The 72089-nt window shown below is 43.9% G+C and overlaps 1 protein-coding gene across 6 annotated transcripts; it reads right to left on the bottom strand.

The window, feature by feature from the left end:
- Nucleotides 1-17042: 17042 nt before the first annotated feature.
- On the bottom strand, nt 17043-54804 carry Cdc42 (cell division cycle 42). Of its 6 annotated transcripts, none has more exons than XM_021630825.2 (6): nt 54666-54804; nt 34982-35136; nt 31427-31499; nt 26086-26195; nt 25783-25980; nt 17043-18544 (listed from the first exon to the last, which is right to left on the bottom strand). In XM_021630825.2, exons 2-6 carry the CDS (start codon nt 35084-35086, stop codon nt 18455-18457), a joined length of 576 nt encoding a protein of 191 aa, XP_021486500.1. In that variant the 5' UTR covers nt 35087-35136; nt 54666-54804; the 3' UTR covers nt 17043-18454. The 6 variants fall into 6 exon arrangements, with proteins under 6 accessions (XP_021486500.1, XP_060235250.1, XP_060235251.1 ...); XM_060379267.1 differs by lacking the exon at nt 54666-54804 and adding an exon at nt 53854-54146 and having other exon boundaries at nt 17043-19969; XM_060379268.1 differs by lacking the exon at nt 54666-54804 and adding an exon at nt 53854-54146.
- Between the last annotated feature and the right edge of the window lie 17285 nt (nt 54805-72089).

Genomic DNA, 72089 nt, shown 5'->3' with positions numbered 1-72089 from the left:
ACACAGCTTTCTCAAGGCGGAGGGTGAGGACGCTGGAGCAGGAAATAGCAGCCCTCTGCAGTCCCCACCCAGATGGTATGGCAAACTGTAGGCCCTGCTCCAAAAATGCCAGATGGACTGTCGGGTTTTTGCTGGTAGGATACAGGGGGCTGACAGCCTACCATCCAAACCCCTTTACTCCTCTGGGCTACGTGACACCTGGCTCTAGAAGAGCAGCTCTCTTAATCTATGGGTTACCTAAAAATCACCAGCAAACACAGATATTTACATTATGATTAATAACAGTAGCAAAATGACAGTTATGAGGTAGCAATGAAATAATTTTATGGTTGGGGGTCCCCCACATCATGAGAAACTGTATTAAAGGATCACTGCAACATTAGGAAGGTTGAGAACCACTGCTCTAGAACATTCAGCATAGGCCAAGGTATAACAGATGAGAGGAGTCCTTTTTCCCTATAGTTCAAGAAAAAGAGGAGGTCGCTTCCCAAACAGATCTTTCACTGGGAAACTGAGACACACCATATAAACACACAGAAACAAGCTGATCTCCTGGTAGGGCTGACTTCAGCTAGCACCTAACCAGAGAATGGAGTCATGCTGCCTTCTCCTGACAGCTCCTCGGCCAGCAGCCGGCACAACCAGAAGCAGTTCGGCAATCTCTTGACTTCCTCCTGAAAACAGATGAAGGTCACAGAGCCAGGGCCAGACTGCGTCTTTAAAGTTTGTGTCTGTAAGCCCACTCTCCCTCTCTCTACTGTAGAAGACCAAGTCAGGACTTCGGTGGAGTCTGCAGGCTGGGAAGAGGCCTAACGGGTACAAATGACAGTCATCGGCCAGTAAGTACCCTGGCCCTCTCCTTAGGAGTCAGGAAGTGTGTGGTAGGACAGGAGGGGTGGTACTGTGAGGACCTGCTCCCACAGGCTCAGCAGGCACTAGGACCCGCTCCATCTTCCTTCTCTCTCATCCCTCCTCCTCAAGAATCTTCCTCATCCCTCCTCCTTCTTCCAGCACCTCCTACAGCATGAACTCCCACACTCCCCACCCCACCCCCATCCCTTTCCTGGACAGCAGTGGAGCCGCCTGTGACTCCTCAGGAAAGGCTGATGGTTATCACAGGCAGGACAGGGTGGGCAGCTACCCTCCTGATCATTGTGGAGCTGCAGTAGACCTAGAGAAGCAACTGTGATGATGTGGGGCTGCTATGAAGTCAGACTCACGGAGAAAGAGGCTGAGGGCAGGGGCAGTTCAGTCATTCAAATCAGAAGGGGCAAGGAGAGGGAACCTCAGAACAGTGGGCATAGAGTGGTGAGAGGAGCCTGAGGGCTGGAGCCAAAGAGATGTGGGTGTGCACCCCTTCTAGCCCCACCCTGGCCAGGTGACCTCAGACAGGTTAGCTCCTGTGACTCTCAGGCTTCCTGTGTGGAGCAGCTGAGGGTTGTTATGAGAACTGAACCACAATGCAGGTCAACATCCAGTAAGTGGTTCCTGCTCCTGCTGTCTTTTGTGGTGGGGATAGGGATGGAGACAGGGGGGGAGGAGCATGCATGCTCCCCTCCCCCTCAGGCCAGTGGGCATCGCCAGACATTGAGAGTGGCACTCCACACATGGACCCTCAGTCTCCTCTGAGAATCTGGGATGTGGTCGATGGAACAGGTGGCGGCTGGTCCCCACACTGCTCAGAAGCCCACTTTTAACCACTGGAGGCAGCATACCAGCATAAGGAGGGGACGAGAAGAGACTCCCATCTAACTCATTCTCAAAAGTCTGAGTCCCATCGAGCTTCTCCGGTAGAGCAGGGAGTTCTGGGCCTACGGAGAAACTGCTACTGCTGCTCCTGCTTCAAATGTGACTAGAAACAAATCAATGGTGTTTTCCAGGTGGTCATTTTGAACCAGATAGCCCTCTGGCCACTCCCCTCTCAGGGCTATCTGGTGGGCAAGAGCTTTAGAGTCGGCAAACTCCAACTGTACAACTTCCTAGCTGTAGGAAAGATGCCCACACAGAAGGTAGAAGCACACAAACCCGGCACACACAAGGACACGACACATTTCATTGCTCATGCATTGTACCTGGCCCCACCCCCAAACATGCAATCCTCCATTCCACAGAGGAATGCATAAAGGTCAAGTGAGCTGAGCTGTGTAGCCCGGGGAAAGGATGCCCAAGCGTCTGAAGCACAACACAGGTGCAGGCAGACTGAGCTGATAAGCAGGGGAGTGGGCTCCTGTCTGTCCCAGCGGAGTTCAGTGCCTATTGCTCCAGACCTGTGGTTCTCAACCTTTCCTAAAGCTGTGACCTTTTAATAAGGTTTCTCATCATGTGGTGACCCCAACCATAAAATTATTTCATTGCTACTTTTTAAATTTTTTAAATCTAATTTTGCCATGGTTAAAAATAATAATGCAAGTATCTGGTATGCAGGATTATCTGATATGCAACCCCTAAGGACCCTGAGACCCACAGGTTGAGAACTGCTGCTCCAGACCCTCCTCCACAACAAAAGAATACTCTCACCGCTCTCCCTAAAGCCCAGGACCCCATAATTCCCCTTCCAGGGCCCCAGAAGAGAGCCTTGGCCTGGTCTGTGAGCCCTGGTCACCCTGTAAGGCCACCCTAGAAAGGCAGCCCCTGTGGCTTTATTATAAGTGAAGCCCTGGATGGCCATCTGACCCATACTGTCTCCTGGCCTCCTCATCTCCAAGTTCCTGAAGCCTCAGCCAAACACAACAGTGTGGGCTTGTTTCTTTGGGGCCCAGAATAGAAGGCTCCCCAGCACCTGGGAGCAGCTGGACACTGGTCTCCTCATCCTGTGCCAAGTGCATCTATAAACAAGGCTTCTCGCTGGCTCCCTACAGCTGCTCCCCACGGGGTCAAAGAGAGAAAAAAAGGCTAAAATCAGGGCAGCCTATAGCTCACAAGTGAGAACTGAGCTGGAGAGTCTGGCCGTAAAGGTTATCCCCTGGGTTCAATGGAGCTTTTCACTGCTGGCCTTGTGCCTGTAGCTTCACATGGGTTCACTAGTGCCTAGGACTGCTGTCTTATGCCAAGCTGCTGGGACCCCATGAGCCATGGAGCCCATGTCACTGCTGTAGGTCCCAGTGTTTTACAAGTTGGCGGGGAGAATGAGCTCGCTAGGGTGGAGATGCCTGGATGCTGGGCTGTTGTGCGTGATCCTGTTTGCTATAAAACAGCCAGACATTCCTAGGACCTGGAATCACGCCGAGGCCATGGAGCTAGCCTTCCTGGCCATATATCTCCAGGCGGGGGGACAGGCCTGAGACATCTGAGATAATAAAGACATGACTGTCTCAGTCCTGGGGCTTGTCTCCCCTTTGTCCCAGGGCTCAGCAGCCAGTAAGTTTAAGGAGATCCTCCCTTTTCTCCTGGGAAAGTACAGTTTCATCAGATTCTACAGGCCATGAGGTTAGCTTCCCAAGAGCCAAGACTGAGTCGAATGCCTGTTCCCAGCTCAGCAGAACACGGGATGATCAAGGGCCAGCCTTTAGCAACACACAGGAGAGGTTGGCTAACTAGATGGTGATCACTCATGCCACAACTATGGCATGACAACTATTCTCTGTACACACACCTCTAGCTCTCAAATGCCCTATGACGTAGGACCTAACTTATAGGCATGGAGAAACAAAACCTCCAAGAGGTTAAAGGGCTTCTCCAAAGTCCTACCTACTGAATGGCAGACACCTGGCACTATTTAACAATACATTTTGAAGATATGGTCTCGTTCTTCCCATGTTTGTAACTCAGAGTGCTTTACTCTGAAGCCTGTGACTCCTGAAGTCACTCTGATGCTGGTTTTGATTCTTCCCAATATTCCCTCTTCCCTAGCTTCCAGTATCTCAACTACAGTGGGAGAGGAGGCTTCTCTTTAACATCTGAAGGAGAAAATTCATACACGGGTGGCAAACCCAGGAGCCAAAGCCAAAGCTGCCAGCACGGTCTCCCATGAGTCACTTCCACCTCAATATGACCAAGTAATGGCAACAGCTTGTCACTGGGGTGAGTGACTTCATGAAGGGAACACAGAGCCAGGAGAGGAGCAAGGATGAATATGACACATTTTTGTGACTTGGAAGGCTGTACCTGACCTGTCTAACCTCAGTGGTTGGAACAAGGCATCACACAGACATAGAAGCAGAGGGCACACTGGGTATAGAACCTACAGGCCCAGGTTCAACCTGTGAAATCTTGTAAAGCTCAACTCTAAGCCAGTTTTCTCACTTGCAAAATAAATACCTGTTCCATTGGCCGTACCAGCCCTTACAAAGATGAACATGAAAGTAACTTGTGACAGCTTTATAAACAGATGACATCATAGCCCACATGTGCTTTTTCCCTGCTGTTTTACTTTGCATTCCTGATGTCCCCTTCTCCCTAATTTTCTTGTCAAACATCTGAACTCACCGTGTTCAATGTCATGTTAGCTCAACATGCACAAAAACCTGGGAATGATCCTTCTAGTACAGCCACAAAAAAAAGGGAGGGGAGAGAGGGGAAAGGGCCAAAGAAAGGCTCAAACACCTGCTAAGACAGCAGACATATCTCACAGTGCAAGCCCAGAGCCAGAACCAGCTGGTTCCTGGTGCCCTGCAGGAACAGACCTGCTGAGGCACAAAAAGGGACAAGATCTGTCTACTTCTGTCAATCTAAGCTCCAGGCCTGCCCAGACACTCTCACTTGATGGCAGGGCCTCAGCAATAGTGTCTTCCTAATCCAACCCTTCTTCATGGAACCACTGATATCTCGAGGCTGTTTCCAGCTACAGATCTAGCAATCTAGTCTCCTCCCTGTTTTCCACATCCTTTATCTACAGGCCTCTGGAGAGCAGAGAGTCTCTACTCTATTGGATACCCAAATGCCCTCCTTGGGAATAGAAGGCCACTAAGAGAAACTGTAGGGAAGCCTAACTGTAGGGAAGCCAAGAAAATGCTAAGCAGTCTCCTTATTTCCCCAACTGGCTTTGAACCACAAGGGAACATGGGCTATCTGATTTGAGGGCCACAATGCACAATCTCAAGAGTTCTGCTTGCACATTGCAACCAGCCTTGAAATAAAGCAATTCCTCCTAAGCCCCCACCTACATTTCAGTATTCCTATGTCTGTCTACAACTGAAGCTATATCAGACGAAAAGCTCCCCAGAGGCAGTCGTCATCAAAAACTTATTACGACTCAATTATAAAAAGATGATCCTAGCTGAAGGCTAAAGCAAACTGGGAACTAGGGGGTTGGCAAGCAATTTGTTTGAGGCCTGGAAAAAAGGATCCTAGGGTGGGGAAGATAGTGAAGCTTGTCAGAAGACAAAAGTAAGGCTGCAGATTGGAGGTGACAAAACTGTGGGCAGTGAGGTCTTTTCACAGCAGTTTTGGAGTCTGTGCGCTCACTGGAAATGAGAAAAACAAAGTAGTAGCCTTGTTAAGTCCTAGGCAGTAACCGCCAGCCTTTTCTTATTGTTTCTCTGCCACCTAGTGGATGTCCTGCATCATTACAGAGTTACTGCCAAGCAATTTTCTTTAGTGCCATTTATACATAGGTACTGAGCAATGTCTGACTTCCATTAAGTCACAACACCGCAAGATAGGCAGATGTTCTTTCCAGTTAGGGCAGTGGGTCTCAACTATCCTAAAGCTGCAATGTTTTAATACAGTTCCTCATGTTATAGTGATCTCAACCATAAAATTATTTCACTACTTCATAACTGTAATATCGCTAGCGATGAGCAGTAATATAAATATCTGATGTGCAACCCCCAGAGGTGTCACAGTCTACAGGTTTGAGAACTGCTGAGTTAGGGAAACGGAAACCATCCCAGGCTGCAGAAGACAGCAGAAAACACACTGTCAAAGTCTCCCTCGTCCAACACAATAGCTTCTCAAGAGACAGGAGGTTCCAAACTCAAAGCAACTTCAGTTCTTCCCCGTCTTGCTCCCTCTGGCCAGTTACCATCCAGGTCAAACAAATGGCGCCAGCCTCCTCCAGCCCCAGATACACAGGTGCACCCACTCACAAGTTCCCCATTTCAAAATTAAAGGACCATACAAAACATATACTTGGGTTCACTGGAACAGTAGCCAAAAGGCAGAAACAGTGTCACTGACTCATGGATTAACAAGTAAAATGTGACAGTCACAGAATAGACATAATGAAGGAGGCGAGGCTGGGGCTTAGTAGCAGAGCTTGCCTTGAATTCACGCAGGGAGAGGATGAAGTAGCTACACACACTACAAGACAAGGCCTTTGAAAACATGGTAAGTGTATGAAGCCAAGTACAAAATACTACATACTGTACCACCCCATATACATAATACCTCCAAACTGAGAAAACTTACATTGATAGAGATAGCCCTGTGACTGCTTAGAACTAAAAAGAAAGGGTAGGGATTTCAAAAGGAATAGCTCAAGAGGTCGGGGGTTTCTTTATGAGGTACCAAGTTCTGGAAAACCTGTGGACTCAGAAGAAAAACCAGGCAGAAATAGGGGCCTCCTGCCAGCTGATTCCTGATACTTAGGATTTTAGACAGGCTGTGGAGTCTCCAAAGGCAATGGGTAGATTGGGGGATGTTTCTTATCCTGGCTCTGTATGATCTTAGAATTACTACAAATTCTAAACACTACCAATTTAGTTTATTTCCCCTGATCTTGCCTGAAGATGTACTCTGCCTACTCATACAGAAGCACCATGTACCAATGGAAATAATACTTGAAGGCTCTAAGCAAGGCCAGAGCAAGACATCAGGAACACAGCCCAGCAAACAGTGACAGCCCCAACTCTTGATTCTCCCCTCACCTTCAGTCTTCCAAGCACTTTGGGGGAGTCTAGTTGGCCCGAACCTTCAGGGGAAGCTCCCCAGTTCCTGTTTCCTGTGATATGTTTAAGTTCTACCAAGTTCTACAGTAGCAAAAACCTGCTTCAGGAGAACCTGCTGTTCTGTAACCAAGTCCAGGGGTGTATGGCCCAGATTAGTCCTGCCCCCAAATAAGCAGTATTCAAAATCAAGCTGTCCTCTCCGAAACTGAGGGACTGATGATAAGCCTAGGTCTCTTCTAAGTGTATAAAACCTTTCCTAACAGCTGTGGTTGCAAATATCCATTTATTTAAACACACACACACACACGGGCTATGGATATAGCTCAGCTAATAAGAGTACATGTGCTTGTCCAGCATGTACCAGGCCCCAGGCTTGGTTCCCAGCACAGCATAAACACTTGCCTGCTTAGGAGTGGAAGTCAGAGTATCAGAAGTCATCCATCCACAGCTAGCAGAAACTTCTTAGGGTTGCTAGGAATGCTGATGCTCTCCTTTAATACCAGGATTTGGAAGGCAGAGGCAACTGGATTCTCTGTAAGTTCAAGGCCAGCCTTCTCTACATAGTAAGTTCCAGGCCAGCCCAAGATATTAAAACAAAAAGGAGATGACTAATAAGCTAGAGCCGACCCTACACCAATGGTATTTAAACCTCTTGGGCAACATCGCATTCAGAGGGCACACCTATCAATTTGCTCGGGTCAAGTAGGCAGTAGTGCAGAACAAACTGATGGGCCTCCATGAGCCCCAGGAGTTGCTTCACACCAAAACAGTTTTTTTGTTTCTGTAATGTTTCAAGTACCCCAAACAGAGCATGGCTTTCCAACTCTCAGAGCTTTTCCCAGTGGTGTTGTCAGGACAGTGGGAGAAATGCAAAAAACCCTATGTAGCAGAAAACACAAGAAAGGCTCAAGGCCCTGTGGGAGTCTTGGAATAGCTGGTAGCCAAGACAGAGTCCTTACACTAGCAGCAGCACTGACGGCAAACTCAGAAAGGCTGCCGGTGGAGTTGTCGCCACAGGAGGCCGGGCAGGACTAACGGGTACTGTCCACTGTAGGCAGAGGGCTGGATCTAACTAGTGCCTCCCTGCCCTTCGTCAACAGACAAGAAAGGGCTTCCTTACACGTTTCAGAAACTAGCCCCAAATTCCCTTCCATCAGACAGGGCAGCAGTCCTTTGATGCTCCACAAAGGCCGGCTGGCTGGCCTCTGCGCTCCAGGAAAAGTTCAAAGCTTCAGGCTCCTTCCCCGCACCTTCGGGGGGCGGGGAGGGGGACGCAGGAGAGGACCCTTACTCATGGAGCAGACCAAGAGCGGGCATCAAAAAACCCCTCTGGCCCTGCTTGACAAGCAAACTGATGGTGCTACCCACCCCTTTCTAGCTTCACACACAGCGATTCTCTACTCTCAGCAATGCGCAACTGCTTCCACTTCACACAGGAAACTGTTTACTTGCCTCAAGTTAAAGACCAAGGGAGCAGAAGAGCCCAACTCCAGCCCAAAGCCTGTGTGCAACTACAATGCCAAGTTATCTAGCTTTACTCTCACTGGCTCCCTGACAGTCTCCTCAGGGATGCTACAGGGTCAGGTAAACCCAAAAAAAATGGCTGAGACCCTCTGTTAGGAAAGATGCAGCTGGAGCACAGCTGGAGGCCTAATTCTTGGTAAACAAAGGAAAGGAGGAAAGCAGGTTTTAAGGCCAAATTCCCATCCCCAGCCCTGGGTACTTAACCTACCAGCCTGCTCTTGCCCCTACCTCCAAACTGCTAGGATTATTGCTCCATACCACCACATAGTCACCTCAAGAGACTAAAAAACTGGAAACTCATTTTTTCTTTTCTCCCCAGCTGCTTTCCCTCGGCCCTTTCAAGACACTCTAAGCCAGTGGTTCTCAATCTTCCTACCGCTGAGGCCCTGTTTGCGCTCCCTGTGAGCGCTGCTGCTACTTCGCAAGTGCAATCTTGCTACTGTTATGAATCATAAAGTATTTTTGGGCACAGAGGTTTGTCAAACGGGCACAACCCACATGTTCTAAGCCATAAAAGAGAAAGGGTACCTTACTCTCGTGATGGCCTTAAAGCTCCTTCTCCAAAATGCTGCTTCCCAGTTTACCTGCCCTGAACACGAAGCCTTTTCCAGGGTTTTGCTGGCCCTGGCCACTGCTAAGATGCTCGGACTGCATTTATCAGCTGTATGATGAGTCACACAGATTTTACTTCCAGAGAACACTGGTCAAACTCACAGATTCCAAATCAGCAAGATATATGTTCTAACTCTGGCTGCAGACATGAGGCAATTATGAACCAGAGTCCCTCTCTAGTCAATGAAGCTATGAGCATTACCAACTTCACAGGCTGTTATGAACGTCAGTGTGATACATACTCCGCACTCTGTCAACACAGCTACTCACTCAACCAGCAATCACATGTCATTTATTTTATGGACCTCTGTGTGCCACCCCCACCTTAATGTGCTCACTTGTGAGCCCTTGAGAGCCAGTGCTTCCTACTACACACCCTGTTCTCATGTTGTGGCAGAGCAGGACTCTTGGCCACTCAGCAACAGGCCCGGGCTCTCCCATATTTAGTCATATTCTCTCCCAGAAATTCTTTGCTATGCACCTAACTCGTACATCTATACACACTCGTCCATCACATTATTACTGCATGCCAATTTAAAAAAGAAATGTTTTTCGGAGCAGCTGGGCAAGCAACAACCACTGAGCTATGTCCCCAGCCCTGAAACATCATTTTCTACAGGTGCCTTTCCAGGTTTATTTCGTCCCCTCCCATATATCCACGACTAACTCTGATTTTTTTTTCCTGCAGTGTTCAGTAACCCTTCCACTCACTTTCATCCTATGACAGCTTCCACCCCAGTTTCTAGTTCAAAGAATGCCCTTAGCAATCTTTAAAAAGTGCTTTGTCTCTACACTAAAGCCATTTGGGAGATGTATTGTTTTTAATATAAAGACGTCATCTAAGCATTTCTTATTCCTTCCAGCAGGATCCTTGTGTTAGCCAACCTGAGGAAGACAGTCCTTATCACTCTGGGATACAGAAAAACCACACAGCTAATCTGATCTTCAGACACTGATTATCCAGGGACATCAAAAAGGACAGAAGCCATTTCAGAGAGGAAGGTCTCTGGAGCTCATCAAGAACTACATACTGTGCACATGAAGTACTTCTATGGAATTAAAGAGCTGGGGAGAAATACTACCTCTCATCTCAGGCCTTTCTTAAGAAAGTGAAACTTCCTTACACTGTTAACGTTCTTCTTCTTCTTCTTCTTTTTTTTTTTTTTTTAATTTAATCTGGGGCCAGAGTTGTAGCTCAGCTGTTAGAGTGATTGCCTACCATGCACAAGACCCCATATTTGATCTCTCTCCAGCACTGCATAAATGTGGCAGTCCATGCCTATAATCACAGCATACAGGTGATAAAGTCTTCCTCAGCTATATAGAAATTTCAAGGTCAGCACAGGACACAAGAGACCTTGCCTGGAATTCATGAGCTTGTCTCAAAAAGAACAAACAACTGACTCTCTAACTGGCCAGAGAAAACATGAACTATCTGACACACCACAGTGGCGCCAGCCAGAACTTTGTGCACCATGTTCTTCCCCTTGCAACGCTAACACTGCACAGCAAAGGCTATGACCTCATTCCGTCCTCACACTCGGGTGTAGAGTCAATCACTATTTCCAACCTACTGAAATATCAGGGTATTCATATACTTTCCCAAGACTGTTCAGCACAGTCAAGGCTCTGTATAATTTTCCAGTGAGAGGTTCCATGGATTCTACAGTGATTGCCTGTGGAATTTCTATACTAAGTCTTAACCTCTTGAAGAATTCAATAGTTTTCCCTGTCCAGCAAGATACTAAAGTTGGTTCTATTATTGTTGATTTAAAGAAAAAAAAATTCCCATAAGGAACTAGTATCCAAATTAAGAGTGTAATTTGGATGCAATTGCCAGCATTTTAACCTAAAATTACCACTAGATGGAGCTAATCTCAACTAGCCAACAAACTTGTCAGAAACTGTCTGGGGCCATAGTTAAGTCTTTTTACAATCATTTTAAAGAACTGGACAGTGTGGTATTAGCACAGGCCTTTCCACCTTCCAAAAACTGCTGTGAAGCTCATGATTAGAAAGCGAAAGCAAAAGTTTTCAGGCTTGTAGCTCAGTAACAACCCTCTAGTTCCTGCCTCTGAGACTGGCTGGATGTCTAATTTACAGCTAACCACAAGTCAAGACACCAGAGCTAGGATTCCACCCTAATCAAATGCTAACTGATCAAAAGCAGGCATTACTATGTACAGTGCCTTTACAGCTAAAAATCAACCCTAAACCAGGCAGTGGTGGCATATGCCTTTAAGAGGCAGAGGCAGGTGGATCTGAGTTCGAGGCCAGCCTGGACTATAGAGTTCCAGGACAGCTAGCAGTACACAGAGAAAATCCTGTCTCAAATAACAAACAAATAAAATCAACCCTAAATAATCAGAAAAAAAACCTCAAGGCACCTGCAATTCCCCACCAATTGATGAAACAAGGGAGAGCAGTAACACTAGCCTGACATCGTGCTGGGGTGAAGTGATACACGTAAAATAAATGGGGAGATCGTCAGCAACTGGACAAAGCAGCCATTATTTCCATAATTTTCCCAGAAGCCCAACTTAGCCTATGGGAACAGTTTTCACTCAGATTCATGTCTAACACTAATTCACATGACCTGTGTTTCCTCTTCGGGGTAGGGTTTGGGGTGGGGTGAACTGAAATATTACTAAGGAGAAAATACACAGACTTCCAAGAAAACCCCATACAGCACACTATCAGGTACTAGAAGGGCTTTTGCTGAAAGCATTTACCTCACATGCACCCGTAACTAAACTAGGTCAGAAGTCACCTTGCCTTCACGCCATCTGGTTTCCTGGTCGAATGGTGCTTAGCTCTTCTTGCAGACACGTTTATCAACTGTCTGACTGGCCTACGTGTGATACCTGTCTCATTCTCCTCTGAGGCTTAAGACACAAAGAGTAACTGAGGCACCTGTCAGCTTTTACCACGTCCTGTTCTAGACCCCCATAAAGACACCTGGAAGTCTTCAGTCACTGTCTTAAAGCAACAGTTACCTTGGACTGCAGACCACTAGAGCCTCCCAAACAGATCACACCAAGATGAGATAAACCCCGGCAGGAACCATGAGCTCCTGCGAACCAGAAGAGTGCCTCAAGCAGTAACTTCACCAAATCATCCTGCAGAATCTGAACTGACTCACTGACCAGAAGCTCAGCTATGCATGCTTCTCTAAACTGCCCAATTCTTCCTCTATGCTTTTGTAAACCTCCAAGGATGGATCTGGAGTCAATGGAGCCCCTTCTAAGTATTTCCCAACATGGCCTTGCTAACTCAATCTCCCGTCTCTGCTTTCGGCATTATTCATTCCTTTAGTTGATATACTGGGGTGAGTGACTAAGATCATCAGCACCTTGGGGCTCCTGGTATCTGATGGTACACTCCAGTGAAAGTACTTAGGCATCCAGCTACTTTAAAGGCCAGGAGCTCAGACACTCCAGAAGGCAGCCCATTAGGATCAGCCTGGAGGGAGGGTCATCTGCCTGAGGGTCAATGATTCCTAACAGGGATCAGACAGTGGCTGAGGACCAGAGCTCACAGAAAATGCTGCTGGACAGGATACCTTGAACAGCCAGGGCTGCTTCTGACTTGTACTCCAATAGGTAAGAGAGTCCTCACCTTTACCTCCAAAACCTGCACCTTTCACTTCAGAAAGAGAATGCACTGAGGACCCATGACATCACACTTACTGCAGGGTTTTCTTTACACCCTGGCCTCACTAGTCTATACAATTACTTTAAACCTTCCCTATTACACATATATTTCAATCTTCCTGCAACACAGGACTCTAATGTATATACCTTTAATGGGCAAGTATCTACAATCACAAAAGTTTAACCATTCTGTCAATAGCTAGCTCAAATGCCCACGTTACCCAAAGGCAGCAAGACAGTATGAATAGTCTAGGAAAAAGCAGAGCTGGAAAGCAGTGCCCAGCACTGAGACTAGCCTGGGGCTAACCTTATGGGAAAACACTGTGGAGGGGAATTCAGAGATGTGGGCCCAGCTGTCACACAGCTGTGTCTAAACTGCCTGGTTTTCTCCACCCCACAAAGAATTAAGAGGTTATATGAACTACTCTCAATTCTGTGATTACAAAATACAAGGACTATGAAAGGACCATAAAACCATTCACCCACCCAACTGTCCTTAGCTTGTTTTAAATTTTCCTACCTAAATTTGACATAAAGTAACAACTACTTTAGTAGGGCTGGAGCTTTGCACAGCAGTCAAGAGAAATGTCTACAACTCCAGCACCAGGTTCAAGTCCCATCACCCAAATAGTGGCACAGAATCACCCATTCCTCCAGGCCCTGAGGATCTAACATCCTCTTCTGGCCTCCCAGGCACTACATGCATGTGGTACACAGACACACCTGCAGGCAAACACATAAAAATACAATGAAAAGCTGGACATGGTAGTGCATACCTTTAATCCCAGCATTTGGGAGGCAGAAGTAGGCCTACGAGTTAAGGCCAGCCAGGGCTACAAAAGGAAAGAAAGAGGGAGCGGGAGACAGAGAGACAGAGACAAAGAGAAAGAGGAAAAGAAAGGGAGGGAGGGAGGGGGAGGAAGAAAAGAGCATTACTAATGCAGCTGCAGTGTCCTTCACAGTCCTATGGGGCTTGCCAGCAGCCTACATTGCAGTCATGGCCCCTGGAGAACTATGAGCATGCTGCAGCACAAGCACAACAATCAAGTGGGCAAAGCAACTGACAGAGTGTCAGGAAGGAGGCCCTCTGCCCTGCCTGCTTACACAAGCACTGCTTGACACTCATCCTCCAGTGTCTCCAGTGCTCGGTGTAGGACACCTCCTCACTAAATGCTGGAAAATAAATGTGGCATGGTATGCACACAGGCAAGCCTTTGAGTGTCTTGGGAGCAGTTCCAAGTAGAATGAGACCACATGGCTAGACAAGAAAAGACAGTTGTCAAAACCATAAAGGAAAGAAACTTCCAACTAGAAGGCAGGTGTCAGCTACTTGATTCTCTGCTATACTCTCCAGTACATTGTTTTCTGGTTTGTTATTTTAGACAGAATCTATGTAGCCCTGGCTGTGCTGAAACCCTCCTCTGTGGGCCAGGGTGGTTTCATACAGAGATCTGCCTCCCGGGTACTGGGATTAAAGGTATGCACCACTACACCCAGCTTACATAAAGTGCTTTTAAACATACTATTTATTAAGCATACCAAATGACTGTTTGAGAATAACTGAACAACATTTTGATCTAACTTAGCTTTTTTGCATCTTCCAAGCAACAGAATGAGAAAATCTCCACGTACTTTTTGAAAGTGGGCCCCTCCGACCTCCAACACGTTGCCCATGAGAAGTCCACTCATAGGGAGTCACTGCTCTCTGGAGCTAGGCTCTGGGATGAGCAATGTAAAGCCCGGCTGAGTACAACCTTCAGCTGGAGGTGTATATAAATGATCCAACAGCAAAATAAGTAAACAAACAAGCTAACACTATAGTCAATGACTGTCCTTGTGGTTTATAGCACATTACTGTGGCCATGGTTACTAAAATGAGGCCTTAAAGAGAACTGGGACATTAAACAGCAGTGGAAAGAAAACACACTTGGTGAGGGCTCCAGTTTCTCTGTGTAGTTACATCACCACGCTCTGAAGCTGGATGGACACAAGAAATGCTTTACAGAGAACAAGGAAAGCTAAACCAGGAGAAGAACTGGAAGCCCCTTTCCTCACAGACAGTCTGGTTAATAGTCATCCCTGAGAGGTTAGGGTTGTCAGTACCAAGAAAGATGGTACCATTCCCAGTTACATAACAGACTTCTAAGGAGTCCTAGGACCAGCAAGCATCAAACTTCAATCTTGGTCTTTGCTTGTTTGTTTGTGGGAGGCAGTTTACAGTATGGTAGGAGCAGAGGTGAGACTGCTCACTAACTTTATATATAAGCCACAGATGACACTGAACTTATGACTCTCCTGCCTCTAACTCCCAGTTGCTTAGATTACAGGCATGTGTCACTGTTCTTGATTTTTAATCCTTAAACAGGGTCTTTGTATACAGCTCGTCTTTATTTTGAGACTGTCTCATGTAGCCCATGATAACCTAGAACTCACTAGATGTATATGAAGATGACCCTGAACACCTACCTCATTATCACACTTCTATCTCCTATGCTAGAGATGGAAAACGGGGCTTCATGAATACTGAGCAAGCATTCTACCAACTGAACCACATAACCCCTAGCCCCAGTAAACCACATCTTAGAACAGTGCTGCGTTTATACTGTAAATTCTGCTACAAGCTAACTGTAGCTATTTTGCTATTATATATCCCAGAATAGCTATGAATTTGGCCAACATACTTGTAAATGACCAAGTCATATTGCCAAAAGATTAGACATGGGTAAAGAGGGCTCAGTGATTTAGGAGAGAGTACTGTTCTTACAGAAGAACAGAACTCAATTCCCAGGACCCATGTCAGATGGCTCACAACCACCTATAACTCTAGCTCCCGGGAATCAGATGCCCTCTTCTGGCCTGAACAGGTATCTGTACTCCTGTATGTACAGCCCCATAGAGATAAACACACACATACACATACACACACACACACAAACACACATATACACACTTACACTGCCATTAGGATTGAACATGCCATGAGTCTAACCCACTCACTCCACAGAGCAGTCACTTTCCTACCAAGCCAAGATCATAAACAAGTTTATTAAGTCAAAGAAAACAATATTTAATTAGAAAACCATATTACCTCCATCCATTTGCTACCCATGTCTTCTAATCTGAAGAAGCCAGAATGAAAAGTATTTTAATTTGACTCCAATTACCTGTCACCCTTATTCTAGTGAGTATAAATCTTCCAGCACTGCCAGGAGTGATGGTACACACCTTTAATCTCAGCACCCAGGAGGCAGAAGCAGATGGATCTCTGTCTATGAATTCAAGGACGGCCTGGTCTATATAACAAGTTCCAGGTCAGCTGGGACTACATAGCAAGACTCTGTCTCAAAAAGGAAATTTGGGGAGACAATCATGACTGGCTTTTATGTACTAACTCTTAAAAATCATGTACTTATCCAATAACTACTTTCAGAGCCAAATCTTGGGCTAAGCACCATTCTAAGAATCATAATGAAAGAGGAATACAAATCTCTGCTCTCCAAAATATGACAAGATCCAGTTATCTCTCCTAGAATGGCCTAAAAGAAGCATGATGCACTGGTTAAAACATGCAAAGGAGCCAGCAAGATGGCTCATAGCTCAACTGGTTGAATTCAATCATGGGCATCCACCTGGTGAAAAGGAGACCCATATACATTGTTCTCTGGCCTCCATTCATGTGCCATGGCATGCTCATACATACACTCACAAAATAAATGGAAACGCAACAAAATCTAGTAAAGCTTCAATATTCCTCTTTCAAGCCCCTTGTCACCCAGGCCTGCATAGTTCTAACATAATATGCAGTCATACCAACCTTAAATCCACATAGAGAACTTAACTGAGTTAATGTTCTAAGCTTCTCATACAACCATTATAATGCAAGTAAGGTAAATATACCATTCTTGTCAACCAAAGAAAATGAATCATATTGACAAAACAAAGTTTGTAATACGAAAGAAACAACAACCTAGAAGCAGTGGATCTCAAACTTGACTGCATTTTAGAAATGCCTAGAAAACTATTTTTAAGATTTCACTTCACAAGCTATACTCTGAGTAATCAAATTTGAAAGCCACCAATGCAAGCAGGCTGCGGCAAGTGGTTTACTTTCCCGCTGCACTACAGGAGAATGGCAATCCTGCTCCCACGAGCTGAGAGCTTCACAAATATTTCTGTACTAACTACTCTGACCTAATCAGCATATAAGGTGAGGAGATTCAGAGTTTCTTGTCAAATTTGGGAAAGAAGGCATAAACCTAAATATATGGATGTAAACAACTCAAACTTACTACCAGAAAACAAAAATAAAGCATTACAATTTTATCCCAAAATTTGTTAGATACTGATGTCATGTAAGAGGCACACCCTCACTTCTAGATACCTGAAAAGCAAGAGGCGGAGGGAAAATAACAATCTTCAGGCTGGCTTGTGAAGGGTTTTGTTTGTTTAATACATCTGAAAAGAATTCATATACAAAGAGTTGAGACACAAGAAAGCAATGGTTCAGCACTAACAAATCCACAAGATCAGGACTGGGGAAGGAGATTACCTAAACATTTTTAAAAACTGGAACCTGCAAACAAAATAGCCTGATAAAGTCTCTATTAACACTTATGAAGAGTCATGAGGCTCTCGCCATTTTTCTTGAGAGCTTCGGCCAGTTGTTCAAGGGTTCCTCATAGGCATGAAAGAAAAAAAGGGGACAGCCCTGACTGGTCCCCATGTTGGTTAAAAGTATGCTCCCCACCCCACATGCTCACAGCTTCTGAATGAAGCAGACCTGTAACCTCATCACCTGAAAAGAGGTGGCAATCATCAGTAAGCATGTGTCTTCCAGCACCATCCCCTAAGGAACCCGGTGTACCAGGTCTTCAGCTGAATCTAGGAACACTACACAGTGAGCTGTAAATCTATGCTAAGCATGTAAGAAAATGACTGACAGGGGCAAAAGAACTTCTTCTTTTTTTTTTTTTAATTAGGAACTCGATCCATTTGGTGTATTTCAAAAGGTGCAATACTTTTTTTCATTTATAAATGAAATTAGTTAGAAATTATCCCCCCCTCCCCATATCAGCAAATGGCAAACAAATACCCTTGAAAGTCACAGTCACATATAGAGTGCATCCTAGAAAGAGGGGCAAGACAGCTTCCACCACCGTCATGAGTTTCATCAAAGACTGGATCCACTTAAGGGTGGAGAGAAAAGGCAACTTTCAAGAAGGAGTATGTTATTAAACGAGGCATTTCTATACTCCTTCCTAAGAGCACCAGGTGGGGACATATTTGCTAAACTAGACCTAGGGAGTGGAATGTGGAAATAACCTGTCCTCCTCCCCCACAGGCTGTCCTCTGGTTAACAGATTTTTAAAAACAAGACTAAGAAACAACCCCACACACATCCCGAAAGGAGAGAAGGGTTGGGGGGAAAAAAACAAAAACAAAAACAAAAGACACTAAGATGCCCCAGATTTCTCTCCAAAATGGAAGCAGGGAGCAGCTGTGACAATTGGAATTAGTCTGTTACAGTCATCACACGCATGCCTTGCTTTTAAACAAAACAAAACATTTGTGGGGATTTGCTGTTGTTTTAAACAAGGAAACAAAAACTAACACTCATCACTTTTCAGACAATACACAATTATTCAAAATTAACTATTACTGGAAGGGCAAGGGGGCCATACCAATGGGCCTTGTCTCACATGAGTGCATGTGGGTAGATGCAGGGCGTTTGTCATTATTGCAGAAACAAATTTTAATTTTTAATCTTTAGTTTGATTTAAACATTGCTTTTAGTATGATGACAACACCAGCTGTGCAGAAAGGGCTCTGGAGAGGCGTTCATAGCAGCACACACCTGCGGCTCTTCTTGGGTTCTGGAGGCTCCAGGGCAGCCAATATTGCTTCATCAAACACATTCTTTAGGCCTTTCTGAAAAGGGGTAGAAAGAAGAAATGGGCAATCTGATTTTCAGTATAACAACAGAGCTGGAGTTCATGTTTCAAACAGTCAAACCTCAAAGACAGTGGGCAAAGAAACTGAAACTCAACCTAGTAATTTTGCTTCTACCAGTTCTGTCTTGTCAGAGCACAGGAAAGATTCAGCAATGCTGGCACAGATGAGCAGATATTCCTGAGTGGTCCTGAGATAATTTTTGCAAACCAATATAATGTCACAAGAAGCAAACAAGCACCTGTTACTGGCTCATTCAATGAGCTGTGTTTTACGTGGGAACAAAGGAAGCAATCCTGCATTCAAATGTAGCAGCAGCGTGTAAACCAAAGAGCACATCTGGGCAGCAGCATCCATGTTTTATGAAAGGCGGTGAGTGGGCAGCAAGGGTATGGCAGCTATAAATATACTGACTTTGAACTCCCTTTATCCTACTAATTAGACAGAGTCAAGGGGATTCAAGGAAGCAGAGGTGGGTACCTAATACAAAAGTGAAGTTAGAGCCAGTCAGTGCAACAGGAATAAAGCTTCACCAGGCATTTATACAAACAATTGTATATTTTTTAATTTCAAAATGTAAAGATAACCACAATTGTATGTTTTCCTCACAACAATAGAATCAAAATCAGGAAAATATAAAGGCAGTAGCTTTACATTTCAACATCAGCAAACCTTAAGTCAATTGTTAAATGGATGCTAGGATTAGAAGATAATGTGTAACAATGAACTCATAGAGCAGTAAGCAGATACATGGATACCTTCCCCACCCCAGAATGACAAACACTCCACCTACAGCACAAACAGCCAAAGCAAGAGCAACACAGAAATTTCACTGCACACAGGAAAACCATAGAAGAAACCTCCCTTCCCCGTTACACTCTACCAGCAAGTCAACCTTTTTCATAGTTTGTCATGCAATTACAATTAACAATCAGTAAGAGTAAAATGATGTTTAGCAATACTTTCTCCATCTAGAACTAACACCTAGAAGTGTTAAAACTCTTATTTGCTCCAAGAAGACATCATTCTTAATGCCAGACCACATTCCCTTTTGCAATAATTAAAACCAAAAGCTCTGAGCATCAGGCAACTCAAGCAGCAGAAAGTTAAACAAGTCTAATATGACTACTGATCACAAAAAATATTCTAAGATATTGCATTCATGATTAAAAATGAATACAAAGTTTGCTCTAAGGTGTTGAGTAAAAAGACGCAGAGGCTTTCAAACAGGATGGTTTTATTCCTTTGTTTTAAATGATCTTTCTACAGTAGTGGGACAGGAAGCAGCAGCAAAGAGGGGAAGGAGAAAACAGTTTAGAATATACAGCACTTCCTTTTGGGTTGAGTTTCCGGAGGCTCGAGGGCAGCTAGGATAGCCTCATCAAACACATTCTTCAGACCTCTCTACAAGACAGAGGGGAGGAGAGAGAATAGCAGCCAGGTTAGAGGATTAGAGAGACTAGCAGATACAATAGCAGTCTGGATTAAGAGCTGAATTCACAGAAGCAATGTGCTTAAGGAAAGGAGATACAAGAATGCTCATTCATAAGTAAGAGAGTATTGAGAGGGTAGATAACTGGAGAGAAATTTCACCTCAAAAAAAATTAAGCAATATGCAGTATGTTAACTTATAAAGAATCACATACTGGAATCTAACATTACATTTTGGTTTAAAAAAAATACCAAGAGGAAAAAAATAGCTATATAAATACAAGATAAATGTGTCTGAAAAGTGAGATTCCTCCAACATTACTATAGATGATGATGACATACATATTTTAGAAATAAATCTATTAGAATTCCAGACTTTTGTGAATTCAGCCCCTGAATAACTGAAGGGCACAAACAGCGACTAACAGGCATGCTATATGTTTCTAGATTCAGTAACATATCAGGATGGGATTAATCAGGATTTAGTAGCAGCAATTGTAAGGAATGGACCCCAGAAACAGCATGCACTTCAGGTACTGGGCAATGTTATTAGAGCAAGGAACCACCACCCAAGTCATAAGGAAACAGAAAACAGGGGGAGAATGAGTCAGCAAGCAGTCCGATGATTTTAGATGCCTGGATGGGCCCAGCGCATGTAGCATGGAATGAAAACAGAACATCCTCACATCTACAGGGACTAGACTAGAAATACACTTACAGCTCCACCAGAAACTCCAAGGACACTGTGATTCACAGCAATGAAACTCTGAGCCCACACAGATCACCTACCCCTGAGCCCACAGGTTTATCACTCAAGAGCAGTTTTACATGTTCTTTAGGTCAGTTTGATCTTAAAAAATGTCCCCCAATCCCAGACACAGCCCCAACAGTGTCAGCCAATAGACTACCGCAGGCATTGCCCTCCTTGTACCCTACACCCCCAGAGGAACCATACCCACACAACCCATATGATAGAAAATAAATGAGATAACAATCAGAAAACGAGGTTTTAACATTTTTCTTCTTTTACATCCTTTTCCTAGTAGAACTACTATACTAATGTTAAAGTACCTACCTCTGCAACTTATCCATGTATCTGTATGGCCACTCACAGGCAAATACAAGAAACAAGGGGGTGGGAGGGAAATACTTTGTAAAAACTATAAACGGGAAGAGGACCATTAGAAGGAAGGGTACACCCCATAGAAGGAACAGGTTAGGAGGCTGAATCCCAGCACTTGGGAGAATACTGAGCTTTACATCAGCCTGGGGCTACAGAGTGGAACCTGTCTCAAAAATAAGTAAATAAATAAATGAATCTTTTTTTTAAATAATAATAAAAAGACATTCCTTTCTTGTGTATTTACTTTGGGAAAAGATCAGCACGTATCTTATGAAACAAAGCTAATCTTGGCTTTACTACCATCTTGCTATGTAACATAAATATTTAGTTATAGAGGAATCAACAAATAGAACTTTTTAACTTCTACACATAACCTCAAACCCCATTTTCTTTTAATTCTCTGATTTCTCCTAACTTCAGAATCTGAAAAGGAAAATGCTCCTCCTATATATAACTCCCCATGCTTCCAGTTCTAAATGACTCAATAATCTCTTCACATTCTGGAAATCTCCATGAAATATCTAATTGTCTAAAACAAGCTTCACCAGTGACCTAAAACTGGGTCCACATGGCCCACTATTTCTCCAAAGCATCCCATATCTAAGAACAGAGAGCATGCCTCAGATACATGCTGTTGGGTTCTACCCAGCTCTTGTGAAGTTTTAAATATTTGCTTCTACAACGAGATCAACTGCTAAGCTGGGCTAGGGGAATATAGAACTAAAAAATTACGCTTTGCCGGACATGGTGGGACACACCTGTAATCCAGCGCTCAGGGAGGAAGAGCCAGGCAGATCTCTTTTGAGTTTGAGGCCAGCCTGGTCTAAACCAAGTCCAGGACAGCCAAGGCTACACAGAGAAAACCTGTCTCAAAAAAAAAAAAAAAAAAAAAATGGCCTTAAAGTTATCCTGCAGAATCTAGTTAAGCACAAAAGCTTTATATTTAAATATACAACCAAGAAAAGGCTGGGAGCTTTAATTATGCATCTGGTCCTTCATACACTAAATCCCTCATGAAAATCTAATTATGCATAATTATACATATATTACTGACATACATTTGATCAAGAACCCAACAGTATTAAAAACTATATTTAATACATTAATCTATTTTCATTATGCATGTAGATCAGTGAATCCAATGCTAATCATTTCCAAAATTCTTTCCTTTGTTCCTAGAACCACATTCAAAACAAGGAATGGGATATTTTTGGTGAATAACATTAACTATCACCTTGACAAAAACCAGACACATCTGGCAAGTGGCTTCTGGGTATGCTTATGAGGAATGAACTTGATTATACTGATCGATGTGGGAAGACCCATCTTAATTGTAGATGGGACCAGTCACTGGGCAGAGGACTTGGGACTGGACAAAGATAAAGTGAGCTAAGCACTAGCATGCATTTATTTGTTGTTTCTTGACTGGATGCAATGTGACCAGTGGCTTAAGCTCCTTCTACCTGATCTCTGCACATGATGGACTGTACTTTAAATTGTGAGCCAGAATAAACCTTTCTCCTTTAAGTTGCTTTTGTCAGGGTATTTTGCTAGAGCAAAAAGGAACTAAAACACAATGCTATTAAGCTACAGAAGACTAAAATGCACAAGCATGTTAACTCTCACTCACTGCTCCCTGAACTCAGCTCCAAGTACTTCTAAATACATCACTCAAAAATAGCCACAGAAAAAAAATCTATAAGGGAAATAATATCCTTGGATACACAGTATTGGAAATAATATTTAACATATGACTGAGGACTATGGCAAAATTAACCCACAGAGTAGGCTCCTTCTTTGACTCAAAAGCCTCAAATATTATGCTTAACTCTCTGTCCCAGTTCAATTACCCTAGAAATTTTATGTTATTTGTCAGAACTACTAAAGAAAAAATTTAAGTATCTAAAGATCAAAAAAAAGGGGGGGGAGGGAGAAAAGAAGAAAGGAAGGAGGGAATGAGGGAAGAAAGGAAGGAAAGAAGGAAGGAAAGAGGAAGGAAGGGAGGGAGAATAGCCTGCTTGCTTATAAGTCTGCTCTTATTTGGACCTCACTTGAAGGTTTACTAACACCATCTTGCCCACTCCAAACCATTTAGCAAAAGTACCACATGGGAGGTAAGAAATGCCAGACTCTTAAGAGCCTAACAAGGTTCTCCATAAACACATAAAACATAATTAAGCCAGACATGTTCTTCCTGAGCATTACTGCTGAATATACCTGTGTAAAGCAGGTTTGGGGCTACAATCATGTAACTCAGTTTGAAGCAGGACTGCTACAAACTCCACACTACTCTGCGCTACAAAACAAGAACAAGCTCAGCGTGGGCTATGTAGCAAATCACTGTAAGAAAAAGAGGGCTGGAGAGATGGCTCAGTGGCTAATAGTGTTTGCTTCTCTACAGAAAACTGCAGTTACATTTCCAGCACCCACTACAGGTAGTTCACGACTGCTGGAACTCCAATTAAGTACAAATGTAAAGGTCTGAGGATATGAAAGATTGTGTAATTCATGAGGATCTAAGAAAGCAATTTAAAGTGTGTAAGTGCAAGTTAAAAAGGTCCAAAGATATTAATGCTTAACTAAGTTATGACAGTCTAAAAAAGTGATTTGCAAGTTGTAAAAATCTAAGGATGTGATCTAAGGTATGTGAAAAATGAAAAATGTTTCAAATTTCTATGTTATTACTGTGTTATTTTTATATTAAGACTTCAAAAATTCAAAGTTGTAAAATTACTCGATGGAGTTCTGATAACCTATTTATCTATCCCTGGTAAAGCGCTGACTACTATGAAGATGGCCCAGATGTTAAGAGCAGTGACTGCTCTTCCAGAGGACCAGGGTTCAATTCCCAACACCCACTAAGAAAACAAGCGCTGACTACTACTATTAGTCACAGGCTCACAATTTTTAACTTCAAGCTGAGCACGTGGGCACATGCCTGGAATCCACCACTCAGAGAGACAGAGGTAGGCAGATCTCTGTGAATTCAAGCCCAGCCTGGTCTACAAAGCAAGTACAGGACAGCCAAGACCAAAAAGAAAAGGTTTTCACTTCTTTTGGCTATTTTCTAAATATAAACATAAAAGTATTTCTCACTGCTGGGCAGTGGTGGCACACACCTTTAATCCCAGCACTTGGGAGACAGAGGCAAGCAGATCTCTGTGAGTTCGAGGCCAGTCTGGTCTATGAAGAGAGTCCAGGACAGCCAATGCTACACAGAGAAACCCTGTCCCAAAGAAAAAAAAGGAAAAAAAAAAAAGTTTCTCATGCTGAAAACATCTTTGGCTTTTAAACACTTGTTAACTACTTTTTCTATGATGAGGATTTCAGTGAAGATTACAAATAGCAGAAATGCCAATTTATCTAAAACTTTTACCTTTTTGTAAACTTTAAAAAAATTCATATAAGCTTTAGAGAGTCAAGACTTAGATCCACCAGTCACAGGCCAAACAGACCTCCAGATAAGCAGTCCTGTTAATCAAAAAATTAAGCTTTCCTGCCTGCTGCCTATCCTTGAGGGTGGGCTCTGTCCTTCCTTTGGTCTTGGGGCTTCTTCGACCACCATCATCCCCGCTCCCACCTACCAGGAACACAGGCCTCAAAGTTTCAAGTGTATACCCAAGATAAAAGATTTTCCCCTAAGCCCCTCATCTTTATATTCTGTTTTTAGTCTGTACCTGTTCCCACAGATTTCCAATCAACTGCAAAATGCAACTGCTCCAAACATGCCAGGCTCAGGTGGTACTTCAGAAACAGCAAGCCCTGTCCTTGCTGAAAGCTGATGTAAACTAAACACTTCAACACAATTTCCAACTTGAGCCCTGGCTTTGGACCAGCATTCCAGATTGCTCAAAGCACTCAATCTAGCCTCCCCACAACCCAAAACCTTAAACAGGCATTTCAGACTTCCTGAGCCCTGACAACAATGTCCTAATTTCAGCTAAGAAGCAGTTACATAAAAGAGATTACACTGCCCTTATCATAAACAAAAGGCTGGAATGTCAGGCCCAAATTCTGACAGTTCCACAGAAGCCCTCATTCCTCAGGAAGCCATTTACTTATCACTGGCAGAAGGGACAAATGGCTACCCATGGTACCTGTCAGCATACCACCCGCATGCTAGCCTCCAGGCTCCCTCAGTATCACAAGTACTGGTTACACATTTTAACATCCTAGCTCTTCCTCACCACACTCTTTCTCTAAAATTCCCCAACTCAGAAACTTCTCTCCCCCAGCCCCACCTTCTCATTCCCTTCTATTTCTATTATTTTAGTTTTATGTCAGCTCTCTTGGCCCACTTCCTCTTCTTCTCTCACACCAGCCCCCTGACCAAGTTGAGTCTGCTGGCCAAGTTCTATCTACTCTTTTCTTTCTCTTCTCTGTATTCTTCCAGATGCCTCTGGCTGTACCCTCCCCCTCATATCTACAATAGAAACTTTCTCTCAACCATACTTTGGAATGGTCATGTTGTCAGCTTATACATTCAGCAGAACTGCACTCATACAGTATACATTCACAGACATAAAATACTTTCACATAAATAAAATATTTTTTTTCATTTTTAAGGGAAAAAGAAAGAATTAAAAAAATAAATTAATTAAAAAATAAAACCCTCTGTGTCCTAAAACAATCAACTACAGAGACATGCTTCCAGAGCCCTTACCTGTGTGAGGGCGGAGCACTCCACATACTTGACAGCCTTCAGATCCCGCGCCAGCTTTTCAGCAGTCTCTGGAGTGATAGGCTTCTGTTTGTTCTTGGCAAGTTTCTCAATAGTAGAGGGGTCATCTCTGAGATCAATTTGGGTCCCAACAAGCAAGAAAGGAGTCTTTGGACAGTGGTGAGTTATCTCAGGAACCCACTAAAAGCAAGGTTTTAAAATGTTTTTGTTAATCCACAAGCCTCTGAAACTGTTATAGGGCAACAGACTGCTGTGTAGGTTTCAAGGGGGAAAAGTCTAACTCACCTTTTCTTTCACATTTTCAAATGAGGATGGAGAGACCACTGAAAAACACACTAGAAAAACATCTGTTTGTGGATAACTCAGCGGTCGTAGTCTGTCATAATCCTCTTGCCCTAAAGAAAAAGTTAGAGAGGTCAACAACTAAAATTTGTTATCTTCACAACATTAATATCACAGGTCTAGGGGCTGGAGAGATGGCTCAGTGGTTAAGAGCACTGGCTGCTCTTCCAAAGGACCTGGGTTCAAGTCCCAAAACCCACATGGCAGCTCTAACTGTAACTCTAGCTGTAACTACAGGAGGATCTGACACCCTCACACACACATACAAGCAGGAAGAACAATGTACATAAAATAAATAATTTGTTAAAATGTCTAAATAAATGAATACAAATCACAGGTCAAGGGCTATAGCTCTCTAGTATGTAGAGTGATTACCTGGCATCCATAGAAACCTGGGCTCAATCTCCATACCACATAAAAATCAGGTATTGCTGGTACAAGCTTATAATTTCAGCACTAGGGAACTAGGAGATAGAGGCAGGAAGGTTGACTGTGGGGCGAATTTGAGCTATATAAGACCAGTATAAAAAAAAAAAAAAAGGTCAAAGATGAGCATGATGGAGCTAGCATGATCACGCAGTGTGTAAAGATGGTGGCTACCATGCCTGAGTTCCTCCCTAGGAAAGAGATGGTAAAACCCTCTTGACCTACACATACACATGCTGTGGCATGCTTCCAGATAGATAGACAGACAGACATAGATAAAAAATAGGGAGGTTGTAGGGTATGCCTATAAACCCAGCACTCAGAAGGCAGAAGCAGGAGGGTCACCACAAGTTTGAGAACAGCCTAGTCTACCAAAGCAAGCTCCAAGACAGCTGAAACTACATAGTAAGAAGAAAGGGGGAGAAAAAAAATAACAGCTCTGTCAACACTTCAAGTGTGCAGCTCTTAGCACACTAGCCATTAATGATAATGCAATTTACCTAATCAAAGGGATGCCTTATTGTTTGGACAATACTATCTAAGTTAATTTACTTCCATGTCAATAACTTAACAGAAAGGAAAATGACATATAATTTGCTTTTCTCTCTAGTTTTCAGTTCTTTATTAGTAACTTAAAATAATGTAGTAACAATAAACTATTAGTTAAAAAAAAAACATCAAATCTACTTTGCCTACATAACAATCACAGTGAAACCACCTAACAAAATACTCTACTGAAGATATCCACTCTCCAGAATAACTACCAAACTAGGTCTTATGCTTGGTCCACAGGTGCATGTTAAAGCCAGTATCTCTAACACTAGAAAGGCTTAGAAAAAAATGAACTTGGCAAGAATTAATAGATGTATGAAAAGAATAAACTACTTAGGAATTAACCAGGAAGATGAAAGACTCACAAAATGAAAACGGCAAAAACTGCCAGAAGTAAAGAAGCCCTAAGAAATGAAAAGACATCCTATGCTAAAATGCTGGATGACTTAAGATAACAAAAATAAATACATAAATGCTGGTAAGATGTCAATTCCACCCACAGCAACCTTCATAGTCAATGCTACAATACCCTATTTTGTTACTTCAAATAATAAAATGAGCTGGGGAAATGTGTCTCAGCAGTTAAGAGCACCCATGGCTCTTGGAGAGGACTTGTGCTCAATTCCTAGCACCCATACAGTAGTTGATAACCATCTGAACCTCCCAATTCCAGGGTACCTGATGCCAGTTTCTGACCTCTAAGGGCACTAAGCAGTCATGTGGTGTATATACATTATGCAGGCAAAATACCCACAAATACAATAAAATGAATAAATCGAATTTTTTAAAACTTTACTAAAAAGGCTACAGTGAGCAAAATAATGTAATGCTGACTTAAAAACAAGCAGATCATGGGAAAAGCCAGAAACAAATCATACAAAATAATTTTGACAAAGATCATATAATAAATGAAAAGTGCTGGAAAAACTGTGTACTCACAGAAAGAGTGAAGTTGGGCCCTTACCTGCTATTACACAGAAAAATTAACTAAAATGGATCAAACCTAACCCTGAAAACCTAGAGCAGACTTTCACAGCACTAAGCCTGATGGTGATTGGGGGAAGAAGAAGATAGTAATGACACCGATGTACAAGAACCAGAGAAAAAGTAGACAGAGTAGACTTCATGAAAATAAAACATTTTTATGCATCAAAAGCCAGTATCAGAGAGCTGGAGAAGGCTCAGTAGTTAAGAACATTGGCTGAACTTCCAGATTAATTCCCAGTACCGACATAGAGGTTCACAACTGCCAAAAACTCCAAGTCCAAGGAATCCAATGCCTTCTTTTGGCCTCCACAGGCACTGCACATATGTGGTACAGATGACATATATGCAAGCAAAATATCCATACACAGAAAAAAATATATTTTTAAAGGGAAAATCGGAAAAGTTTCATTTATTGGCAAGTGCTTACCTCATTTGTAGCAGGCCCTAGGCTCAATCCCAAACTCATCCCTCAAAAGAACTGTATCACTACAATAAAAGGACAATCCAGGAGGTGGCAAGATGGCTCAGTAGTCAGGAGTACTGACAGCTTTTCTGGGGGATCAGGATTTGGTGCCCAGCACCCACATGGCCACTCACAACCATCTGTAACTCCAGTCCCAGAATATGCAACACCTTCTATTTGGCCTCCACAGGCACTGCATGCAGTGGTGCGAAGACATACATGTAGGCAAAATACCCATACATATAAAATTAAATATGGAAAAAAAAATTCAGCAATCCAGAGAAATGGGAGAAATAGCCTGAAAACCATGATCTGGCCTGCACGGTGGTACACACCTTTAATCACAGCATTCAGAAGGCAGAGGCAGGTGGATGGATCCCTGTGAGTTCAAGGCCAGCCTGGTCTACATAGTGAATTCTAGGACAGCCAGGGCAACATAGTGAGACCCTGTCTCATGATCTGGACGAGAGAGACTAACATCTAGAAAACTCCTAATAATCAAATTACAAACAAATCCAATTCATAAAATAAGGCAAAGGACTTACATTTCTCTTAAAAATATATACATATAACCCTCATGCATTATTGGCAGGAACAAAAATCAGCTACTGAAGAAAAGAGGCTACTAAAATAACTAAAAACAGAATTTTCACACAATCTAGCGACTCAGCTGATAGAGCTAAAAGAACTGAAAGCAAGGTCTCAACAATTCTGTAAACCTGTGTTCATAGTACTGACAACAAATAAAACAAAAGCAACTCATACTACCAATATTTATAACAGCTTAAAGCTGGAACCCAAACACATCGGCTCCCATGTGGATAAACAACTGTGCTATATTCAGAGTAGGATAGTACTTAGCAACAAAAAGAACCACTGTCATACTTGCAAGGATGGTTCTCATACGTCAAACATAGAGGATTCACAAGAAATCCTACGTGAAAAAGCAGGAACCTACTAGACGTCCATGCATGGTTGCCAAGGCCAAGAAAAAGCTGTGAAAGCACAAGCAGAATTTTAGGATATTAAAAATTAAATGGATGGGTGGATGGACGGACAGACGGACAGATACAAACAGATATGGATAGATGAATAAAATAGACAGCCCAATGACAGTCAGAAGTAGATAAATTTATTATAGTAGAGGTCAATTAAATTCATCAAACCTAACACTTAACAAAATGAATTTTATTGTTATATTCAATAACTTCTGAGCTGGACGCGTCTACAATAAGGATACTTCCTCAAAAAATAAAAATAAAATAAGAATAAAAAACCTATTAAAAAACTGATTTAAAATGCTTAAAACTAGCCAGGCATGGTGACACGAGCCTTTAATCCTAGTACTTGAGTGGCAGAAGCAAGCAGATCTCTGTTGAGTTCAAGGCCAGCCTGATCCACACAGAGTTCCAAAACAGCAAAACCACTGTAAGACCCTCTTTTTTAAAAAAAAAAAAAAAAAAACCTACACAGAGAAAACTTATGGTGTATACTTAGTGTTAAAAACAAGTTGAAGGGGTAGAGAGATGGCTCAGTGGTTAAGAGCACTGTCTGCTCTTCCAAAGGACCCAGGTTCAATTCCCAGTACCCACATGGCAGCTTACAACTGTCTGTAATGCCCATTCCAAGGGATCTGACACCTTGACACTAATGCACATAAAATAAAGACAAATAAATATTAAAAAAAAAAAAAAAACAAGTTGAAGGGCTGGAGAGATGGCTCAGAGGTTAAGAGTAATATCTGCTCTTCCAGAGGTCCTGAGTTTAATTCCTAGCAATCACATGGTAGCTCACAACCATCTATCTATAAAAGGATCTGATGCTCTGTACGTGAAGATATACATGCAGATAGAGCATTCACTCACGTTGAATGAATGAATGAATGAATTCATGAGTAGGTAAGTGAGTTAGGAGTAATTTGGATAGCTGACCAAAAAAGCAGCATGCTAGACATGGTTCATGTGTCATAAGACACTTTCTACACTTGCATTATACAGACAAAATATACCATATAAATTTTCTAACAAAGGAATTATCCTAATACATAAATACCAAGTTTACAGCCTTGGTCATATTTAGGAAACTGAAATTACTTCATTTCAGTGTCTTATGTAGCCCACCTTGGTCCTAAATTTGTTTGTTGTTGTTGTTGTTTGTTTTTGGTAAGACCTTGAGTTTCTGTTCCTCCTGTTTCTTCCTAGGACTGTTGTAATTACACCCATACCAAATTTATGCAGAAATACTGGGGATTGACTGAACCCAGGACCTCATGCATGTAAGGGGAGTATGCTATGAACTCACTTACATCCCTAGTCCCCAACTGTAAGATCTGAACAAGGGGGTGAGGGAAATGATCAGCAGACATGTTTTCCAAGCTCATTCCTTTGTAGTCTCTTTTCAGACTCCAAAACCATGTAAGTTTACTTAAGGATTCTCTGTCTGTATTTGTTTCTTCTTCCATACCATCCACCCAGGGTACTCCAAACTCCTCAATAACCATCCAGGGTCAAAAGAGAGAGACAGACAGAGACAGAGAGAAAAGAGACAGAAACAGAGAGAGACACAGAGACAAAGAGGAGTGTTGAGACACGGTCTCTCTACAGCCCTGGCTGGCCTGGAACTCCCTATGTTCACTAGACTGGCCTTAAACTCAGAGACACGACTGCCTTTGACTCCTGAGTGCTGGACTTAGAGGAGTGTGCCACTGTGCTGACAACCGTCATTACATTCAACCCTGCTAACATTAACAAAAGCTAAGGGAATTACTGATATACTAATTTCATGTGTCCAAAAAATACATCTAGTAACAGCAACTGTTACAGCTACAGACCAAAATATTGAGACATAAGTTTTCACCTGCAGTATCAAAAAGTCCAAGAGTATATGGCTCTCCACCAATCATAACTGTGACTGCATAGTTGTCAAAAACCTGAAAAAAACAAAAGCAAAGAAATATAACATTGTTAGTAGATGAGATAGTGCAATTCCTAGCCACTTATTTCTTTCCTAAGAAGGTAATTCATCTTCCTTTAGTCCACCTATTTTTAGGTAACCAATCCTACTATGTCCTTGAATGAGCTGAATGCTTCCTGGAAAAATATGAGACTAGGTCCTGAGATGTCTGCTTGACCCTAGTCTACTACATGAGCAAACACATAACCATAACTGGTATCACAGAAACTAAGACCCTGACTACAGAGGACCCTTCCACACCTCTGCAATGGGGTTCGGCAGTAAAGGAAAGGTGATACTCATTCTTTCTGACAACTTGTAGTATTGAGAAGCTTTTGAATCAAACACTTTGCTAAATGAAAATAAGTCAGCTTAAAAAAAGAAAAAGAGGGGGCTTAGAGAGATGGCTCAGCGGTTAAGAGCACTGTCTGCTCTTCCAGAGGTCCTGAGTTCAATTCCCAGTGGCCACATGGTGACTCACAACCATCTCTAATGTGATCGATGATGGTTTTCTGGCATGTAGGCATGTAGGTGTACATGCAAATAGAGCATGCACATATACAAATAAACAAACCTTTAAAAAAAAGAAAAAAACAAACTGGGTTTGGTGAAACACCTCATAATCACAGCATATAGGAAGTAGAGGCAGAAAGAAGAACAGACCAAGGTCACTCTGACCTACTTAGTGACTTTGAGGCTACTCTGGGTTACATAAGACTATCTCAAAAATATTATTTTTTTAAATCCCCCTAAAACCTAAAAACTTTAAGACAGTGCTATATGCTTCAACAATGTACAATCGGATATCGAAGAAACTATTTATTCATAGACAGTCCCCTTTTAATTCAGAACTGAAACTCTGCTGGAGAGATGACAGTAGTTGAGAACTCGTACTGTTCTTTCAGGGGACTAAGTTCAGCTCTCGGAGGTTCACATAAGGAGGTTCACAACAACCTGTAACTCCAGCTCCAGGAGAATCTAACGCCTCTAGCCTCTGTGAGCACCTGCACTGATGGACAGCATACATAACACAATTGAAAGTTAAATAATTAAAGAGGGGAAGAAGAAGAAAAAAACACCAGGTGTGTTGGGTAGCATCAATCCTAGCCACTGAGGAAGCTAAAGCAGAAGGGTCACTTCAACCCTGGAAACCAATATGAACAACATAGTAAAACCTTGCCTCAGAAAAAAAGGAGAAAAAAAATCAGAATCAGAAAGCACTAGGCAGAGTCAGCAGGTAGACCTCTGGGAGTTTAAGGCCAGCTGGTCTACATAAAAAGTTCTAGGAAAGTCAGAGCTACACTGTGAAACCCAGTCTCAAAAAAAAAAAAAAGGCATCAGAGAAGCTTCTGATGAAATTTCCATTTCTGATGAAATTTCTCATATTCAAGTTGGACCTGAATTTTCTCTCTCATGGAAGATAAGGTGACCTGTATAATTCTTCAGCTCTAATCTCTATTCTCTAACTAATAACTCAGTCCACAGATGGGAATAAATATGCACTATATGCCAACTCTATTTCCATGCCATATGTAATTACATATGCCATACATATATAATTTACTCCAGCCTGCTTACTTAAGCAGGCCCACTCAGAAATTATCACACTGCTATTCTTTCCCAACCATGTACATACATATAAAATACCCAGAAGCTCAACTTTCATACATCACATCAAATAAAGTAATGAAAGATTTGGAAATGGTGTTTACAAGTAAAAACTCAGACACAAAATTCCCAATGGCTATCTCACCCTGAGACATATCCCTGTCACATCTCATAAAGCCCCTTGTAAATTCAAAACATCTTTTCACTAACAGACCACTCAAAAATGTAGTTTTCTTACCAAATTACATCTGTAAATTCCTACCCCTCAAAGAAACTTCTTTCTTCATGTTACCTTAGCCTAATTCCACCACAAGCTGGGCCATCACAGAAGCTAACACTTCCAAATAAATAGAACTATCAATATGTTAACCTGATAACCCTACCTATGTCTCTGAAGATTAACCTAAGACTCTTGTTTTTGTTGTTGGCTTTTTTTTTTTTGAGGGGGGGAGGTGAGACAAGGTTTCTTTGTGTAACAGATCCAGACTCTTTTTGATCAGTTCCAAAAGATACTAGTTCTATATCAGGCATACTTCAGACCCTTATAATCCCTAAAATTATTCCCCTCCCAGCACTAAAGGAGCAAGTACATTTAACATAATTATACTCTAGGTAGTTTGACCAAGCAACTCAGAATAAACACTGTAGCCCAAATGTGTTTTCCCAAGTATTACTCCAAACAAGTCTCTCCCCTAATTATCATTTAATCATAATTTAATTATCTCTCTTCTTCCAAGGAGTTAATAAAACAATTATAGCAAGACACCCAAGACTTCAGTCAAATCTTGAATGCTCTTAGAAAAAAAGGTGTACCCTCTACCCCTAGGAATCTGTGTGAAATGAAGCCTCATCACTGTTAAGAGAACAACTCTATACGGTAAGTGGAAACATTATTGCTTTCTCTCATATTTGTACTCCAGGAGACCTCTAAGCTCTATTAATCAATGGAACACACACACAGTCACTTCATCCCAAATATAGGGTGTGCTTCTGCAAACTGACAGCACCATGCTTCAGAACCTTCAGTACTTCTTATAGATCCTGTGTCGCCCTTTCTAACTCGAGACTCATTTTTCAGCTTTTATTTCACTTAGTTAAATTTTTTACCATTGTTTTATTTTTTAATAATTTATTTAATTTTATTTTATGTGCATTGGTGTGAGGGTGTCAGACACTTGGAATTGGAGTTATAGGCAGTTGGGAGCTGCCATGTGGGTGCTGCAAATTGAACCCGGGTCCGCTGGAAGAGCAGGCAGTGCTCTTAACCATTGACCCTTTTCTCCAGCCCTATTTTATTTTTATGTGTATGGGTGTTTTGCCTGCATGTATGTCTGTACACCACACACATGCCTGGTGCCATCAGAGGTCAGAAGAGGGCACTGGATTACTGGTGGCTATAAACCGCCATGTGGGCACTGGGAAATGAATCTGAGTCCCCTGAAGAGCAGCCAGCGCTCTTAATTGTGGGGCCATCGCTCCATCCTCAGCTGTTTTACTTTAAAGTGTAGGTAAATTACGCATGAAAAGTCATAAACCTTTAAAAATACCAAACGATGGGCTGGTGTGATAACTGACAAGGTGAAGGCATTTGCTGCCAAACATGACACCCTAAGTTTAATCAGAGCCCACAAGATGGAAAGAGACTCCTTCAAGTTGTCCCCTGCCCTCCAAACATGCACCAAGGCAGGTAAACACATGTAACACATACCCCACAAAGTAATAAAGGCAAGGAAACTTAGTTTTATAAAGGGGAAAAGACAGACAAAAATATTTTGGTGCAGACAGGAAAAGTTCTTTTCAATGGACAACACATTACAATCTCTTTTACTATCAGAAAGGCTTTATACTTACAGTTGGTACATATTCCGATGGAAATTTGTTTGTTGTGTAGGATATCAGGAGACATGTTTTACCAACAGCACCATCACCAACAACAACACACTTAATTGTCTGCATTGCGGAAATAGTTTTGTATCCACTTTTAATATTTCAAATTATACGTTGACCTACAAAGAAATTAAAGACAATTATTTTTATTGATTTCTGTTTATATACATACTTTCTTCCTCTCAAGTAGCAACAAGTTCAGCCATTCAAAGAAAAGTACTAGTATTAGTGCTATTGGCTAAAAACCTCTAAAAAGAAAAATGGCACCTTGCTCAGAGCATTAATTACAAGGGTCCATTTGCTAAGTGTCTTGACCTGGTTGTTTTGTCTTAAGTACCATTTTTTCAAAGTCCAAAATAGAACAGTGACCAGTATATTTTTCTCCCTTCACCCTGCCTTTTTTCTTTTTCTTTCTTTCTTTTTTTTTTTTTTTCTTTTTAGAGACAGGTATAGCCCTGGCTGTCCTGGAACTTAACTCTACAGACCAGGCTCACCTCAAACTCAGAGATCCTCCTGCCTCTAGCAAGAAGGGGTGCTATAAGAAACAGTCCCATGTGGTACATTAAGTATAGTTTGTAAAAGCTTGCTTTGGTATGAACATATACGCACTATATGTAAGAACAATTCCAATACAAAGAAAACTATTCTAAACCATTCTCAAGAATGGTTTGTTACCTAAACTTAGAACTGCAGTAACTCGAGACATAAGTACCAAGCAGCACAGCTCTCGTCCACTCAGAATATGTGAGCATAAGAAGCTGGACAATGATCACAGTGATCTGTTTTCAGCAGCCATGGCAGCACAGTTAGCCTACTTACTACTCATAGTCTTAAGAGTTTCAACCTATACTCTTACAATAAAAATATCAGCTCTTACAACCATGGCAATTTGTTTAAAAATATAATTACACTTGCTAGGAACATGGCTCAGAGGGTACTTTCAATACAAGCCTGATGACCTGAGCTCAGATCCCCAGAACCACATAAAAGTCAGGTGCCAATGATAATGCCAGTAATCCCAGAGTGCCCCAGCAGGAGGTGGGAGAAATGTGCAGCCTACATGATACACTAAGCCGTAAACAAAAGAAACCATGTCTCACAAAGCAAGGTAGAAGGCAAGGACTTATACTGAAGGTTGATCTCTGATTTCCGCAAGTGCTCGAGCTCATTACTTTAGCTTCTCTCACTCTTCTTACAAACTATCAATTACAAATGCACCAAGAATTTACTGTACTCCACCAACTTTCCCTTTAAGTGTTTTGCTCATGGGTATGCCCTTGCACCATGTATGTGTCTGGTGCCCATGGATGGCAGAAGAGACAGTTGTGAGTCACAATGTGGGTGACAGAATGGAATCCAGATCCTTTGCAAGAACAAGTGTTCTTAACTACTGAGCCATCTCTTCAGCAACCCCTCCCCATAATTTTTTGTGAAATTAAGATATGGACTCTTTGAGGGTCTGTAAATGTGTATCTAAGTACACATGCACCTGTATGCAAATGTGTGGGACAGTCTCGGGTGTCATTCTGCAGCTGCCATCCAGCTATCCAAAACTCAGAGATCCACCTGCAAAGTGCTGGGATTACAAGTGTGCTCCACCACACCCAGTTGATCAGCCATTTTGGTTTTGGTTTGTTTTTTTTTGTTTGTTTGTTTAACGGGGTTTCTCACTGGGCTGGTGTTCACCAAGTAGCATAGACAAACTGAGCAACAAGTACCAGCATTTTTATGTGGGTTCTAGTGATTGAACTCAGGTCCTCATGTTTGTACTTTACCAACTGAACGATTTCCCCTAGCACCAAAGGAAAGATAGACTTAACAAATACTCCCAACAGTGAGAGAGAGAGAAAAAAATCATTCAAGTAATCTCGGGGGTGGGGGGTTTACAATTTCTTGCTGGTTAGAGATGCCATCTATTTTCTTTTTCTTCTTCTTCCTGCTGCCATCTTATTAAACATGAAAATATAGTCCTTTGGGCCAGCAAAATGGCTCAACCAATGAAGGCACTTGGCGCCAAGCCTGATGACCTGAGGTCAATCCATGAGACCCACATGTTAGGAAAAATTAGCTTCCACAAGTTATCCTCTGACCTCCACATGCATACTATGCACAACACATGCAAGCCTACCCCCTTAAACAATCAATCAATGTTGTGTGTATGCACACACATACATATATATAAATATACATTTATTTATATATATCCTATCTCCACCACTGATTCAAATATAAACCCAAGGGTTGGACGTCATGCCTATGTATTTCTAAAACTAGTTTCCTTCACAACATTTAATCACAATTTATAAATGCTCATTAACACCTCTATATAGGTGCCAAGAGCAATTCACATGCCACTGTACTTTAAACACAACAAACTAACACATTAGAAGCTGATGAATGGAGTGAAAAACTCACATAAAATATAAAAGCGTATCAATCACAAGAGATATAAACCACCCCATTACTCACAGAAACTATGAGCTGGATATGGTGGCAACAACTATAATCTCAGCACTTGGGAAGCAGAAGTTTGAAGTCAACCTGGGATGCATACTAAATTAAATTCCAGACCAGTAAGGACTACACAGGTTGAGACTGTCTCAAAAGATTAGAGGTTCTGTCAATAAAGCACTTGTTTTACAAGCACAAGGACCTGAGCTTGTTTCCCAAAGCACACCTAATACAAACAAAGGCTGGGGACTAGCAAGATGGCTCAATAGGTCAATACAATTGTCACCAATTCTGATGAACTGAATTCAATACTGGGGATCCACATAGTAGAAAAAGACTAACTCCTAAGTTGTTCTTTGACCACCACACATGTGACACGACACCCTAGGAAATCCTAACACTCAAATAAACACATATACATATAATAAGGGGGAAGATTTTTTAAGTTGTGCATTGTGGTAGGCACCTGCAATTCCAAAGCTCGGCAAGTAGAGAAGGGCTGGTCCCTGAGGGCTTAACTAGCTAGCCATAAGAGCTATTTGATAAGTTTCAGACAAATGAAACATACTACCTCCAAAAAATAAAAGACCAAAAAGAAGAGGTGGATACTACGTGAAAAGATAACCAAAACCAAGGCTGTCCTCTGGCAACCACACATATACACATGCACACATGTACATGAATACTTGTCCACACTTTTTAAAATGAAAAATATGCCTACTAATACTTCAATTTCAATATAGCCACATATGGTAGCACATGCTTTTAATCCCAACACTAAAATTAAAGAGACCTTGGCAATCAGATCTCTGTAAGTTCAGGACCAGGCAGAACTGTACTGTAAGACTCTTGACAATCGGTAGACAGACAGACAGACAGATAGGGCTGGGAACTGGAGAGACAGTCAGTCGTCAGCACTCGTGTAAGGCTGTTCACACCCACCCGTGAGCTCTAAACTCCAGATCCGGATGCCCTCCCTGTCCTCCTTGGACACCTGCATTCACATGCACACACCCACATACATATATACTTAAAGTGAAAGAATTTTTTTAAAAATAAAGAGGCTGGGGGTGTAGCTCTACTGGTGGTGCCCTTGTGTGGCATAAATATAGTCCCGGATCAATGGCAAGCACTACTACATAAATGAGGTGTTGCAGTATACACCTTTAACTTAAAAATAAACAGCCAGGCGTGATGACACACACCTTTAATACAAGCACTCAGAGAGGCATAGGCAGGCTGTGAGTTCACGTCCAATTTGGCCTATAAAGTAAGTCCAAGACAGCCAAGGCTACACAGACAGATTAAAAAAAAAAATCTGTACCAGGGGTAGAAATACAGCTCAGTGGCAGATTGCTTGCCTAGCACACACATACCAAGATTCAGTCCTCAGCACCACAAAAATTTTCATTTTCAACTATCATGACTATATTTCTTTCCTTATTGAACTTTCATCTCTTTTCCTTTACATGCATAAAGGAAACATGTAATGTTAGGGACATAGCTCAGTTGGTATCGCACTGACATAGCATGCATGTCCCTGGGTTAGAGCCAGGTATGGTGGTAGCACATGCCTGAGAAGATGGAGGCAGAAAGATCAGAAGTTCAAGATCTACTTCAGCTATACAGCAGCTCAAGGCCCACCTAAGTACATAAGATTAGTCACACATAAACATACACACATACATACACACACACACACACACACACACACACACACACACACCAAACTCCAATCACCATATCACTTACTGGTTCAACCTAGTCCTGATCTCAGACTGTAACCGGGACAGGAGCGCCTGATGCTTCTAGGTGTCAAAACTGTTCATCACATGTTACATTCACTCTGCACCCTCCCAGCCACTCGCCAAGGCAGAGGTTTTCAACCTGTGGGTTATGAGCCCCTTGGCAAATATCTCCACAAATTATGATTCATAACAGCAGCAAAACTAGTTGTAAAGTAGCAATGAAAACAATTTTATGTTTGGGGTTATCACAACATAAGAGCTGTCTTAAAGAGCCAGAGTATTAGGAAGGCTGAGAAGCACTGCTTTAAGGTATGCAATGTCTTCTACATATTTCACAGGTAAGATTAGTCTCAGTGAAGCCAAATAACTAGATCAAGGTTACTCAGCAGTAAGTGGTTTCAATTTAAATACAAGCACCCTAAATCCCAAATCTCTGCTCTTAAACATTTTGGCATTCCAAATACCCTTTGAGAATCTAGGAGTTAAAACCCACAAAAGAGATAGATGGTTCAGTTGGGAGATGCAGCCCTGAATTCCATCCTCAGCACCAAAAGCTAGGCACATCTACACACACTAGCCCTGGCACAAGACAGGAGAAAGAATTACCCCCAGAACTTGCTGGATAGGTAGTCTAGATGTCTGTTCCAAAAAGAAAAAAAAAAAAAAAAAACATGGAAAGTAAGGAAGACACATGACATCCTCCTCTAGCCTTATACAATGTGCTCACAGTACAAAAGCAACCCACATTTATATGAATACAGATGCTCCAGCACATTGTTTTATTTGGTTCTATGTCACACAACACATGAGCTGATGCAAATATTCTAAGGACACAACACTGCATAGGAATTCTACAAAAAAAAAAAAAAAGTTTGACAGAAGTCTCATGTATCCCAGGCTAGTCTCAGAGCCAGGGACAGAAGCCTGAGCTTTATACATGCTAGGCAACTGAACTACATCCTCCGTTCACAAAAAAGTCTTCTAAGCCTCCACCATAGCTACCTTTTCCCCAAATAAGCAATAGATATAAATGTTTCTGAACCCTGGAAAAAATAGAAAAAAAATTTAATTTTCCCACTATTACTCAAAAGAACCAAGACAAAGTATGAAAAAGGTTGATATGGAAGGTCTTTTAATGAACTCATTTCAGCCCACCATTTTATAGGTACGAAAACTCTGGATTGGGTGTGGTAACTCACACCTACAATCCCAACACCTGGGAGGCAAAGGCAGGACCATTACAGCAAACTCCAGGAGAGTCTGTTCTATATAGCCCTAAGGCTACATGGAGAGAAAGAGAGGAAAGGAGGAAATTCTGACATGAATACAAAGACTTGCCTCAAAGCCAGAAAGCTGATATATATGTATCCTGACATTCTTTTCCAACTCTAAACAACTGGTGGACATGTCTGTCATCTCAGAAGGAATCATGAATTCCAAACCACCCTGGGTTATAGAGCGAGAGCCTTCATGCATACGCACATATGTGCACATATATGCCACCTATAAAAAACTTTTAAACTGGTTTGCAGAACCATCAGGAAACAGGATTAACTTACTTATTCTAGATTTCAAATACTGCCAACTGTCTGTCTAAAATCCTCCTACTATGTTTACCAACAGAAAGCCCAAGAATCCAGTAACTGTTCAGTTCACAAAGCTGGATGCCTCAGCTGATCTTTAGTATACACCAGAACCCAGAAGTAGGGTCTAATGCCAGTGAAGGAATGGACTTGCCAGTAAGAACAAGTAGGCAAAGAGCAAAGGCTCCTTCCACGTCCTTTATACAAACTGCACCTAGAAAATACAGCCCATATCAAAGGTGGATCTTCCCACCTCAAAAAAAAAAAAAAAATGGATTAGGGCTGGAGAGATGGCTCAGCAGTTAGGAGCACTGACTGACCACTGGGTCCAGAGGACTCAGGTTCAATTCCTAGCACCCACATGGCAGCTCAACAACTGTCTGTAACTCTAGTTCCAAGAGATCCAACACCTTCACATAGACATACATGCAAGCAAAATACCAATGTACACTGGATGGATGGATGGATGGAATGAATGAATGAAAGAATGAATCTGGATTAAAGGTGCACCTTCACAGACTACATCTAAAAAACCAGATAAGAGAAACCACAAGGTAAGAGAAACCAGGTAACACCTGCATTTACCTCAGCTGAGGTTGACAGAGCAGTACGGCTACAATCTTTTACTTTGCTTCTAAGAATTTTACACTGCCAAAGTAATCTGCTTCTCAATGAAAGTAACTTCAATTGTCCAATATGATCTGTCCTTACTCAAAGTCTATCTTTATTTACACCATCACCCAACCCTTCACCCAAACCTCACCTCTGCAAAATCTACTTATTCTAAATTTCAAACACTGCCAACTGTCTGTTCAAAATCCTCCTACTATGTTTTGAAGGTTTGAATCTCTCCAAATCTCATAACAAAACCCTAAATCCTGTGGTAATGGCATCAGGAGGGGGCCTTTGGAAAGATGATTAAGTATTAGCTGGTGGATAAGATCTACTAGAGAGCACCTGTTTACTCGAAAGCCAGCCCCATAAGAACCTGAATCTGCCAGCACTTGATCTTGAACACCCCACCTTCCAGACTATGAGAAATTAGCTTATTAACTCGTCCTAAATTATTTTCCCAAACAATGACAGCTTCCACAAGAAAGCCCTTCTTCGCTCTAAATATTTTATCCTTTTTCTCCTGACCCTTTGGTCTCCACACTTTAGGCCTCATGTGTCTTCAAGCATGCCAAGCTGCCTGCCTTTGTGTCTTTAACAATACTCCTTTTCCCACTGTTATTTAAAAATAAATTTTCTTAAATAATTTTATATGTGTATGTGTTTTTCCTGCATATATGTGTGTGCGCCACGTGTGCAAGCGGGCATGGACACTAGAAAAGAACACTGGATTCCCTGAGACTAGAATTACAGGTGGTTGCGAGTCACCACATGGGTACTAGGAATTAAGCCCATGTTCTAGGGCAACAAGTACTCTTCACCTGAGTCAACTCTCAGGCCTACTTCCCACTGTTCTTATAGCTAATTCTCATCCCTCAGTCCAAACAGGTCATCAGGAAATTTTCCTCTCACCATCTAATCCAAAATCAGTTTCCTCCAGTGGTGGTCTGAACAGTCTTTCATAGGCTCAGAAGCTTGAAGACTCGGTTCCCAGTTGGTGGCACTGTTTGGGTATATTTAGGAGGTATAGCCTTGCTAGAGGAAGCATGGGGAGGCAGGGAACAGCTTTCAGATTTCCTAGCTTCCTCTTTCTCTGCTTCCTGCTTGTAGTTTAAGATGTGAGCTCTGAATCCAGGCATGGTGGCACAAGCTATAATCCCAGCTGGCAGGGAGACAGAGGCAGGCAGATCACTGTGAGTTCAAAGCCAGCCTGCTCTACAAGTCCAGGACAGCCAAGGCAAAACAGAAAAACCCTGTCTCAAAAAAAAAAAGGAAGTAAGCTCTGATTTTGTTGGTCCAGATACCTGCTCCTGTCATGCTTCCCAGTAGACTTAAACCTTCTGGAACCAGAAACCCAAATAATCCCTTTCTCCTGTAAGCAGTCTTGGTCTTAATATTTTATCAAAGCAATAGAAAAGTAATTAATATACCTCTTCCTTACACTCTCTAGCACCCAGTTTATTTTCCCTATACTATGGTTGTAATTTTTAGATATCTCGTTTATTTGTATTGTTGCAGTAAACGAGACAGATCCAGGAAGATGATTCAGTAAATGTGCTTGCTATCAAGCCTGACAACTTGAGTTCCATCCCTGGGACCCCCAGGATGGAAGAAGCAAACTGACTCCTGGTGCTACAGTGTATGCATATTCACAAAAAAACTGAAAATAAGGTACTAAAGGGCGAGGACTCTATTCTTTGTTCATAATACCACATAGTAGGTATTCACCCACTAAACAAATCACACAATCAAGTTACCTTACCCCCAGACACCTTCATTCATTCAAACAAAAGTTATGTTCTCTGAAAAGAACTAGGCTCCTCTTTAACAGCATCTAATGTAATCTGGAACAAGAAAAAAAATGTTCAATACCTTTAAAATGTTTGTTGTCTAAAGTAATAGTATTGGGGAAGCACGAGATTTTTTAAAAACAAATTACATTAACCTTTTCAATTTTTTATTAAATTGTACATATGTGTGTACAAGATGTCTATGTGCCATGGTGCACACAGGGAGGTTAGAGGACAGCTTTTACCAGTCAGTTCTCTCCTTCCACAGGAGGATATGAACTCAGGTGTCAGATGTCCCGGGGTGGCATTCACGTATAGTCCACCAGCACTGAGGCTGAGACAGGAGGGCTGCTGTTGGCTCAAGACAACTATGAGCAACACAATGAATTCCAGGACAACCTGGATGACAGAATAAAATCCTGTCTCAAAAAAGCAAAACAGAAGCCTCATTAAGAGCACTGACTACTCTTCCAAAGGACCCGGGTCTGATTCCCTATACAGCCATGTAGTGAAATCACCTATAACTACAACTCCAGGAGCCTCTGTGGGCAATGCACACAAGATACACAGACATACATGCAAGGAAAACAGCCATACATATAAAATAAAGTTCTTTAATTTAAAAAAAAATACTAATCCCAACTTAAAGACTCATAACTAAACAAACTGTCATACCAAGATGTATCTTATACCATGAAGTAAAAACCAAATATATACTCCTAAAAATGAAATGCACATTTACGAACTATTTGGTAAAAAGAAAGATGATTACAGTGAGATTTGACCTCAAACTATTAGGACCTACCACACAAACGTTTGCTTAAAAAAATGCCAGGACCACCAGTAGTGGTTCATGCCTTTAATCCTAGCAGAGGCAGAGAGAGCAAGAGCTCTGGGAGTTCGAGGCCAGCCTGGTCTACAGACTGAGTTCCATGACAACCACTGGGGCACACAGACAAACCCTGTCTTGGAAAAAAAAAAGGACCAGACTTTAGTTTCTCAACCATCTTGGCAGGTGCTCTTGATTGAAGGCAATCCACACCTTTTAAAAAAAAAAAAAATGGTGGCCACACACACACACAAAAAAAGTCTCTAGAGTAGGCCAATTCTAGGTTCCAACTTGCTATGCAAAGTGCAAAGTGTGTGCTGGGTACAGGCAGCCTCTGAAGACAACCAGAAAGGGCAGAGCAAAATTAGCCATTTTTGACAACTGCCCAACAATGAGTAAATTTGAAACAGAATACGATGCTATGTCAACCAAAACTGGTGTCCATCACTGTAACAACGATAATACCAGTTGGGCACAGTATGTGGAAAATACTAGAGTAAGTATACTGGCTACCAATGGTCCAATCTGATAGGAGAAGTATGCCAAAACAGATGGGAGAAAAATAAATCCAGAAATCTTTTAAAATGATAACTGCCAGCTGGGTGTGGTGCACACCTTTAATCCCAGCACTGAAGCAGAAGCAAACGTTCCAGGACAGCCAGGGCTACATAGAGAAAAACCAAAAAATAAACAAATAAAAACTGTGAGAGCTTGTTTGTTACTGCTTTTGGCAGTGGTGGTGTTGGGTGTTTTTGTTTTGAGACAGGCTCTCACTACAAAACCCCTGCCAGCCTGGAACTCAAGAGATCTGCTTGCTTCTGCCTTTAAGTGCTGAGATTAAATGGGTATGCACCGGCCAAAGTTTATTTGGAAAGACTGTTCAGGAGTTAAGAGCACAAGCTGCTCTTCCAAGGACCCAGGTTCAATTACCAACACCATCTGTTGGGCTAAGAACCATCTGTAACTCCAATCCCAGAAGAGTCAATGCCTTCAGGCCTCTGTGGAGCACTAGGCACATGTGTGATACACAGACATGTGCGCAAAAAGGAAAGAAAGAGAAGACAACTACGTGTTAAGACTCAAAGTTGGCCATTTATAAAAGAAAAGCGGCCCTCAAAAGAGAACAACCATAGCAACACAATCTCAGACCACTAGCCTCCAGTGATTTAATGATGTTTGTGGTATTTTTATGGCAGTCTGGAAAAACCTCTACCATGCCAGCACAGCTTTCTAATACATAAAAATTTAAAAAACAAGTGGCAAGGCTAGCCCCTGCAGACATATAAAGGCCATAAAAAATATTCATATCACTTTATTAGTAACTCTAGTTCAGACTTCTCAAAAAAAAGAATAGTTTATCAAGAAACAATGGAGTGGGGCAGTTGTGGTGCTCATCTTTAATACCAGTATTTGGGAGGCATAGGCAGGTAGATATCTGTGAATTCAAGGTCTACATAGTAAGTTCCAGAAAAGCAAGGACTACATAGAGAAGCCCTGTCTCAAACAACAACAAATTAATGATAATAATAATAGTAATAATAATGTCTCAAAAGTAAATAAATAGACTCTAAGCACGAAGAGATTTTGATCTAGCAAGATGTCAAGAACTAAACCTCTAACAAGTTTGTTATATTAACTACACAAGTCAGCAAGTTATTTATTACATGCCTATATAGTAGCACACTGAGTAAGAAAGGCTTTCAGTAACTTACTGAATACATACACTGCACTATATACACTACAGACAGTGCTAGAATGCTCAACATATATCACCTCTACTGGCTTTAAACAAAATTGTTAAACTGCTATATTCTCAGACTGCTAAAAATGTACATTATAAACGAATGCCAATGGTGTTCAAAACAGTAGCAAATACAGAAGTCAGAATAAATGGTCTAGAAAAAATAAATCTCTAGTTAAATGAAATACCAGGTAAAGACTGCAGATTCAAAGAAAACTAAGGGTTGAAGCATGGCTCGGGTGGTGTTCCTGCGTATACACAAAGCTGGAGGTCAATCTCCAGCACCACAGAGATCCAGAATGGTTGAGAAACATGAAATCCTGCGCTCAGGAGGTGGAGGAGGCAGTCAGAAAGTTCAAATTCATCCTTGGCTACACAGTGAACTTGAGGTCAACCTGGGCTACGTGAGACCCTGTGTCTCGCCTTAAAAAAGAGGGAGTGGTAGGGAGGGATGGAAGGAAGTAGGAAAAGAGGGCAGACATACTGGAGCCAAGGAGATGGCTCAGTGGGTAAAGGCACATGCTAACAAGCCTTACCCACCTCTTGATTTTCTCAAACTCCTATCTACAACTCACACACTTCCATGTAAATTTTATGGCAGACATGTCTTGGTCTTTTATGTAGTCACTGCTCTACCACTAGCTGTGACCATCACTAAGCTGAAACTCCTAAATTAGTAAGACAGTGAGTATGGTTTAGGTATGCATTAAGACAAAACTTGTTCTCTGGACTTAAAATAAACTCTTTATAATATATATATTCCTCTAGCTTCCTGATCTATTACTATCTGCATAAAGTGTCAAAAAGAAATTGAGTACAGCAGCAAAAACCACCCTGGAATGAAATCACGCCATGCACGCAGCCTGTGCCCATCACCTACATCATGGTGTTGCCCAAACGAAGGCTGGTGGGAATGTTGAAGGCATAAAGCCAAGGTACAAAAACAGATGAAGAACAAAAGCTAGAAGATACATGGGACTGCCTACAAGGTCTCTACGAAAAGGGGAGAAGCCATCTCTTTGGGTAGAACAGGAAAAACCACAAAAAAAGAAGACAAATTGTTGAAGCTTGGAAAGCTGAAGGCACTAATGTGCATTTTTTTGGTTACTGTGTGTTTCTAGTGACTTGTAATGCCTTTTCAAATTGTATAAAAATGCAGATTTTTCTTTTACACTTTTGTTAAGATATGCTGACAGCATACAGAACACCTCATTGTTTTGGATGGACAGAGCATGCATCACTAACAGAATGTTTCCCAAATTTTACTGATATGGGGGAGGAAAGCACTGTCCCAGCTGGTTCTCAGGAGAAATTCCCTGATGTTGGCACAATACCAACCTCAACACAAACGCCTTAATGTGAGAAAACCCAAATTTATTTCTTTCTTCCTCCCTTTCCACCATCAAGATATACTTAACTCCCTTTTCTTTTCTCAGTTTCCTGTGTGTGGTATGTAAATATGTGCATGTACATGATGAGGTTGGTATCTGGAAATCATCCTTTTCTATATACACTTTTATACACTAAGGCAGGGTCTCTCTCAGTCAGAGCTCAATAATATGCTGGTCTTGCTAACCAGCTTGCTGGGGGATCACATCTCTGACTTCTCAAGCTGGTATTACAGGTGGGATACCATGACCACTGACATTCCTCATTTGACTGACCCACTGAGCTCTCTTCCCAGTCTCTAAATCCCTTTTAAACCAGACACATATTGGAACCTGACACCCCTCAAATTGTGTTTATATTTATTTTTATTTTGTGTGTATGTCACTGTTTTGCCTACACCATGTGTGTGCAGCACTCACAGAAGCCAGAGGCCATTGGATTCCCCTGGAACTAGAGTTACAGGTGTTTGTGAGCTGCCATGTCAGGGCTAGGAATCGAACCTGGGCCCTCTAGAAGAGCAGCCAGTGCGCTTAACTACTGAGCCATCTCTCCAACCTCCTAAAATTTATTTGTTTTGATTGTAAGTTAGACAATCTGGGCTTTTCCGTGACAATGAAATGATTATCTTCAAAAGAATTTTATTTGTGTGTGTTTGTGATGTCTGCACACATATGTGTAGGTGCCCTAGGAGCTGGAGTGTGTGGTGTGTGGGTGATTTATGCACACATGTGTAGATGCCCTAGAAGCTGGAACTAAAGGTAGTTTTGAGCCACCCAAGTGCTGGAAACCAAATTCTGATACCATGAAAAAAATAAAAATAAAAAGCCAATGCTTAAACCATTAAACGCCACAGTAGTTCCATTTGTGGATCTTTAGACTGATAATTCTGCCATTTTCCTTTCATTTCCTCAAGTCAGAGTCAAACTGTGAAAAGTCAATAAACATGCTAATATGAAATGTTAACCTTCACTGTACACGTGCCTGTTCAGTGTATAAATTGATAACTTTATATTTTATATTGTCTTTGACTGTGATAGTCCATAAGAGAATTTCAAAGTTATTGTACACTGTTAAAAGATTATCTGCCCAAGTCCTGATTAAAAGATCATTATTTCTAGAAAAAGTGCCTTAAACAAGCAGTTTTATTGAAAAAACATGAACTGATAATTGTTCTAAACGAGAAAAACTCTATTCCTAACCCTACTCTACAGCTTTAAAGTTAAGCAAGTGTAGAGCCACTCTTTTATCATTCTCGGAGGATAACTATAGTCGTCCTTGCTATCTATTTAGGAAGAATAGTTCAAAGATCCTTACAAACCAAACTCTGAGGACACTCAGGTGCTTTCTAAAAATGGCAGCATAGGCCAGAGAAATGGCTCAGAAGGCAAAGGTACTTGCCTCAAAAGCTGGCCAGTCTAGTTCAATACTCAGACTCATATAGGCAAGAACAGAGCCAATTCCCTATTCCCTTAGTTTCTGACCACCACGTATGCACATGTGCACAGACAGTAAATAAATAGGTTGTTGTTGCTGTTTTTGGAAAGAAATAAATGTGGTTTTTTTTTTTTTGTTTTTGTTTGTTTCTTTGGAGACCAAGTCTCACTATGCAGCTCCTGGGTGTCCTCTGGCCTCTAACTCCGAGATTTGCCTGCCTTCAATTCTCAAATGTTGGGATCGAGGCTTCCACCACCATGACCAGCAGATTTTTTTTTTAAAATGTGCTACGTGCTAGGCATGTAGCTCATTGACAGAATGCTTGCCCAACATGCATTCTGATCTCTAACACCCACAATAAATCTAGCATAGTAGTTCATGCCTCTAATCCTAGCACTTGGGAGGTAGGAGGAGGAAAACCAGAAATTCTAAGTCATCTGTAATTACAATATGAATTCAAGGCCTGCTTGGGATTCAGGAGACCCTGTCTCAAAAAAATAATACAGGACTAGATGGATGGCTTAAAGGATAATAGTTTCTACTATGCAAACCTAATGATCTGAATTCAATTGCCAGAACCTATATTAATGGCATAAGAATAGACTCAACAAAGTTGTCCTCTAAACTCCACACAAGCTGTGGCAGAAATGCACCCACAAACACACACACAATGTAAATCTCTTTCTCCCCCTTCTTTCTCTCTCTTCTCCCTCTCTCTCTCTCTCTCTCTCTCTCTCTCTCTCTCTCTCACACACACACACACACTTGGATTTTAAGCTATGTTTATAATTTTGTGTTGGGCCACATTAATAACTAATTGTTCTTAGCCACACCTGCAGCCCCTGTATTTGGTTTTGTGACAGTGGGTAAGATAACAATCTCCACTTGGAATTTTTTAGGATTCATGAGATTAGTCTGTGGGAGGGATAGTTATAACACATTTATGTGTGAAATAAACACAGCTTCTAAAGGTCAAGGGGTAGGGCCCAAGAGATAGTAACAGTGAGAGCAAACAACTACACAGCGCTGCCTGCAGGTGACTAGTCTTAAAACATGTCATATACATTAACTGACAGAATCTTTCACACTGTGAGGCAGGTGCTGTTACTAACCTTATTTTTTGTTTTGATTTTTATTTGAGACAGGCCTCATGTAGCTCACTCAAACTGGCATCTAACTCCTATAGCCTTATGACCTTAAACTCTTGATCTTCCTGCCTCCTCCTAAGTGCTGGGATCACAGGCCTGAGTTACCTGCCAGGCTTACTAGCCTCATTTTTCAAAAGATAAACTGAAGTCGCAAAGCATAACGTGAGACCGCACATGGCTAATAAATGACAGATCAAGGATTTCAGCTCATGCAGTATGGCTTCAGAGTCTATGCTTCTAACAGCTCTAAGCAGCAGTGGCAGCTCAAGAACACACAGGAGCAAATGGAAATAACGAGCCTCGAAGAAATGATGTGTTAAAGCAGAAAGTGCTAAAGAAAAATGACACAGCCAAGTCAGAGGTTCTCTTCCTGTGACAGTGTACCAAACATTGCAGCTTAACAACTAATGCTAGGTACTAAATTCAAAAAGAAAATTATCAGGCTGGAGAGATGGTCCAGCTGTTAAACGTACTTGTTACTCTTACAGAATATCCAGGTTGGTTCCCAGGACCCACAACAACCATAACTCCAGTTTCAGGGGATCCAACCACCTCTTCTGACCTTTGTGGGCACCAGGCACAGGCACAGTGCACATACATACACACAAGAAGACAAACCACTCATTCACACAAAATAAATCTAAGTGCGCGTACACACACAAATTCTAAATGATCCTGGTAGCACAGGTCTATAATCCTCGCTACTAAGAAACTGAGATAAAAGGCAAGTTCAAGGTCAACCTTGGTAACTTAAGGAAACCCTAAATTTGTCGTTGTTGTTTGTTTTTCATTTTTCAAGGCAGGGTTTCTCTGTGTAGTCCTGGCTGTCTTGGACTCAGTTTGGCCAAACCAGGCTGGCCCCAAACTCACAGTGATCTGCCTGCCTCTGCCTCCCAAGTGCTGGGATTAAAGGCATGCACCACCATGCCCAACAAGAAACTCTAATTTTAAATATTAAAAACCAATTTTTTTTGAGACACGGTGTCATATAATTCAGACTGGCCTTAAACTCCATGTCACCAAGGCTTCCATGTCACCAATTTCTTCCAGATCTCCCTGTACTTCCCAAGTGTTAAGATTATTGTGATGTGTTACCCTGACCAGCTTAATTTTTCTTAACTTCAAGGAAGAACACCATTTAGGTGACAAAACATTTGAGTCTCTTCATGGAGACCGATGAGACCAATGTCCCAGGATAACCAATAAAGAGGACCTCGGACACTAGTGAAGAGGAATTCTGACAGCCTGAACTTAAAACACCAGCAGTGGCAGACAAAGCTGAACGGCACTCACAAAAAATGCGTCAGTGAAATACTTTGGACAGAGAGATGAGCAACTAAAAGTAGAAACTCAGAAGGGGCAAAACATCACATGACCAGGAAACTTGACACTGGGGGGGGGGGGAGGGTGCAAAAGTAAGCTACTATTTGCAAACACAGAAATACAGGAAGACGAGGAAGCAGATAATAAGTTTGGGTATATTTTAGGAAAGTAAGAATGATCAGATGATTTTCTAATTGATGGCAATTTTTCCAAAGAGTGCAGCTTCAAACGACACTATACTAAAAAGATGGATACGGTCAAGCAAGAGGAACTAAGCAAGTTTCAGTGATTCCAGATTTGGATATGGTTGACCAGGCACATAAGCCATCTCAGGAAACAAATGAAGGCCTACAGGATGTACTGTGAAAGAGAATAGTAAACCTTAGACATTACCAAATTCATTCATTCAACAAATATTTACTAAAGCCAACAATATGTATGGCAGTATCCAGCTGCCAGGGATACAGGATGACCATACCATGTCAAAGCCCTTGGCTTTCACAGGACTTATTTATGTTCTATCTGGGGAAACTGGCAGCAAACATTTTGTAAAGACTGAAAAGGCACTATCACAGAAATACAGAAAAGCCCTTTTACACTGAGGAATAGAGAGAGCTGTTTATGGGAGAAAAATGCACCCAATATGAATTGTTCCCCCTCAAAAGAGATCTTGTAGCCTAAAGTGATTAAATGTTCCTTATCCTCTTAAAAAACATGAGAATGCCATTTAAATTGTAGCCTATAAATCAAAGTAGTCTGACCTGTGCTTCTATGCCCTATCAGTGCTCCTTCCCCAGAAAGATAAAGCAAATAAGCTTTACAAATTTAACAGCTTTTAGACCAAGAAAAAAAGAAATGTTTAACAGTGTACATATCATAAAAACAACTAGAAATGTTTTATAGATCAGAGGAGACAAGTGGGGCAGCATTAACCAGACTCTGGGTCACAAAGAGGAGGACATGCTGAGGAGAGGGTTGAGGGGCAGAGGAGGAAAATAGGAGTATGATAAAAAAAAATTCTTTGTATACATGTATGAAAATCTGAAATTAACAAAAACATTTTTTTAAAAATACTTTAAATACAAAAAGAATATTCCTCAGAAAACAACTCTTGAAATTTTGTAAACTCTGTAAACCTCAGGATTTAATCTTGATGGGCTTGTTTGCTTAGATTACTGGGGGGGAACGGGGGACTAAGCACAGATGTTGTTACAGGATGAAAATATCTTGAGTTTAAGAGAAGATAAGGCACCTTTAGCTCTTGAACAAATTACTGTTTAAAAAAAAAAACTCCTTTTAAATATTCAGTTACCAATCTCTTATGTCCTTGCCTCAGTCTAAAAGTTACAAATTCAAACTAATTATGTTTTTAAAAAATTATTATTATTGTGTGTATATTTAAGTGTGTACACATGCATGGTAGCAAGAGTACGAAGATCAGAGGACAGCTTCTGTTTTGTTCTTTCAAGACAGAGTCTCTCCCTGGTTGTCCCAAAACTCTATGTAGACCAGGCTGGCCTCTTAAACTCAAGAGATCTGCCTGCCTCTGCCTCCCCAGCACTGGTATTAAAGCCGTGGACCACTAAGCCAGGCTAGGGAACAACTTTTGATAGTCAGAATCTCTCCTTCCATCATGGGTTCTGGGGTATCCAACTAAAAGAGTCAGGCCTATCTGACATGTGCTTTTATCTAAACCATCTCACCAGCCCAGACTATTTAATAATAAAGAAAAAAAAATACAAATCGGTTCACATATAAACTTTTAAAATAAGTACAAATTGGCCCACATATAAACTTTTTAAATACAGGCTAAAAAAATACAGTAGTAGGTAAGTAAGTGCTCCAATTTTATATTCCTAGATGTCATATTAAGCCTCACAATGTATTTTGGACCATTTAAGCTCCATGCCTACAAACTACAGAAAGCCACTTTGAATCCACCACTCTATAGTGTTTCTTAACGAGCAATTCTGTTTTCTACACAAACGAGCAATAACGAGAAAAGTACTGTTCAAACATGAGCCACCCTTACAAGGATGCACTACACAACTGGATCTCATTTGCTCTGCAATATTAATATTCTTCAACACTAGTGTTTATCATAATTAATGGACACACAATCCTAGTTCAAGAAGTCTAAAAATATTACTCAGATTTTGGGGTTAAAAATTAAAATCAAGGCTGGTAATTTAATTCAGCTCATGTCTGTAATCCCAGCACTTGGGAGGTAGACTGGTAGGAAGGTCCCTTCAAGTTCAAGGCTAGCCAGGACTACGTACGGAGACCCTGTCTCAAAATAAAAATAATAATAATAAACCTAAAGCCCGGTTTTAATGGTAAAATTAAAACATGCAACTTTAAGTTGCAATTCTAACAAAGACAAATCAAGCAAATGACTAAATTCTCTTTTCAGCACACTCTTCAAGCCACACAATGAATTTGGGTTCTTCACATCAGGTAAGTCACAATTAGTCAGTGTGGCAAAGGACTGCCCACAAGTTCACCGAATATAGCAAGGGAGCCTTTAAAGTTCAGGCCTACATCAGTGACTGCAGACAGCAGCATGTACTCCCTAACCAAAAATAGCTTAAAACTGAGATTTTGAAACTTCCCATATTTTAGGTACATCTCAGGCACCTGAAGAGCAGCAACAGGATTTCAACAACAACAACAAAAAAAAAAACACCACCTTACTCTAAACCGACGTGCTGAGCGGAGTAACCCACTAAGGCCGCAAAATGCTGTCTTAATTTGGTGAGCCCTGACTTGTAGGAGTTAAAACTCTCACCCCTTATGCTGCGATGACGTAATCTTCTACACTGGCTTTCTCCCGGACTTAAAGGGGTGGAAAGAGGAATTAAAAAATAATAATAATGACCAACAAAGAAATTTTCCTGCTAGCAATGAGGAACCGAGCAAGTGGCCAGGAGAGGTTTCGGGAGGTGCTTAGGCAGGTCCCGGAAGAAAGAGGCCGGCTCGTCCTGGGCGCCCCGGGAGCCGCGGGGCAGGAGAGGACGCGGCGCGGGGCTGGGGACCGCCGAGGGGCGCAGGCGCGGAGCCGCCCGGTCCGTCACCTCGGCCCCGGCTCGGCCTTGCGGCCGCAGTTCCGCTCCCCTCCCCCGCCAGCCGCACGGCGGCCGCGGCGGGACCCGGGAAGCAGGAAGTCGAGGCCGACGAGGGACAGGCAGCCCCCGGCCTCCAACCCCGGTCCTGCCCACACGTCCCCTACCCCGCGCCCCGGCGCGTCCAGAGACGGAGGCCGGAGGGGGAGGGGAGCGAGCGGAATGGGTGTGCCCGGCCCTCCCGCCGGCGCTGACAGCTCGGCCGGGCTGCGCCCTCCGCCGCCGCCATCCCCGGCCGCGCCTCGCCGCCATTCCGGCCCCAAGCCCTGCCGCGACCCCGCCTCGCTCCCCTCAGAACCCGGGCCCGCGGGCGCACGCGAACCCGGCAATCCCTCCCTCGCGGCCCGCGGCCCGCAGCCACCGGGACGGCCCCGACCGCGAGCGTCCTCGAAGGCCGAGGGAGGGCGGGGGGCGCGCGACGGGGACCGGGCAGCACGGAAGACACTCCCGCGGGAGGCGACTCGGGCCCCGCACTCACCTCAGCTTCTCCGCCGGGGCGTTGGCAGCAGTGCGCGGGGCCTCCTCGGCTGCCGGACAGGGGCACGCGCCTGACGTCAGCACGCAGGGGACGCACGGTTGGGTGCCCGCGGAAGTGGGAGGGACAAAGAGAAAGAAGGGGCTGGGACGGCGCGGGAGGGGTGGGGTTGAACAACAGCTCCGCCCCCTGTCGCGCGCGCGCACGCTGCGTTCCTTGCGTGCAGTAGTTGGTCTTCTGCACCTCTTAACAGTGAATTTGTTAGTAATAAAATTCTATGAACAGAAATGTGCACAGTGTTGTAACTTAAGTTTTTTTTTTGATCCTTGCAACTTTGTGAACACTGTAAATATATCTTTTTGTTTGTTTATTGAGACAGGGTGGCATTTTGTAGCCCTTGCCGGCTATGGAAACCTGGCAGTCCCAAAACTCACAGCGATCTGTGCCTCTGCATCCTGAGTTCTGACAGTCAAGAAATGCACCACCATGCCTGGGATATCTTTGTTTGTTTGTTTGTGTTGATTTTGTGTTTTTGAGACAGGGTTTCTCTGTGTAACCGTGTCTGTACTGGAACTTGCTAAGTAGCCCAGGCTGTCCCGGTACTAAGAGATTCCTGCTTGCCTCTGCTTCCTGAGTGCTGGGATTAAGGTGTGCGTCACTGTATGCAGGCTGTTGTTTTTTTTTCTTTTGTTTTGTTCTTCAAGACTTTTGAGACGGGGTTCATTTCGCCCAGCCTGGCTTTAAACGTAACTATGTAACAGAGGTTGATCTTGAACTCCTGATCCTCCTGCTTCCACCTCCAAAGCTGGGATTGTAGGTATGCATCTCCACATCCTGCCTTTTTTTTGCTTCTCAAAGAGAGGTAGTGGGTTGCTGTGCACAGCTTGCTGGAACCCGCAGGCCTCTAAACCGCTGTCCGACCCGGAGTGAGAGTTGAATATTGCCCTGGGTTTTGTTTAAGGCTAGAGATTCCCTCTCAAAAAGGCCCCACATTTACTCTGCCTGACTCCTCCTCCCTGGCCCCTTTGGTTGGGTCTGACCTCTCAAATCCTTCTACCCTTCCTACCGACTTGGCACCCATTTACCAGCTGTCTCCCCTGTTGGTGTGCAAGCTGCTACGGAACAGAAATTCTATCCTACCGTCAAATGCTTCCCAGTATCAGAGGAAGCCTTATCTTAATAATGTTCTTTGTGGGCTGTAAATGTAGCCCAGTCAATAGAGTGCTTGCCTACCATGCATGAAGCCTTGGTTGTGATTGTCAGTACCACTTTAATAAGCCAAGCATGAGGGTGAACGGCTGTGATCCCAGCACTTGGGAGGTGGAGGCCGGAAAATAAATAAAGGGTCATTCTTGGTTGCGTAGAGAGTTCAGCCTATCCTGAAATCCGTAACATTATACCCTATCTCAAAAAAAAAGTTCACTTCACTGGGCATGGCATTGCATCAGGAGGGCGTGTCAGCAATCTTAGCACTTGGGAGGCTGAGCTCTGAGGTGACAGGTGTGTGCTGCTGCATCCAGCTCTACGTGGGCCCCAGAGATTAGAACTCCAGTCCTCACACTTACACGGCGGGCACTTTGTCCGCTAAACCACCTCCCAGCCTGCAGTCTGCTTCGCTCAAAGCTGCACTATAAACATCTCTCCTTATCAAACCAAGCCCCTCTTACCAAGGCGGCATTCTAGCTACCATGTGGGCATTACCCTGCGTGGGCAATCTTGCCCCGTTGGATTTTTGGCTGTCTTGCCTTTCTTTGGTGCAAGGAAGAAACTAGGGCCCACCAAATGCTAGGCAAGTGTTCTGCCACTCTCTAACACTCAAACACTCAAACACAGACCAACTTTTCAACTTTTCACTATCACAAAAAAAAAAAAAAAAAAATCCATTTCTTTTTTGGCCTGAGAAAAACTGCTGGTTTTCTCTACTCCCAAGGCCAGTTGGCTATGTCCCTTCTTTCATCCTGCCTCACGGTCCCATGAATGTCTCCAGACAATGTCTGCCCTTTCCACCGGCTGCCGTATCTTGATGGGATGTCACCCAACTGTTTGACCTTTCCTGCGTTTATTCTGAGGACAAGGACTAACTCAGCACTCTGCCTCTGGGGTCAAGTTTTTGTCAGGAGGCACCCTTGGCTTTTCCACCACTCCGAGTTGGAGTGGGGTTACTCCTTGACCCAAATCTACCTACCCCTTGCTGGAAGCCCGGATGCCAGTCTCTCCTGCCTCCTTCCCCCATCCCAGTCCTCCTGGCTACAGCTTTATTAAGTTACTGGACTGCGGCCTGCAGTTGTGTCTTCAGTAGTGTTTCTAGTGCTAGGATGAAACACCACAGCCAAAAGCAACCTGGGGAGGGAAGGGTTTATTCGGCTCACACTTCCACACTGTAGTCCATCAGTAAAGGGAGTCAGGACAGGGACTCACACAGGGCAGGGGCCCGGAGGCAGGAGCTGAGGCAGAGGCCATGGATGGGTGCTGCTTACTGGCTTGCTCCCCATGGTCTGCTTTCTCAGGACCCACCAGCCCAGGGATGGCATACCTACAATGGGCTCCCTCATTAAACACTAAGAAATGCCCTCCAGGGCCTGGAGAGACGGCTCAGCGGTTAAGAACACTGGCTGTTCTTCCGGAGGTCCGGGGTGCAATTCCCAGCAACCACATGGTGGCTCCCAACCATCTATACTGGGATCTGATGCCCTCTTCTGGCACGCAGGTGTACATGCAGCTAGAGCACTCATATACTAAAATAAATAATAAATAAACCTTTACAAAGAAAAGAAAAGAAATGCCCTCCAGGCTCACCTGCAGCCCAGTGCTATGGAGGCATTTTCTCAACGAGGCTCCCGCTTCTCTGAGGACGTTAGCGGTCAAGTTGACATAAAACTGTCATAGGGTCTCTAACTCTCCTTCACCTGTGGTTCTGGCTCAAGCATCTGCTCCCTGTCCCTCTGCTAGTGCCAGCATGGCCCTTTCTCCTGAAGCAGCCTCAACTCCAGCTTTAATGTGGCTCTGTAGATAAGCCTGGAGCTGCTCCCACCTGTAGGAGCGGGTGTGTAACCCAGGCTTGACCAACCACAGCAAGGCAGAAAGACCTGCTGCTGGTTCAGCAGCAGGCATGGGACGCAGGGGGTTCTGTTCTGGAACCTGGTGAGGACTGTCCAGTTGATGAATGGAGGTGCTGAGGGCAGGGGTGATCCTGCCCCTGCTGTCAGCCAGCCTCTTCCTCCTGAGAATGGGTTCCACACAAAGCCATCCTCAAAAAGCAAGTCCCGGGAGGGAGCACTGTGCCTCCTCCTGAGTGCAGGCTTGCTTCAGTATTCAGTTCCATTAGCAAACAGCCTCCTCTCCTGCCTGGACCAGGTTGAATGGGTTTCTGTCACAAACATGACTTTTTTAGTCCTCTGGGGTTTTTGTTCATCCCTCCCCTAGTACTGAGCTTGCCTTTCATGGAGCTGTAGCCAAGACTTTAAAAACAAAAACAAACAAACAAAAAAAAACTTTTCTGTATTTTATGTAGTGTGTCGCACCCAACTCCAAACACAAGCTCTTGATGAAATTGCTCTGCCTCCTTTGTTCCTTGTCTGCCCCAACTTGATACCATGCTCTACCGAACTCCCACATCGCCATCTCCTCCAGGTCCTGATGGGCGTGGGCCCATCTCCTGATTCCTAGCTATCAGCACCCCAAAGTCACACAAACTCCTCTGTCTCGGCTTTTTCCAGGCTTTGATAGGGTGATGCTGCGCTGCTCTGACTGACTTCAAACTCACATCACTCCTCGTGGCCATAAAATCCTGATCCTTCTGTCTCCCCTCTGCAAGTGCTCAGACAGGCTTCACCACACCTGGCTTGGAACACAGCTTTGTTCCACATCAGGCTGTGTGTTTTTCCTCCTCTGCGTCTCTAGATCCCACTGCTTTCATTATTGTCTGCCAAACAGCTTCTCTGCTCCCGCAGACTAGCTTGGCTGCAGCTCTGAAACCTCCCAATCATTTCTGTGATACTTTGTATTTACTTATGGGAGTGGCTGGAGAGATGTCTCAGTTAAGAGAACTGCCTGCCCTTCCGAAGGACCTCGGTTTGATTCCCAGCACCCACAGAACTCCAGCTCCAGGAACCCAAAGCCCTCTTCTCACCTCCTCAGGTACCAGGCACACACATACACAGACATACGAGGTAGCAAAACTCATACATGTAAGAAAATAAAATGAATATCTTTTAATTTAAGTTGTGCCATTGGCCTGCAAGATGGCTCAGTGAGTAAAGCACTTGCTAAACAAGCCTGATGACCTGAGTTCAATCCCCAGAACTTACAGAAAGGTGAGCTGTTCTCCGACCTTTACAGGTACACCTTAACGTGCTCCCCTCCCCACAACCCTCGAGTGTCCGTGTGCGTGTGTGTATGTGTGTGTGTGTGTTCAGTTAGGTTTCATTCAGGTGAATCCCAGGAACACAGACCACAAGGCAATCTCCTTTATTCAGGTCCTGGATCTTGCTGCTTCTCCGCAGGCACTGGGGAGAAGCAGCTCTCTCTCTCACTCTCTTTCTCTCCCCTCTTTTTCTCTCTCTCTCCCAATAAGTGGAACTTTTTAGTGTTTAAAGTTCAAGCTCAGTCTGAGGTGTGTGCGAGCTTGTCTCAAAAGAAAAGGATTTGGTAAGTGTGGTGACCGTTATAGCTAAAGAGGGAGATTATTTGCCTCAAATACAGATTTGACCCTCATAATACACACACATAAGCACACGCATACTGTAAGATTACAGAACGACACGTGAACATAATGGCACTCCTTCTACCAAGCCCCACCCCGCCACTGCCAAAAGTAAAAGTGATCCTTGCCTCTTTGAAAGCCCCAGAGCACTATGGGTGTCTTTTGATAAGCCCTAGCATTTTCTACCAGAACTACCCAACTGCTTCTGTCTACTGTGGGATCCCGGGGGGCTTGTGGATGCCCTGAACATGAAACATGGGCTGAGCAAGAGGAGCCTTGAGACTTTGAATGCACCCTACTTGTCCTCAGTGCCTTCAGAGAGGCAGGAAGATGCGGGCCCCAAATAAAGGAGGCTGCCTCCTGGTCTGTGTTCCTGGGATTTACCTGAGTGAACCCTAACTGAACACACACATACACACACGCACACGTGCGCGCAGGCCCGTTAAGGTGTACCTGGAGAGGTCGGAGAACAGCACACCCTTCTGTAAGTTCTGGGGACTGAACTCAGGTCATCAGGCTTGTTTAGCAAGTGCTTTACTCACTGAGCCATCTTGCAGGCCAATGGCACAACTTAAATTAAAAGATATCCATTTTATTTTCTTACGTGTATGAGTTTTGCTACCGCGTATGTCTGTGTATGCGTGTGCCTGGTACCTGAGGAGGTGAGAAGAGGGCTTTGGGTTCCTGGAGCTAGAGCTCTGTGGGTGCTGGGAATCAAACCTAGGTCCTTTGGAAGGGCAGCCAGTTCTCTTAACTGAGACATCTCTCCAGCCACGCCCATAAGTAAATACAAAATATCACAGAAATGATTGGGAGGTTTCAGAGCTTCGGTCAAGCTAGTCTGTGGAGGAGAGAAGCTGAGACTGGCGGACAACTAGAGATGCTGTCCTGGAACTCACTTTGTAGACCAGGCTGGCCTCAAACTCACAGAGATCTGCCTGCTTCTGCCTCCCAAGTTCTGGGATGAAAGGTGTGCGCCACCACTACCAGTCAAGAAACCCTGTCTTGAAGGAAAAAAAAAAGAATGAGGATGACAGATAAGTGTAGTCTTCACCCCATCATAGAAACTTCTCTTTGCAACAGATGAAGACTACAACAGTAAACTACAAGCCATCAAAATGCAGAGCTGTGCAGTCCCAATGGACACATGTGCAAAACACTCTCACACCTAAGGCTCAGGAAACATTGTGGAAAGGGGGGGGTGGGGATGGAAAGAGTGTATCAGCCAGAGGAACAGGGACTTTGCTGTGAGATTGGGTCTCCTGGTAACATCAGAAGCTGTAGTGTAAAGTCTCACCAATATGGCCGCCCAAATGTGAGCAAAGCAAGGGTGACACCAATGAATATGCCAACCTGAAAGAAGAAAAGTCCACCAGACCACAACCTTACACAAGGAACTACAGGCAACCGGGTAAAGCTGGATGGAGAGGTGGTCCTCCCTAGGGAAGAGCAGAGCCATCGGTGTCGAGGCCCAAATGGCCAGCCCTAAAAACATGCATAAAATAACATCATATGGACCCAACAGGTTATATTTAGGAACAAACACACAAATACATTTGTTCATGCAGGAACAATTAATGGGAAAAAAAAAAAGCCATAAAATTGAAGGAGATCAAGGAGGAGTGCATTGTGAAAGAGGGGGTGGAAAGAGCTTGGAGGGAGGAAGGAAAGGGAGAAACGGTGCAATTAAATTACAATCTCAAAATTTAAAACAAAAAGGAGTAAAAAGAGGGGGTGGGAGAGAGCGCTCAGGAGCTAAGAGTCCTGCTGTTCCTCCAGAGGACCAGAGTTCAGCTAGCAGCACCCACACAGCAGCTCACAACTGTCTGTCTCCAGTTCCAGGGCACCTAGCACTCTCTTCCAGCCTCCTGGGGCCCTGCATAATGTAGCACACAGATATGCGTGCAGGCAAAACACCTAAATGCGTAAAATAAAAATGAATAAATATTTCTATAAAAAGGGCCTGTGACATAGCTCAGTAAAGGTGCCTGCTGCCAAGCCTGATGGCCCAAGTCCAGTCCCTAGGACCCACATGGGGTAAGGAGGAAGCCAACCGACAAACTGCCCTTTGACCTTCACTCTTGAGCCCCCACCTCAGCCCACGAATGAATAAACAAATGTAATTTATTTTTAAAGCCAGACACGATGCTGTTGTCCATATGTATGTACAAGAGGTACGAGAGGTAGAGACAGGAGGATCAGGACTTTCAGGTCATCCTTGGCTACATACTTACATCACACGCTTGCAGCCAGGGTGAGCCTGACCGTTAAAAATAAAAAATAAAAACAAACAAACCCAAAAAAACTCATATCAGGGACTCATTCTCTGTTGGTAGAATGTTAAGCTAGGAAGACCAGAAGTTCAAGGCTATCTATGACTACCCAGCCCAGCCCAGGCCTTGACAGGAGCTGCTGGACTCCAGATGCCCTCCTGGAATGGCGTGCCATCCTAAGTGGCTGTGCAGCTAGCTGCTGCAGCCACAGCCTGATCCACAACCCAGGCGCCCACACTGGGCAGTCCCTTCTGCTATCCTCCTCCGACTGTGCCCACATCAATAGGCTTGTCCAGGGACCTGGAGTCAAAGGATGAAACCTCGCTGAACCTGTTCTCTGGCTGACTTTCCTTTGACTGGCCCAGGCTTGCCCGATTCATCGCGATACACCTCTGTGGTGGAAGTAAGCTAGGTGACTGAAGACACACAACATTATGAGCAAGAGAAAGTGAAAAAAAAACACAGAACTAGGCAAGCGTCTTTGCGCTCATTCTTAGTGTCCAGGTAGGCCCCACAGGAGTTCTAAGAGGAAAGGAATCTGAGGATTGCTCTTTGGGCCAGTTGATTCTCTTTATCCTGGCTCTTCTGGAATAACTTCAGCGGCAAAAGCTCCTCTGGCCTTTGAAACGAGGCCTGGAGCCCAGCCTGTCACCTATAAGGCCCTCAGCAGCTGGCCTTGCCCACCTCTCCTGCCCTTCTGGACTACACGCCTGCTCGCTGAGCAAGCTGCTTCCTTTTTCTCTTTCTTTCTTCTTCTTCTTCTTTTTTTTTTTTTTTTTTTCCTGAGACAGGGTTTCTCTGCATAGCCTTGGCTGTCCTGGACTCGCTTTGTAGACCAGGCTGGCCTGGAACTCAGAGATGCACCTGTCTCTGCCTCCCTGAGTGCTGGGATCACAGGCGTGGGCCACCGTACCCCTCAGCATGCTGCTTTCTTTGCTGTTCCTCACAGGTGTTTATCCAGCCTGCCTCAGAGCGCCTTTGAACTTGCTCTATTACCCAGTCCACTTATCCCCCCATAGGCCTGGGCCGGAAGCTTGCCTCTTTAAGAACATCCTTTCCTGACTGGGTTTCAGTGGCACCAAAGCCCTGTCTCACCCACACTGCTTCACTTCCCTCTTGGGGTTTATTACTACCTCAGCAGTGACCTCACTTCTCTGTTTGTCTTGTGCTCTGTCTCCTCCAGTTAAAACTGTCCAGGGACTTCCTGCCAGGGTGCACCCTCAGTGCCAAAAAACCAGCACGCACTCAGCCATGTTTATGGATCCTCTTTTCACATGGCAATGTCATGGAATCAGCCCAGCTGGCTGCTGACCAATAAATGGGTATGAAAATGTGTCACACGTAGCCAGCCGAGTCTTATTCGGCAAATGTACAGCAATAGATTGAGATAACTCGGGCTCAGAAATATTGATGCCAAATGCTCCCTCTCGAATGCAGATCTTTGTCTCTAGCTGTTACATTAGGGTATCCATGTGGGAATACGTATGGGCAAAGGGCAGGAAACCAGTAAGGAGCCTATGAGAAGACTCGAGGGAGAGGATAAGAAAGGCAGCGGAACAAGACAGAAGGGAGGACACAACAGGGAGAGAAGGGTGGAGGACTGCAGAGGAAGTTTTGGTTTCTGTGAAAACGCAGTTCCGTCATGTAAGCAGGTTTTCGTTTTAATCCCAAGTGTGGAATATGCTTTTAGTTTGCCCACAGCTGATAATTGCCCCATGCGGCTCAGAGAGGGGCGTGGTCTTTACTAGCTGGTAACAGCCGCCTGAGGGCTTCGAGGAGACAGATGGAGGAGGAAGAGGGCCACTGGTTTTCCCTGCTGTGTTTGGCGTGTGCTGTGACTGGACCGCTGGACATCCTGACGGCTGAGAGTGGTACTGCTCCAAAAGGACCCGATGATCCTGACCAGCTGAAACTAAGCCCAAAGAGATCTTGTCCCCTTTCCCTTCTAACCTTCTTTCTCTCCTACCTAGGGTTGGGGGGTTGGAAGTGGGGGAGAGACTTAAGTAACCCCCCCCCAAATACTTTTAAAACAGCACCCACAGAGGGCCAGTGAGATGGCTCAGTAGGAGAAGCACTTGCTACCAGGCCTGACAACCTGAGTCCTATCCCCAAGACCCACGTGGTAGACACAGAGAACAAACTTCTACCTGTTGGCCTTTGACCTGCACACATGAACTGTGAGGTATTAGCTAATTGCAAATGTACTGAGTCATTCAGGAAAGATTTGAGCACTGTTTATTTATTTTGTGATAAGGTCTTAAGTAGCCCAGGATGGCCCCAGTTCACTATGGAGGCAAGGATACTCCCCCTGCCTCTGCCTCCTAAATGCTGGGATTGCAGATCCAGCTGGAAGTCTTAACAAAGAGGTTTGTTGAACATGAGAAAGAGGTAAGAGCAGAATTCAGTGTGTGAAATAGAAAAATGAGAGGTTAAAAAACAAAACAAAACGAACAAACAAAAACCCTTGCAGCACTCAAGATTTGGAGAGAAGATAGATAGATAGATAGATAGATAGATAGATAGATAGATAGATAGTAGATAGATAGATAGATGGGATGATAGATAGATAGATAGATAGATAGATGGATGGATAGATAGATGTTGGCCTAGTTTACATGGTGAATTCCAGGACAGCCAAGCTTATGTAGAAAGCATTTGTCTCAGTAAATAAACAAATAGATACGTAAGATCTATTGATGATGAGAGAGGGATAGAGAGATGACTCAATGGTTAAGAGCATTTGTTGCCTCTTTTTATTTGTTTATTTTTGGTGGGGTTTTTTTTGGTTTTTTTTGTTGTTGTTGTTGTTTTTTGAGACAGGGTTTCTCTGTGTAGCCTTGGCTGTCCTAGACTCACTTTGTAGACCAGGCTGGACTGGAACTCACAGAGATCCACCTGCCTCTGCCTCCTGGAGTGGGAGGATCACAGGTGAGCACCATCATGCCCAGGCTATTTGTTGCTTTAAATAGGACCCAGATTCAATTCCCAGCACCCACAGAGTAGCTCACAACCATCCTTAGTTCCAGTTCCAGGAGATCAGAAGCCCTTTCCTGTTTTCCACAGACACCAGACATGCGTGTGGAGCAGGTGAAACATCCATACACACACACACACACACACACACACACACACACACACACAAATCAATAAAAATAAAAGAGCTAGTCATAGAAGCACACACCTTTGACCATAGCACTCAGGAGGCAGAGGCAGGTGTATTTCTGTCAGACTGTGGCCAGCCTGGTCTACAAATAGTTTCAGGCCAGGCAGACTGTAATAATAACTGGGATGATAATGAGAGAGAGTGTAAGAGAGGGGGAGAAAGAGACTGACGGACGCGCGCGCACACACATGCACGTACATGGGAGAAGAGAGACCGCATGCAGATTGCCGCTGGTTTAAAAGAGGCCCAGAAGAGCAAGATGCAAGAGGCAGCTGAGAGAGAATTATTTGGTCCTCCCCAAGCTGCAGGCTCAGACCACTACCACACCGCGTGCTAACTGCGGGTGTCTGCACCTCAGATGCTATTCTAGGCTGCTCCGACCTGAGAACGGGACAGATGTAGGAGCTGCAGCTCAAAGATGAGGCGTGATGTGTGTGAGCTCACATACCCTAATAAGTGGTAGAAGTGATCGTGGGGCCTCAAGACGAGAAGCAGCTGGGAGTGGTGACTCGTAGCTATCACCACAATACTCCAGAGCCTGAGGCAGGAGGACTGCCATCAGCTGGAGGCCAGCTTGTCATCGTGACTTTCCAGAGCATCCTGGACTACTGTGTAAGACCTTGTCTGAAAGAAAACAACAGCGACAAAAAAAACCCACTAAGTATCTGCTGAGTAGGGGCGGAGTTTGTGGCCAGAGGATGTGGCTGCTTGCGCTGAGTAAGTGGCTTCCGGCCCGGGAGACACACCCAGTTTCTGTGCCGGGCAGTCACGGTTGCTAAGAACCCAAGAGCCCTCCAGCTTTCAATCGGAGCAGCGGGAGGCTGAGGAGGAAGTAGCCGTGGCTCTGCCCTCCCCCATTCCGCCTCTTCTTGGTTTTATTTCTAACCCTGTCCCCATCACAGGAAGCAGAAGTCTCTTCTACTTCTTGTTCCCACCCCAGCATGACAGTTGACAGATCTCAAAAATGAAGTTATCTGTGATCAGCCAAGATCAGGGAGCAGCTCCAAGCTTCCCACCTTGTGCTAGGGCTGAGCTGGTCGCGAGAAGAGATTGCTCCTCCGGGAGCCAGAATCACACACCGGGAGGATGTGCTGTGGAGACAACCTAGCACAGCATGTGTGATGGATCACTAGGCACACAACACATCTTTGCTGGCAGGACAGGGAAAGAAGCCGCTCTGAGACGTCACTGGATGCCTTCAGATGTTGCTTCAGGGCAGAAATCACAAAAGAGGCCACTGGAGCCGGGTGCAGTGGCACACACCTGTAATCCCAGCACCTGGGGAGGCAGAGGCAGGTAGATCTCTGTGAGTTCCAGGCCAGCCTGGTCTAAAAAGTAAGTCCAGGAAAGCCACGATATACAGAAAAACCCTGTGTGTGTGTGTGTGTGTGTGTGTGTGTGTGTGTGTGTTGGGAGGGGGGGTGTTAAAAAAAAAGTGGATTGGGAAGACGGCTCAGTGAGTAAAGTGCTTTCGAGCAAGCATAAATTTGGATCCCTGGCACCCAGTTAAAATCAAATGCAGTAATGCATGTCTGTGATCCCATCATTTTATGGCTAGGTGGGAGCAGGAGGCAGAGAAATCTCTGAATGTTCTTATGCCAGCTATGCTGTCCTATGCAGCAGAAATTCAGTGAGATATTCTGCCCCAAGTAGGATGGAAAGCAAGGATTTACACAAAGGTTGTCTTCTATAATCTACAAAAATGTAGTGCCTGCACACATGTGCACACACACATACACACACACACAAGATAAAGAAAGAAATCTTAGCATGGTAACTAATCAAGCTATTGTCCCAGCTACCAAAGAGGCAGGGGCATGCTTAGGAGTGAAATTCCAGCTACTAAATCAAAGAAGAAGAAAGAATGAATAGATGACTGGCAGTAGGCTGGCAAAGCCTGTGGGAGGCAAAGGGAGGAGGAGAAAGGTCCACTACATGCATGGCAGTGGGTGGAGAGAGAATGTGAACTGAAGTAAAGCCATTGTCAAGTGCCCTGCGCTGAGCTGCCCATGGAAACTAACCACACGTGACACTTCTGGGAAGGCCACCTGCGCTCACATTCCCTGGCCCCGTCACAGTGGGCTCCTCCCCGGCAGCCAGGACCTGGCATCCACTTGTGCCCAGCAGATTGTTTTCCAGGGGCACCGCCAGTCATGAGGACTCTCGGATCACACGACCCCAGCACTGGTTTTTACCAACAGTCACTAAGTAGGGACGGTTTTCAACAACATGAGACATTTTAGAAACAAAATCTTCTTGTCTATTGTCCTCCTTCCCTATCACTTGCAAGGCTACAGGTTTTTAGGGTTCTTTAAACTGGGGTCTGTACTGACTCGAGAAATGGCCTTCGAGTAGGATGGAGCTCACCTAATACCCACGAGGCCGTGGGACCCAGCCCCAGGACCACAGAAACTGGACGTGGTGGCACATGTCTTGCAGTCTTAGCTCTCAGGAGGTGGAAGGTGGGATCAGAAGTTCACCGCCATCTTCAGGCTGATATTGAGTTTGACTCTAGCCTGAACTACGTGGGAACCTGTCCCAAGAGATGATGTTAGAGACCCGGGAACTCTGACTAGCGTTGACTGTACGCACTGAGTCAGCCCAAGGGCCGGGTCAGGGAGCAGTGAAGATGTAGGGAACCCTTGACACCCCAGAGGGCTAGGGCCCCACAGAATGGACAGGAATTCCAGCCTTTTCGTTGCACTGGGGTTGGAGAATCACTTGTAAACTCACTTCTTTGCAGAGAGCTGGTACCACAACGCTGGGAGACAGCGCTGGTTTCCATGGAGGCTGAGCCCCTGCCTCTGTGCTTCCAATCCCAGCTGAGTCTCAGAGATTTAACCCTAAACTCATGACCTTGTTTGTCCCAGCACTGTAGAATGAACCCATTACTTTGTGCACTCTAGACATACCCTGTACCACTAAGCCACTGTTGTTCTCCACTCAGAGGGGCCTGGAGTCAGGTTGGGGTCCTGGAACTCAGCTTCTGGATGGAGAACGGCATTCTGTTTCTCAAAAGGGGTAGCTAGAGTGCTTTAGGGTGAGGCCCACGTGTGCTAAGCCAGGGTGTGGAAAAGGTTTTCCACAGAGTGTTATAGTTTGGCTCTTCTAGCATGAGATCGCCAGTGGCAATGGAAGCTTCGGCGTTTCAAAGTCTATGGCGATACCGAAGTATTACAGCTCTTGGTCAAGCTGGTGTGCTGAACATGGCAGAAGTACAGGCCAAAGCCCATGCCTGGTCAGCCTGTAGCCAAGACACAGACCCGGTGAGGTCCAGGCCCAGCAGGCCAGAGGGCGGACCCAGTGAGAATCGGCCAGCAAGGGATAAATGATGCATCTCAGAAGGTGTTGAAGTGAGAAAGCGCATGCCTTTATTTTTGTGAAATCAAGGGCAATAAAAACCCTGGGCACAGGGAGGGATTTCCAGAGTGAATGTGTTTGATTCACTGGGGTCAGGGGGTCAGGGATACTTATCACAAGAAGGAAAATACAGAATACAGCACTTAATTGTTCTATAAAGGAGGGGGACAGTCTCCAAGAACAATTGAAGGTCACTGCTGGACTAAGATCCTTAACAGGGTGGGGCATTTCTAGGAATTTCTAGATGCTTTCTAGAGCAGTTTCCTTATCCCAGAAGGGTCTGGCCTATAATCTGCCCTGTGGGCTATGTGATGTTCCTTACAAGACCTGGGGTCACCCAGATCAGGGGAGACTTTTAAAACCCCTCTGAGAAACGGGAGTCTATCATAACAGACTGAGTGTAAATAATTGTCATCCGGAGACTTCAACCTTATAGCAGAGTCCCACAAGCTACATCGTTACACTGCCCCACTTTTCTTTGTGAGACAGGACCTTCCTTACTAAGTTTCCCAAGCTGGTCTTGAACTTGCAACCCTTCTGCCTCATCCGCCTGGGTAGCTAGGGTTACAGGCACAAGCCACCACACCTGGGCTGACTGTACACTTCGTGGTGGAAAGCCAGATGAGTGGTGTGGTGGTTTAAGTGAGAATGGCTCTCTTAGGCTCATATGTTTGAATGCTTAGTCCCCAGTGAGTGGAAGTGTTTGGGAAGGATTAGGAAACATGGCCTTGTTAGAATAAATGTGGCATTACTGGAGGTCATTGTGTCATTGGGGGTGGTTTTGAGGTTTCAAAAGCCTATGCCAGGCCCAGTTTCTCCTCCCTCTGCTTGCAGATCAGGATGTAGCTCTAACTACTTCTCCAGCGCCATGCCTTCCTGCATGTGTCCATGTTACCTGTCATGAAGATCACTGACTCTCTAAAACTGTAAGCAAGCTCCCAATTAAATGCTTCATTTTATAAGAGTTGCCTTGATCATAGTATCTCTTCACAGCAACTAAGGCAAGGGGGCACTAAGCAAGTGTTTAAAAAAAGAATGAAACAACTTTTTCGAGTTGGCATGGTGATGAACACCTTGAATCTCTGCACGCAGGAGTCAGAGGCAGGCAGCTCATTCAGGGGTAATTTTGCCACCCAAGAGACAGCTGACAATATTGGAGGCAGGATAGGTTGTTCTATGTGGGAGGATGTTATTAGCATGTGATGGGTGTACTCGAGGACTGCTACCGAGCATGCTCATAGGCGTGGGACAAGCCCCCTCACCAAATAAACCTTGTCCAAAATGTCAACAGTGCTGTGCCTGGAAACCTATTCTAGGTTTTCAAGGTCCACACTTGGAAGAGGCAGAAAGAGGAATTCAAGCCTGTGCTGCAGAATAAAACTCTGTCCATAATGCCCTCCTCTCCCCTGAATTTTTATAAATGAAGGTAAGGTAAAGAAACCTCAGTGGTCTAGCCTAGATCTCTGAAGGCTGAGGCTGGAGTGCAAGAGTGCTTGCTCGACAAAAAGAAAAAAAAAAAGAAGTCTTGTTTTCCAACGAATGCAGTGTGGCAAGGCACACCTGTAATCCTAGCACTCCAGAGGTAGGGAGAGAAGGATCAGAAATTCAAGATCATCCTTGCCTATACACCAAGCCTCAGACTAGCCTGGGCTGTGAGGTGAGATCCTGTCTCAACCAACCAGAAGGTTAACCTGAAACTAGTGAAGTTCCATGGCCAGTACCCAGCCTCTGCACTCCCTTGCCTTTGTCCAAGAAGTGTCTGCCCTCCTGTGAGCCACCGAAGGCCGACTGGGATGTCACTTCCCACTTGGCTAGTGCTCCACAGCTCTGTTTTTAAGATTCGTTTAAGAACAGGAAACTTGTTAGGGTGATGGCCCCTACCTGGAATCCTAGTACTTGGGAGAATCAGCAGTATAAGGTTATCCTTGGCTACTACGTGGTGATTTCAAGGCCAACCTGGACTACATGAAACTGCCTCAAATTCTAAGATGAAGAAAAAGAGGAGGAAGAGGAAATTCCAACACAATATCTGAATGTTTCCTCTCTCCTCAAAAACTATTTCCTTAAAAGTGGGTTTTTGTGGTGTGTTTTGTTATCAGTGTGACAATCTGGATTTCTAGGAGGCAAGGCTCTCTGCACCCTCTTGGCACAGATGTGAGGGAGCATCTAGGCTTCTGAGATGTCTGTAGAGGATTGACTTGATCAGGTTAATGTGAGAAGACTCATCTCGACCGTGGGCAGGAGATCCTGGACTGTACAAAAGAAAGCAAGCAAGCTGGCCAGCTCTGTGCATCCATCCCTCTAGGATTCCGGGCGGGGGCTGTGAATGGGACCAGCAGCCTCAAGGTCTTGCTGCCTAGACTGCCCCACCATGATGGGCTGTGCTTTGAACAGTAAGCTAAGACAAATTCTTTCCTCCTTCAGTTGCCTTTACATTTTCTTATTACATTTATTTCTTCATATGTGTGCACACTTGTAGCATGGTGCTCACTTCTCTCCTCCCATCATGTGATCCAGGCCATAAGGATTGGTACGCCTGCACTGATGAGCTCTCTCGCAGGCCTCTTAAGCTGCTTAAGTCAAAGACTTTGATCATAACCACAAGAGCAGAAACCACGATATCATGTGTCTACATGCTAGTGCCTAGAGCAGTCCCGGAAGCCCAGGATGAGGTCTACTCCATTCTCCAGCAGAAAGCCAGCCTGGAATGATGCCAAGCTTTGCAGCAGATTTTCAGGCCCAAAAGTCATGGAGCCACTGGGGCAAGAAAAGTTTCTCTAGAGTGGGTTGTGCTGGGGAAGCAGCTACTGTCCGTTTTGCCGGCCACAGCCACCACTGAATCAGCTGCTGGCCAGAGAGCAGGTCTCCACACACAGGAAAGCAAGGCCACCTGCGCTGTGGACAGGACAGGACAGGGCAGGCAAGCTGGCTTCAGAGCAAGTTCCCTACAGGAAGACAAGCAGAACAAAGGGATTGGAAACTCAACAGGAACAAATGAGACATGGCCCTGCCTAGACTGGCTTACCTCTGGTGACCCTGCTTTATGCCCTTCTCACTCTGAGCAACTTAGCTGCTCCTAGTTTTAAAAACAAAGGCCAGGACTGTTCCTGTTGGCCAGCTAGAAGCTCAGGCAGCAGCACAGCCAGGCTCCTGTTTCCTGAGCGCTCACTCTCTTTCCTCAAAGGCAGATCCCTAAGAACTAAATTGATCTGTTGCCACATGACATTTTTCTGTTTTGTTTTGCTTCAGATGGGAGTTTTTGTGTAGCCCTGGTTGACCTTGAAATTGCCTGTCTCTGCCTCTATAGAATTGGGATTACAAGTATAAGCCATCAGTGTCCACGTTTATGAAGGGCCAAACTTTACTTGGGAGGCAGAGACAGGAGGATTCCTGCAAGCTTAAGGCTAGTCTAGCTCATATCAGGCATTCTAGGTTACTATGTAACCCTACCTTTTCAAACACACACACACACACACACACACACACACACACACACACACACACTCCACAGAAAGGAAAGGGGAGGCTGGTGGAAGAGGCTTAGTATTTCTAGGACAGTAGAAATGAACTACTGGTGGAGTTACAGAAATTTTCATTTGTACAAAAAAGTGAAAATCATAAACTCCAAGTTAAAAGGAGTCAGCTAGAAAACAAACAAACAAGGCTGGAAAGATGGCTTTGGGGGTTAAGAGCACTGACTGCTCTTTCAGAAGACCCGGGTTCAATTCCAAGCAGCCACATGGCAGCCCAATGTACTCTTGTTCCAGGGGATCTGACATTCTCACAGACATACATGTAGGCAAAACACCAATGTATATAAGGTACAAATAAATAGTTTAAAAAAGAAAACAAACAAACCAGCAAAACCAACCTCCTGGGACAGTCCCAAGCAGCAAGCTCACTGTCCTAACAGGAGGACAAAGAGACTC

Source organism: Meriones unguiculatus, chromosome 3 (assembly GCF_030254825.1).
Source record: "Meriones unguiculatus strain TT.TT164.6M chromosome 3, Bangor_MerUng_6.1, whole genome shotgun sequence".
Taxonomy (NCBI): Eukaryota; Metazoa; Chordata; class Mammalia; order Rodentia; family Muridae; genus Meriones; species Meriones unguiculatus.
Note: the sequence above shows the minus strand (reverse complement) of the source record. Positions and strands in the feature narration are given on the sequence as shown.

What these genes read in the sequence shown, in the direction of transcription:
- Cdc42 (XM_021630825.2), bottom strand. Translation starts at nt 35,086, where the DNA reads ATGCAGACAATTAAGTGTGTTGTTGTTGGTGATGGTGCTGTTGGTAAA. An exon ending in CATCGGAATATGTACCAACT is followed by an intron (nt 31,500 to 34,981) that starts GTAAGTATAAAG and finishes TGTTTTTTTCAG; the next exon opens with GTTTTTGACAACTATGCAGT. An exon ending in AGTGCTCCGCCCTCACACAG is followed by an intron (nt 18,545 to 25,782) that starts GTAAGGGCTCTG and finishes ACCCCTTTTCAG; the next exon opens with AAAGGCCTAAAGAATGTGTT.